At 47.3% G+C, this 58,517-nt stretch overlaps 4 protein-coding genes across 6 annotated transcripts in view; all 4 read right to left on the reverse strand.

The window, feature by feature from the left end:
* Positions 1 to 860, reverse strand: part of USP11 (ubiquitin specific peptidase 11) — a 9,931-nt gene extending 9,071 nt beyond the window's left edge. Inside the window, exons 1-3 of the mRNA XM_006864224.1 lie at positions 808 to 860; positions 592 to 691; positions 27 to 200 (exon numbers count right to left, since the gene is read on the reverse strand). Of these exons, the coding sequence (XP_006864286.1) occupies positions 27 to 200; positions 592 to 691; positions 808 to 860 (327 nt within the window). The remainder of the gene's footprint in view (positions 1 to 26; positions 201 to 591; positions 692 to 807) is intronic.
* An 850-nt stretch (positions 861 to 1,710) lies between these two features.
* Positions 1,711 to 11,412, reverse strand: LOC102835206 (ubiquitin carboxyl-terminal hydrolase 11-like). The gene is made up of 4 exons (XM_006864289.1): positions 11,312 to 11,412; positions 2,618 to 2,727; positions 2,329 to 2,459; positions 1,711 to 1,842 (listed from the first exon to the last, which is right to left on the reverse strand). Exons 1-4 carry the CDS (start codon positions 11,410 to 11,412, stop codon positions 1,711 to 1,713), a joined length of 474 nt encoding a protein of 157 aa, XP_006864351.1.
* A 4,408-nt stretch (positions 11,413 to 15,820) lies between these two features.
* Positions 15,821 to 28,707, reverse strand: CDK16 (cyclin-dependent kinase 16). 3 transcript variants are annotated; one of them, XM_006864226.1, is made up of 16 exons: positions 28,267 to 28,707; positions 21,597 to 21,804; positions 20,741 to 20,874; positions 20,518 to 20,643; positions 20,378 to 20,434; positions 20,162 to 20,276; positions 19,297 to 19,391; positions 19,148 to 19,210; positions 18,769 to 18,892; positions 18,388 to 18,508; positions 18,180 to 18,277; positions 17,989 to 18,094; positions 17,861 to 17,903; positions 17,651 to 17,741; positions 16,184 to 16,261; positions 15,821 to 16,092 (listed from the first exon to the last, which is right to left on the reverse strand). In XM_006864226.1, exons 2-16 carry the CDS (start codon positions 21,796 to 21,798, stop codon positions 16,055 to 16,057), a joined length of 1,491 nt encoding a protein of 496 aa, XP_006864288.1. In that variant the 5' UTR covers positions 21,799 to 21,804; positions 28,267 to 28,707; the 3' UTR covers positions 15,821 to 16,054. The 3 variants fall into 3 exon arrangements, with proteins under 3 accessions (XP_006864288.1, XP_006864287.1, XP_006864289.1); XM_006864225.1 differs by lacking the exon at positions 28,267 to 28,707 and adding an exon at positions 27,830 to 28,170; XM_006864227.1 differs by lacking the exon at positions 28,267 to 28,707 and adding an exon at positions 22,102 to 22,137.
* A 5,580-nt stretch (positions 28,708 to 34,287) lies between these two features.
* UBA1 (ubiquitin-like modifier activating enzyme 1) lies at positions 34,288 to 56,849 on the reverse strand. The gene is made up of 26 exons (XM_006864228.1): positions 56,730 to 56,849; positions 48,224 to 48,340; positions 48,033 to 48,091; positions 47,764 to 47,932; positions 47,539 to 47,673; positions 46,454 to 46,560; positions 46,119 to 46,209; positions 45,876 to 46,008; positions 45,292 to 45,389; positions 45,056 to 45,202; positions 44,751 to 44,927; positions 44,519 to 44,623; positions 44,348 to 44,428; positions 43,858 to 44,013; positions 42,062 to 42,227; positions 41,705 to 41,901; positions 39,508 to 39,572; positions 39,042 to 39,237; positions 38,250 to 38,324; positions 37,940 to 38,129; positions 36,317 to 36,405; positions 35,957 to 36,049; positions 35,654 to 35,845; positions 34,796 to 34,897; positions 34,602 to 34,702; positions 34,288 to 34,423 (listed from the first exon to the last, which is right to left on the reverse strand). The coding sequence occupies exons 2-26, from the start codon at positions 48,338 to 48,340 to the stop codon at positions 34,288 to 34,290; spliced, it is 3,177 nt and encodes a 1,058-aa protein (XP_006864290.1). The 5' UTR covers positions 56,730 to 56,849.
* Between the last annotated feature and the right edge of the window lie 1,668 nt (positions 56,850 to 58,517).

Genomic DNA, 58,517 nt, shown 5'->3' on the forward strand with positions numbered 1-58,517 from the left:
AAGAAGTATCCTGTTGACTCTCTCACCTTGAACACATGGGGCACAACGGAGCAGTGGTGGCCTGACCATGCCTGCTTCACCAGATCTGCATAGGCCTCTGCAATCTCACCCTTCATACCCAGCGGGTTGCTGAAGTTGAGCTCCTCCAGGTAGCGATTGTTGACGAAGTACTCGGTGAGCTGTGGCACATTGCTGAGGCACTGCAGGAGGTAGGCGTCAGGTGAATGAGGCAGAGAGAAGGTGGCCAAGGTGGAGACAGAGAGAAGGAAGTGACGAGGTCCCAGAAAGGTGAGGAAAGAAGGGATGGAGGATGGGAGAATCAAAGAAAACAATATTTATTTATGAGAAGGAAGAAGGTGGTGGCCGAGAAGAGACAAAAAAGGAAAGGAGGAGGCAGCAGAGGGAAATGGTTTAGAAGGAAGAATTAATGTTTCATGAATACATCAGGGCATGTCAATTGGGACTTGTGGGGCCCTAGCTTCCAACCTGACCCCTTGCCCTGCAAGTCCCCTGGGTCTTCTAGACTTCTATCCCCAACCCCCAACTCCTGAAGCCCATTCCGGCTGCCAGACACAGCCTCAATGGGCCAACCTGCAGGGCCGAGTTCATGAAGCATGTGTTGCCCAGATTGGTGAGACCACAGACGCCTGGCTGGCCCTGGAAGTCCTCCTCTTCCTTCGACACGCTCTTCCTGGGGTTGGATGAAAAATGCTATCAGTAGGACTGCCTACTCCATGCAGAGGAAATGTGTTCATGGGTTCAGTCCTATTGTAGAACCCCATTCTGGACCACCAACCCATGGCTCACATGACACACTGCTTTGCACTGGGCCAAGTGCTATCTTTGTTTTGGGGCTCCATGACGATGATCACCTGCATTGGGGAAAGAGCAAGAAGAGCAGGGAAGACATTAATGGAGGACCTTATGGGCACCTGGATCTCACCTCCCTCAACCCAAGCACTGTCAGGTGAGTCTGTCAGTCTAAAAAAGCCCTCTTTCCCATCCTTACCTGCCCAGTCTTGAGGTGGGCGTCAAGTACTGTTAACGTGTGTGTTGCACAACTGCTCTAAAGAGCAGTCTGAGTGCTTGATCCACAACGTGTCTCTTCCTGAGGGCTCACCAGAAACTGCTCCTGAGCTGTATGGAACACCAAGTCTGTGGAGAGTAATGGAACACATTCAAGGTCTTCCTGAACCCTGCAATGATTTATTTATCTCAGTATCATACCCCTAACTCATCGCCACCCACCTTGCATATTTTATCAATACCTACATCAGAAGTTTGTGTCCTTAGGACTTAAAGACGTTCAGGATACCACCCTCTACCATGCCATCTAAGGCACTAAAATGCAGCTCACATACTCTAGGGATTTTAGGGGACACTCCAGCCAACCATGAACCTCCAAATGACCTTCTTGGTTCTCCAAATTCTGACCAATGTCTTTTGACTTTGCCACAGCCTAACCCAAGCTATAAGGAGCTCTAGTAGCGTAGTGGTTACAAATCAGGCTGTGAACCACAAGGTCAGCAGTTTGAAGCCACCAGCTGTTCCACGGGAGAAAGATGAGGCTTTCTGCTTCCGTAAAGATTTACCGCCTGGGAAACCCTGTACATGGTTGCTATGAGTCGGAACCGACTGCACTGCACATAACAACAACAACAAACCCAAGCTGTGGCCATTGGTTGGGAATGCTAACTCATTCTGTGACACTTAAGACTCACCAACAGAAGAATCTGTATGGTTGAACTGGGCAGTGTGAAGTATGCTCGTATCACTGTGCTGAAAGAGCAGCAGCTCTACTGGACAGGCCTCAACCTTCTGGATGTCGGGCAGCTCCACAACCTGTAACGGTCAGGAGGGTAGGTACATCCATAGGCATGCGTGTACAGCATTCACAGACAGACTCAGGCATAATAAATGACCTTCAGGGGTACATGAGTGGGACAAAGAAGAGGCTTTCTGCTCCCGCAAAGACTTAAAATAATAATAAAGTCGGAACTGACTCGATGGCACTTAACAACAACAGGGGTACAGGGGCATATATTTAGATATACTACGAGGGGGCTTCAAAAAGCTTTGTGGAAAAATGAAACTAAAAGATAATGGAATTTTTCTGTGAAATTTTTGAAGCCCCCATAATGATCTGTCATGGTTTAACAAGCACAAGTGAACGCACACACAAACTCATATGAGGGGAGAGGGATGTATGCCACATACCCAGAGATACATGCATACATGGGTCTAGACCTATCCTGGGCCTAACAAAACCTTCCTGCCCTCCAACTCCTACAGAACCTACTCCCCCCACCCCAAGTATTTTCCCCATACCTTGCATTCAATGGGTGGCTGGCTATGCTTCAGACCATACCAACTGACCAGGTATTGCCAAGCAGCCGCTGGGAGAAGCACATAGTCCTCACCTTCCACCAGTCCTTTCTCGAGGTGCCACTTTACTTGGTCTGGGGGGGGGGGGCAGAGAATCAAGGAAGGAAGGAAATCAGCAACTAACTCTGGGCATTCTACCAATGACTATCACACAGGATGTGCTTGTGATTTGTCTAGACAGAGGAGATAAAAACTCCAGGACGAGGCTGATGGGAAGACAGAGACCTGGTACCTTCAAAGAGCTGGGCATTGTTGATACAGCCAGGGAAGGTGCTGGAGTCCTGGTCCCTTCCCTGCACGTATACTTCCCACTGTTTATACCAGTGCTGCTCCACAAGGAACCTATGACCCAGACATGTAACAAAGGTGTTACATGTTTTAATGGGGCTTCTTTGTACAAGTTCCCATGGTTGTTAATTACATGACACTAAAAGTATCAACATGTTATAATTTTAAGATGAAAAGAGCAACTGAGATTTAAGTTTCAGAAACCCCATACAGGGTTGTTATGAGTCTGAACCAACTCAATGGCAGTGGGTTTGGTTTGGGGGCTCATGGTTTATAGTCACTTGATCCTTTTAAAAAGAAATTTATATGGACTACAGATGACACATTTAGGACTATTTTGAAATCTGCCTTTGGAAAATGCCACTAGAAAGTCTCAAGCATGAAAAATACATGACATATTTTAAGTGCTACATGAATGCTAGCTGTTATTGTTCTGATCATGGGGCTTGGACACAAAAGCTCACATACAGTCTCCCTTGCAAACACACAAACCTACGCTGATATGAAATTTTTGAAACATAAAGTTATCCCAAATATTCGACATCCTAAAAACAGACACTTTTTAAAACTTAACAAAATTAATGAAAAGTATCCAACATTGTGAAGTCCTGGTGTGGCAAAGGAGGATAAGCACTGGACCTCAAGGTAAGTTTGAACCACAAAATCGGCGGTTCAAACTTACCAGTTGCTCCTCAGAAACCCTATACAGGGTCACTGAGTCAAACCCAACTGGACAGCACTTAACAAAATGTAACAATTTATCAGTTGGGTTTCTAGCATTTTGACCTCATATGATTCTTTAAAATGTTAACTTTCCCTTGCTTATAAAAGGATCCTTTAAAAGGTGGGGGAATGAAAGCACACAAAAATTTTGAAATAGACACAAATCACCTGAATACGCAACATCTCTGTATATCACCGGGTTTGTTTCTTTTCCCTTCTGAACTGACTCCAGCCACGGAAACACACATTTCCATCACTTGTGTCAGAGAAACAAACCCTCTCTTCCCTTGGTAGCTACACAACTCCTCCCATCACTCATCCCAAAGACCCACCCTCCACTCATCACTGGCCCACCCTCCACACACACTCATTTATCCCCCCTTCCACTGCTTTAACTTCATCCATATGAGGCTAATCTAGTCATCTAAGTTCATTTACATTTAATGGTGCTTTGATGCAAAGGGAGCCACTGCTCAACTCTCCTTAAGAGCAGAATTTTAAAGGAAAATTAATATTAACGTTGCTGTCTATAGAGGTAATTAAATCTTCCAGACCTGGCTAGAACATGAATTTCTAAAGGCTTCATAGAGGTCTAAAAGTGTTTTCAAATATTCATAAAACATTACTACCATACTTCATTAACGGAAAAATACACACACGTTTGTTTTGTTTTTTTTAAATCTCTGAAATCAGGATGGCTCATAATCTCTGCCAGTCCAAGTGGCAATCTTGATAAAGTTGTCTGAACCAAAAAGCAACCACATTGCAGTATTTAAAGTACTCCACAGGAAAGATGCAGCCTTCTGTTTCCATAAAAGATTTACAGCCTTGGAAACCATACGGGACACTTCTACTCTGTCCTATAGGGTCGCCAGGAGTCAGAATCAACTAGGCAGAAACAAATTTGTTTTTTTTTTGTATCGTAAGTGGTTGGTTGGTGGTATGCCGTGGAGTGAGGGTTTCCGAGGCTGTAAATCTTTAAGGGAGCAGAAAGCCTCCTCTTTCTCCCGCCAAACAGCTGGCAGTTTCAAACTACTGACCGTGAGATTAGCAGCCTGATTCATAACCACTACGTTACCAGAGCTCCTTGTATCATAAATAGCATCTTTTACATTTGAATTTTTAAAAAATTTTTGCTGTTAGTATATAACATTGCTCCATTGCTATTTATAAGGTTTTCAGTGACTAAGCGTAGTGGTTACGAATTGGGCTGGGAACCACAAGGTCAGCAGTTCAAATCTACCAGCTGTTTCATGGGAGAAAGATGAGGCTTTCAGCTCCCGTAAAGATTTGCAGCCTCGGAAACCCTGTACAGTGTCGCTATGAGTCAGAACTGACTCCACGGCACATAACAACAACAACAACAATCCCTCAGAAGTAGACCACCTCTTCCTTCTTCCTAGACTAAGTCTGAAAGCTTTGCTGAAGTCTGTCCACTATAGTTGACCCAGCTGGTATTTGAAATACCGGAGGCATAGTTTAAAGCACCACAGCAACACACAAGAGAAAAGTATGATAAACAGACAACTGGTAAACACCGTGCTTAGTAAAGTAGATCAATAGCAAAGACGAAGACCCTCAACATGAATTGACACAGAGCAACAATTGTGCAGATGGTGAAGTTGCAGCATTTTGTTTTGTATACTTGGGGGGGGGTCACAAGTTGGAAGTAACTATGTCATCTAACAAGAACAGTAATAAAAATACAACCAATTTTGTTAGTCACTTATTTTTATTTGTAAAAGGAACCTTGGTCTTGTCCAGAGAAGCAGCGACACCAGAGATTAGAGGCAGAGATGGGGACATGGAGAGAGGGAGCAGTTGAGGACTCTAGATTCATGGAAAGAGAGGGACTGGGAGCTGGAAGCCAGGAGGCAGACTTGCAGAATGTGCCCTTTGGTGGTTTAAATTATTATATATGCCTGAGTGTTTAAAAAAAAAAAAAAAGAGCTAAAATGAATAGAGAGAAATACTGTTAAGTGATGGTACATGGAGGGGATTATAACCATTGTAATCAAACAATGTATGTGACTTGTTGAATGTAAAACTGATAATCTGCCCTGTAAACTTCCACTCAAATCACAATAAAAAACTTAAAAAAAAAAAAAAGAACCCTGGTGATGCAGTGGGTTGGCTTGCTAACTGCAGGATCCAGAGGTTCAAGCCCACCAACAGCTCTATGGGAGAAAGATGAGGGAAAGATGAGGCAGTCTACTTCTGTAAAGATTTACAGTCCTGGAAACCCTATGTAGCAGTTCTATTCTGTCATACAGGTTTACTATGAGTCAGAATCAATTTAATGGTAGTGGGTTTTCTTATTTGTGCTTCCTCAAATTTGGTAAAAGGACACAAAATATGTGCTCATGGAAATTACTAAACAATTCTTTATTTTCTGTCCTTTAGTTTTCTCTTGCATCTGGAGAAAAGTAAACTGGTTATTCTGGTTACATACATGGCTAATTATATCATGAAAAATAGAAATATGTATTATGTGCCGTGGAGTCGGTTCCGACTCATAGCAACCCTGTACAGGGTTTCCGAGGCTGTAAATCTTTACGGGAGCAGAAAGCCTCATCTTTCTCCTCAGAACAGCTGGTAGTTTCCAACTGCTGTCCCTGAAGTTCGCAGCCCAATTTGTAACCACTACACACTCGCGCTCTCTTGCGTGTGCTCTCTCTCTCTATATATATATATAAATATAAATTAAAAGGTAAAATTTTCTTATAAAAAGGTTGTCAGTTTATTCAGATGGTAAATGTAATCTAATGTAAGTTGTTCTATTGAATTTATTATTCACACATCTATAAAAGCCTAAATACATACATATAAAGGCACATTACTGTAAGTTGTTATATGAACAATGCACCAAAAGAAGAAAATTAGAATTTGGGTCTTTTTCTGTAAAATTACTATGTTTATTTATGCTTAGATTAGTAGAAGCTCCTTTTTTGCTATCATATTATTCTGTTAACTTTTAGTGCTTTTTGACATACTCTTAACTCATTTTTAAAGAGATTTTTTTAAAAAAAACTAACCTTCCAATAACATTTGCAGTTTATTCTTATGTTTTATAATGCTGACTACAAATATTTCTTATCTTTACTTGTAACTTATGTCTCCTCTAACAACTATTGCTGATTTTGTCTTTTCTAAATTCAGACCCCAAATTCAGAATAACACTGTTGAATTCTCTTTCAGACCTATTTGATACTTGCTCTTTTAACCCTATAAAAGGAAGGACAATAGGAATGATTAAGTTTAACTAAAAATCTTCACACTGTATTTAATTTAAAAATTTTACAAAAGCCTTATCAAACTTAGTATTTAAAATGATAAATCAAGAAGTATATATATATATAGGTTAACTGTAAATAATTTAAATATGCTAACATAAAGATCTTTCAATAATTGGATCTTTTCAAGTTAAAAAGTATATTAATGTTTAAGCAACAAAGACTGGTAAAATAATTGTCTTCTACCTCCCTTCAGGATTCTAAACTCACAAACTCATTTTGTTCTTGTAACTTTGCAATCCAGCGCATTTTCACTTTTGTTCACAAAAGGTCTGAATAAGAACTTACTGTCAGAAGTCTAGTGCTTATTGCAGTCTTTCATTAGACCCAGTAGCCAAGGCATACCCACCTTGTCTAAGAGCTATATATTGTAGTAATAGCCAATCATATGAAATCGTCAGTTGATTTAGTTCTAAGGCCTCCACATTAAACTTAATGGTTACTCATGTTTTCTACAGACAGAAAATCCTCAGCTCTTTGGGGCTACTGGTCAATGTCCCATGAAATAGTGTTGTTTCCCTTGACATGCTGTAACACTCTAAACTGAGCCTCTCTCTTTCTTCAGGGCTGGGGAGCATCCAACCCAAGGTCGATTCCGACTCATTGCGACCCTGCATATAGGGTTTTGGAGGCTGTAAATCTTTATGGGAGCAGAAAGCCTCATCTTCCTCCCGCAGAACAGCTGGTAGTTTCGAACTGATGACCTTGAAGTTAGCAGACTCGTAACCACTAATGCTACCAGAGTTCCTTAGCCATCACATTGCTATTGTTGGTTGTTAAGTGCTTTCCAGTTGGTTCCGACCCATAACGACCCTGTATAGGGTTTCTGGTGAGCCTGAACCGCCAATCTTGCAGTTCAAACCAACTTTGCAGTCCAGCACATTAAACCACAGCACCACACCAGGCCTCCATCACATTGTTGTTGTTATGTGCCGTCGAGTTGGTTCCGGCCCATAGTGACCCTGTCTGGAGTTTCCAAGGAGCTGGTGAAACGTCGACCTAGAGGTTCAAACCAACTTTGCAATCCAGCACACCAGGACTCCATTGTTGTTGTTAAGTGCTGGTCAAGTCAATTCCGACCCATAGCAACCCTGTATAGGGTTTCCAAAGAGCATCTGGTGAGCTTGAACCACGGACCTTGCAGTTCAAACGACTTTGTAGTCTGACGCATTAGCTCACAGGACTCCAGGACTCCATTGGGATGAGTTAATTAAATGTTTGACCAACTATAGCAGGCTAATTTTTAAAACAGACCATTTTGTATGGCCCATAAATGTTATAAATACCCAAATGGCCCCTGGCAGAAAAAAGGTTCCCCACCCCTGCCTTACCTGAAGGACTGATTACTTACCTGTTGGGAAACTAGCCACACAGGTCTTCTAAAGACTAATCTTAGGCTACCCCTGATATGGAGTCCTGGGGTGGTGCTGTGTGGGGGCTAATGCAGTGGACTGCAACATAGGTTTGAAGAGCAAGGTCGGTGATTCAACCTCACCAGCCGCTCCTTGGAAACCCTATTCAGGGTTGCTATGGGTCAGAATTGACTCAATGGCACACCCCTGATATAACTGTGTTTGTGTTCATACACAAAATGAAAGGCTAAAACTGCCAAAGAGATTCTATCACAGATTTTAATTTACTCGTAAAATTTGTTTCCCCTAGAAATTACATCAGTTCATAAGGCTAAAGCAATTAATTGCCTTCACCTATATGTGCCAGCTAACAAAAGACAGGGGCATCAAAAAGTCTGTGGAAACATTAAGAGATAATGGAATCTTTCCATGAACTTTTTGTCGCTCTTTTGCAGTAGGTATAGTTGAATTAGTTCATGGCTTCAAACAGCTTTGGAAGCACAGGTTTCACGACCACTGCAGCAACCCCTATACTCTGGATGGCAAATTAAATACTATTATCTAAAGAGATGAGAATTTAAAAAGGAGTTTCACAAACACAAAAAGTTTCATATTACCCATGATGGTGGTGTTTGTGTGCCACCGAGTCAGTTAGGACTCAATAGTGACACTATATAGGGTTTCCCAGGACATAAATCTTTATGGGAGCAGAAAGCCTCATCTTTCTCCAGATGAGCAACTGGTAGATTCAAAGTGCTGACCTTGCAACTAGCAGCCCAGCTTGTAATCCACTACACTACCAGGGCTCCTTATTTACCCATGAGAGCAAAGATAAATGGCAGGAGAAAAAAAAAAAAAACTGTTCTGTTTTGTATTCACAACTTGGTGAATTCCAACTTCTCTCTCAAGTAACAAGACTTTCCAGTTCACTGGAGCAGGTATTAAAAGAATTCTGTAGAGTAAATCTCAATCACAAAAGCCCTAAGGGTAAGGGTATGTTTGAGGAATTTGAAGAAAAGCTAGAGTCCAATATGGCCGAGATAGAGACAGTGAGGGAGAGAGATCTGAGAAGACATCAGGTTAGAAGCAAGCAACAAGCCTCATAAAGCCTTACAAAACCATTCAAAGAATTTTAGTGTTTACACTGCATGAGATGGGAAGCTGTTGGAACCTCTCTGGGCGACGTGGTACAACTTATGTTTTAAAAAGAATTACTCTGTATAGAAAGGAGAGGAGTAATTTTACAATGGAGAAATCTGGCAGACACCATCTTAACCAAGTGATCAAGGTTGACGTCACAGGTTACAGCATATGGATACAATGTACCACCTGATATGATGTGATGAGAAGGGCAACACAGTATGCACACAGTAAGATTTCATACATATAAAGCCTGAATTCATAAGTATATTTTGTATCCAAAATGAAAGCTTTAGACAACAAATACTGTGTAATGATGCAAACGGTGTGGTAAAAGGTCAAAGACAAAGAGTACTAATTAAAAATTCAGGATAACAGTTTCTCAAGGGGGGGGGGAGCACAGGAGGTGCTTAAATCTTAACCATTATGGCAAATTCGCAAGTTTTTGTTTTGTTATTCTTTAAATTAGGTAACTTTTAGCCTTTATTTATAATCTATTTTTTTCTATTTTGAAATAAGATTTATAAAGATTGCAAAAAATAGTACAAATAATTCCCATGTGCTTTTCATTGAGATTCCCAACATTTAACATTTTACCCATTTGCTTTACCATTGTCTCTCTATATGCATTTATAGACACGTCATTTTTTCAACCACTTGTGAGTGAGTTGCTTACGTGATGGTTCTCTACCTCTAAATATTTCGCAATGTATTTCCTAAAAGTAAGGATTTTCTTTCATAACCACATTACAATTACCAAAATCAAGACATTAACACTGTTACAGTACAGACCTTAGTCAAATTTCAGCAAATCTTCCTGTCTTCTATAGTAAAAGAGAAAAAATCTTATTTTAATTTTTTTTTCTTGCTCCATGATCCAATCCAGGATCACACGTTACATTTAGCTTTCCTGACTCATGAAATCTCCTTTTAATCTGGCAAATCCTTCAGTCTTTGTCTTTCACGACCTTGAGATTTTTTAAGCATACAGGCCGTTTTTGTTTTGGGTAGAATGTCCGTCAATTTGAGCCACATAAAGATTTTATGTAATCTTACATCTTACACATTTCAGTTTTAAAAATGGGATGCAACTCAGCGAGAAATAAAATGAACCCAGAAGCTGTAAATTTTCAGAAGCACCGGTTAGCAAAGAAATCAATAAAACACGCTTTTTTTCAACATACGTATTGATAGGGTTTTTTTTTGTTTTTAATAACTTTTTTCCTGACTATAGAAATAAAACAGTACCAAAACAGAAAATAACTTTAGCATCAACGGCCCTTCCCCTTGCCAATCACCTGCATTTTCGCCCGTCCAAGGAAAAGGGCCTCTGCAAGACTCACAAACCTCGCCGCGTCACAAACTTCGCTTATTCTCAAGCGCCATTTTCTCTCTCATAGGCACCACCTCCCCTCAACGGTCGTTCCCTCTCAGAGCACGCCCCTTGGCTTTACGTCACAGGCCTAGCCTCGTTCCCAAGCGCCCTGTTCCTCTACTGCGCAAGCACCACCCCTCCTCCTAACCCCCCTCCCTCCAGCCAGCGAGATAACCATACCCCTTGGATTCAGCTCCTCTGCCTTGCATCACAATCCTCGTCTCTTCCTTAGACACCACCGGGCAACTACAGACCCCTCCTCGCTCCCAGAAGCTATAACGTTATAACCACGCGGTCCCTTAGCGTCAGGTCTCCTCATTCCCAGGTTCCCGCCCTCCTCTGCAGATTCCTCTCGGGCCCCGCCCCTGGTCTGGTCAGTTACTCTCTTGTTCTCAAATGGCAGGCTTCAGCATACTTGGCCCCACCTCTTTCCCAGGAATGTGATCCACCCACAGGCACCTCCCCGCCCCTCTGTCCTCTTGTCCTCCGACCCCCTGGAAGTTCTCTCGCGGACCTTGACCGCCACGTCCCCTGCAGTTGCCAACGTCCCCACCGCCCCCTCAGCTTGCAGTCACGCCTCACCAGCTCTCGCCGGTCAGCAGTGGACGTTCTCGCCCACTCTCGCTTTTCTCGATTTTGGCGCTGCTGGCTCTCCAAGCATGGCATCGCTTTGCACTGTGGCTCTGTCCTCAGCTGCCGATGCCACAAAATCCGTTGCACCCTCTGCTATCGCTCTTCGCCCCCCTTGCATCTACCGTAGCTGACTATAGGAAGGGGCCCCCTCAACGGCCATTTCTGTATTCCATTTCCGAAAACGGAAGCAAAGCCCCTTAAACTGTTGCTGAGCTAAAGCCATTTTACAAATAGGTCACACAGCTCCACATGGAAGGGCTGGGCAGCCATCGAAGCAGAGGCGGCAATCACTGTGTACACTAATGGTGGTGATAGTGGTTATGTACCGTGGAGTCGGTTCCGACTCATAGTGACCCAAGATTTCGACGGGAGCAGAAGCCTCATCTTTCTCCCGCGGAACAGTTGGTAGTTTTGAACTGCTGACCTTAAGGTTCGCAGCCCGATTCCTAACCACTACACTACCAGAGCTCACTGTGTAGACTAATAGGCTCAGCGAAACCTCCAGGAAGGGGCCAAGAAAGACAAAAATTATTTCTGGGACTGACCCCATGTTGAGACAGAGCAAACGGTTTTGAAGTTGGAAGCAGAAGTGGAAGAGGAGAGGACATGTTGGGTAGTGCTCAGGCGCTGAGTATTCTTGGTCACGTGCTTTGCAGAGGCCCGCGGACCCCTAGCCTGAGAATGGCAACGTAGTTCTCTGGCCAGAATGCCATTCCTTCATTACACTACCCTCTTCATCAAAACCCAATGTTAAAAGAGGTCACCATCTCCAGGGACCCACTAAGACCAGGCAGGCTGTGGTTTCCCTTACTGAACTGAATTACTCATTCAACAAACACGTTCGAAGCAAGTCAGCCCCAAGGCCCTGTGTGTTTGCTGAAGTCAAGCAATGATAATAAAATGCCTATGTGGTGCTTTGGCCTTGTTTAAGTGCTTTATTGCACTTAAATAGCAGCCTTAGGCAGCAGGTACTATCGTTTGTTGGGCAATCATGGGGGAAGTCTTCCTTTACTTTTCCCCAGCTAGTAAAGTGACTGAGCTGTAGTGATTCAGGAATTTCGGTTACAGAGCTGTGACTTTAAACATCAGTTCAGGAATTCTTAAACTGGTCTCACACCATCTACTGATCCAGGAGACCCCATTGGGGTTCACAAAGTCTAAACTTTTTTCACAATGTGTTTTTTAACTCTCGTGCACTCATGAGTACAGTAGAATTTCCAGACATGACAAGCAAAAGCTTTTATTGTTAATTGCCATGAGTCGGTTCTGACTCAGCAACCTTGTAATAGGGTATTTGGAGGCTTTAAATCGTCCCAGGAACAGAAAGCCTCATCTTTCTCTCACAGAGTGGCTGGCAGGCTTGAACCATGGACCTTGTGGTTTGCAGTACAGTGCTTATCATCTGGAGCCACCACGCTCCCAAAAGCTCTTTGGAGGTCCCCTATTTTTAAGACTATAAAGGTTCCTGAACAAATTGTTTGCACTAGACTAAGGTTTTTCAACCTGTTGTGGGGACCACTGTAGGATGTTTACTTATTAGCATCCTTGGTCTGTATCACAAGGTGTCAGTAGCACCCAGTTGGAGCATCTAAAAATTGCTAAATATCCAGCGGTGGGGGTGGTGGTGGTGCTATCCCCTGGTGAGAAACACTGAACTAAGGCTATGCCATCCTTTTCTCTGCTAGGGCTCCCAATCCTACCAACAGTCAGTGATAACTTTCAAATTTTTCCTCTCTGGCCTATTTATTGACTGTTTTCACTTACCCATCTCACAGTTAAGGCAGGCTCATGACTCTGGGTCTGTTTCAGTGACTCCCTTCACTTTTACCACCCAATTCAGGCAAAAACAAATCCTGCCTTTCCACACCTCTAGGCCCATACACAGAAATGGGGTGTTTCTGTAGGCTAAGCACTAGACTGCTAACCACAAGGTCAGCAGTTCGAATTCACGTGCTGTTCATGGGGAGAAAGATGAGGCTTTCTGCTTGTGCAACCTTGAAAACCCCTATACAAGGTCGCTGAATCAGAACCAACTCGATGGCACTTAACAGGCCCATACACACAGGTCCCCTGGGCCTGGAATGCCCAAGATACCTTCTCCCTGTAGTGTCAACATTCTTTCCTGTCATTACTCTCCCCATGTGATCTCCTATCTTAGCACTATTTTTTTTTTTTTTTTTACTAATTTAAGGCAGGAATTACATTTGTATTACTGAACGTATGAGGGGTTACAACTCAGTTGTGTATGCCCTGTAATAGGCAAGGGAACTTTCACCTGGGACCTCCAAAGAAAGTGGTATTTGAGTTGGGTCTGGCAAATCTGCATTTCAAGCCCTGCTGAATCTTTTCAGATCCTCTGACTTTACCTTTCCCACCCTATTTACCTGGGTTAGCCTATTCTTCCTACACAAGACGTTTCCTTCCCTAGTCCTAGACCCTCTCTGCCTGTACCCCACGACCCTACCACTTCTCCGAGCAGATGGGTGAATTTTAGTCCACCACCTAAATCCAACCTGTTAATCTTGTACCTCTTTGCAAGGCCCTCATTTTTTCAGCCTCCTTTGCTTCCAGAGGGGGCCAAGTCATCTGATTCTAGCCAACAGATGGTATGGGAAATTTGCTATGGAGCTTGTGGATGTTTTAGCCTTGTTACAAGAAAACAGACAGGTAGAGAGGGTGCCCTCTTGGCTCTGCTTGCTTTCCCATCTCTGAGGACATGGCAGACATTTAGGCACCATGAAGCTGCAAGCTAAGAGTTATCAAAATACTTACAGAGGAACAGTGGGGTGATTAGAGGTCCTAGGGCCATTAGCTCTGAACTTCCTATGAATAGCCACTATTGGTGAAGTTTGCTATTATTTGCAGCATCTGCCTGCCCCTACCCACTCTACTTCTATTGCCTGGAAGTCTATCCTTGGCTTTGCACAAGATGGTGGGATTGGGTTAAATCTCACAAGGCAAAAGAAACTTAACATCTCTAAGTATCCCCATACATGAGGGCAAGTCCCACTTCGTACCTCTCACAAATCATTGCACCCTTCCCCCAGTCATCTCTTCCATTCATGTTTTGTTTTCCATTCATGTGGTTTTCACGCTTTGCTAGACACCAATGATTCCAACTTAAAGCTCCAATCTCTGGGTCCACTCCTGAATTTAATTCAAATATTAAAGGATACCCCTACTTATACTCCATGATCCCAAATCTACACTCCACTCATATTCCCACTCTACTGGCCTTCCTCATGGTGTCCTGGTAAGATAATGTGGTCATACTAGGTCTCTCTGCCTCATGCCCTCATCTTCCACTCCCACCCCCTGGTTCTCCTGGACCCTCCAAGTACCTTTCAAACAAATAGCCTCTCTACACTCACCTACCTCCACCCTTGTATTTCTGAGTAAGTCTAATTCCTTTCTCTGCCTGACCATCAGCATTACTCAGATAGCTTTATCCATGGTCATGCAGTGTCCTTTGCCCACTTCCGTGCTCTCCTAAAAGAAGGGGCCAGGTATTAATTCTCCAAAGTCCCAGGAATCACCCCTGCACAAGAGCCCTCCCTCCACCCTGTAGGGATTCGCAATCAGGCTTTTTACTTTAGGCTTTTAATATTTCATACAGCGATTATGGTGCATTCAGGAACCCAACCCCCCAAACCCCACTAGGAGGGCCCCCGCCCCTGCCCTCCCACTCCATCTGAGGGGCCCCAGGGTTTAGGGTAGAGGAAGGGGAAGTAACCACCTATCTGGGGAATGACCCCGGAAACTGCCCCTGCCCTGCCTCATACTTCCCAAGGGCTAGGGGGTAATGCCTGGGCACACCCCCCATGTGCCCATCCCTGTTTGTACACATATGCACTATGGCTCCTTTCTGAGTTGGTTAGTTCCCGGCAGGGCCCCTACTCAACAGCACCAAGTGGGATGGGGGCACAGGAGAGCGGGGTTGGGGAGACCCTGAGAAGGAAGGCGGCCCCAGCTACGGGACTGGAGGAGGAAAAGAGCGGCCCTCCCCCCCCCCCCCCCCCCCCCCCCCCCCCCAACCTCATCCATCTCCCAGTCTCCGGTAGTTCCCAGGTCCCTTAGCAGCTGGGGGTGGCAGGCAGGGGTATAAAAAGGCGAGTGGCCAAGGCATGCTTTCCCTTAGCCAACCCCAGGGTCTGGTGATAGACAGGATTCTGGACAGGGGTTATGTCCCTGCCTTTGCAAGGCTGGGAGAGGGGATTCATTGCACAAAATACTGTGGGAGGGCCCACACATAGGGAGTGGGGTCCAACCAGTCTGTATAGAGATATTGCATTTAAAAAAATGAAAACCTCATTCAAAATAATTAAAAAACAATGAATGAAACAAACAAAAGAGGCCCACACAACATGAGGCAGGTGGGGCAGGCAGGAAGGCAGGCAGGGGAAGCCTCAGACCCAGGGTATCACCACCATCTTGTCTGAGTCCAGATCCCCAGCCTGGGCTAGCTCCAGACCCCTGGCTGTCCGTGGGGTAGTGGTCTTGGGGGAAGATATGGTGGGGAGGGGAGCAGGCCTGGCCTCAGTGTGGGAGGCTGGCACGGCCATGCTGTCCGCTGACAACTGCCGATTCAGAGAGAGAGAGAGAAAGAGACAGACAGACAGACAGACCAAGTAAAGGAGCCATGAGAGCTTTGTTAGCACCCAGTAGACAGGCCAATGGGTGGGCTGACAGGCCAATGGGTGGGATGTTGGGGCAGACAGCAGGGGACATGTGGGCAGGCGAGCATGGGTCAGGCAGGTAGGCAGGCAGCAAGCAGAGGGGATGCAGTTGGGGGCTGCCCTGCGAGGGGTGTGGCATCCCTCCAGCCGCTGCCTGTTGGGGCCTGGGTCTGTGGCTTAGTACTCGGCTTAGAATTCGGTGTCCACCACACGAAAAGCTGGCCTGCCTGCAGGGGAAAGCAGAGCGGGCGGCTGTTGGTGGGCAAGCAGGTAAGCGGGCAAGGTGTAGGGAGGAGGGTTAGAAGCTATATATACTACCTGAGTCAGGCATTGACGAAGACCTAAGGCTGGCCTCCATTTGTAGCTGGATTTCCTTTAGTGCAAATATGGAAGTAGCTATGGGTAGAAGGGAGACAAATATGCAGAATGATCCATAGGGCAATCCAAGACCACTCCCCATATGGCCTCATTGGGGGAGTGTGTGTCAAATCCACACACAAACCAGATGCAACTAAGATAATGGAATGTAGACTATTATATCACACCAATAAACTGTTAATTTTGTCAAGTGTGATAATGGCACTGCAATTATCATCTGCTAAACTGGGGTAGGAACTCTGGTAGTGTAGTGGTTATGAATCGGGCTGCTAACCTCAAGGGCAGCAGTTTGAAACTACCAGCTGTTCTGCAGGAGAAAGATGAGGCTTTCTGCTCCTGTAAAGATTTAGTCACTATGAATGGGAACTGACTCCATGGTACTTAACAACAAATTGGGTAATGAATAGTGTTTGAAATTTGATTTTCATTAATCTAGTGGAGAAACAGGGAAGTGGTACTTTTATTTTAAAATAATAGTATTGTTTTTTTAAAAAAATCTTTTGGACACACATGCTAGAAGTATTTAATGTATATGGGATCTGATTTTAAAAAATCAGAGGGAATACATAGATAAAATCACATTAGCCAAAAGCTGATGACTGTAGAAGTAACAGATACTTGAGAATGATTACTATTTTGTCTTCATACAAGGAAGCTTCAAAGTTTGTGGAGAAATGGAATTGAAGGAAAATGAAAATTTCCCACGAACTCTCTTTAAGTACCATGTTGTTTTTAAGTGCCATTGAGTCAGTTCCGACTCATAGCAACCCTGTATAGGGTTTCCAAGGAGCAGCTGGTGGGTTTGAACTGGCGACTTTGTGGTTCACAGTCCAGTGCTAATCCTACAGTGCCACACCAGGAGTCCCTGAAGCCCCCTAGCAAATATATAAATATTTTAAAGTTTTAAAAGCCAGATATAAAAAACATGTATTTTTCAAAGAAACACCAACTTTAAAAAAGGTAAAGTGATATTGCATCTATTTTCCTGTATGCTTAAAATGTTCATTAAAAATGTAATATTAAAAAAAAAACCCAGCAACTTTTTGTAATAAACACAACTTCAACACATAAAATCTTGGCTCAGTGGTTAAAAGTGCTTGGTTGCTAACCGCAAGGGCAGCCATTCAAACCCATTAACCGCTTTGTGGGAAAAAGGTGTGGCAGTCTGTTTACAGAAGTGATACCACCTCAGAAGCCCTGTGGGGCAGTTCTCCTCTAACTATTTATAGAGTCTCGATGGGTCCAAGTCGGTCCGAGTTGACTCCATGGCAGTGGGCTGGGTTTGGTTTTGGTACTCCATTAGAGATGGCATAGCCAGAGTACCATACAACCTGCTCAGCTGTCCACAGTGGTTCAGTAGCCCCAGAAACCCCCCAACCAGCCAGTCCACACCTCAGCCACACTCACTGTCAGGAAGTTTATGGATCCGCTCCCCCAGACTGAGGAAGAATGGATGTTTCATGGCGTCCTCTGCGGAGATCCGATTGCGACCCTCAAACTGACAGAGGGTTGGGGGAATATTGGTACCTCCAACAAGATGGCCTCTTTTCTTTCCCACCCTTGCCCATATCTGAAGCTCCCAGACCCCCCAAGGCTAGCCCAGGAAAGTGGTCCCACCTGCAGCAGCTTGGTGAGGAGATCGGACCCATCACTGTCAAGTCTATAACAAGGACAAGGGGACCTGCTTCAAATTGAGTTTTGGCATTCTGGCCCCTAATGCACACCTGCCCACCCACCAGTCTCACCGGGGTGCATGGCTCAAAAGGGCCTCGGCTCGATACTTGGGGTAGTTGTATGTCTTGAACTCCTCATTGGACAGAATACCTGGCCACGTCTCCTCAGTTGGGGTTCCTAGCAAGGTAGAAGAATCACCCTAAGCATCTCATAGGTCCTCCCTGGCAGGCTCACATAGCTCCCAGGTCTCGTCCCCTCTCACCCAGGATGCGGAAGATGAAGTGCAGCTGTTCTTCCACTGTAGAGCCTGGGAAGAGGGGCCGGCCCGTGGCCATCTCATAGAAGATGCAGCCCACACCCCTGGGTGGGAGGGCACAGTGAGCAGCAAGGCAGTTGATTCGTTGGCCATTATGACCATCCCACCACCCCCTTTACTACGTGGTCTTTGCCACACTTCCACCTGTCCTTACCACATGTCAATCTGAGTGGAATAATCTGTGGACCCCAACAGGATGTCAGGGGGTCGGTACCACAATGTCACCACCTCGTTGGAGTACGTCTTTGTTGGGATTGACTTGGCCCGGGCCAGGCCTGGGAAGTGAAGAGAAGGAGCATCCTAAGCAAAGTCTGGGAGAGATTGCAGTTTGACTTGAAGGCAACCTAAGCAAAATCTGGGTAGGCTGGGTATAGATGATCCTCAAAAAGATCTGAAGACAGGTAAGTAAACAAAAAATGAGGTTGGGAAAGGGGAATGTTAAGGGGGTCAAAGGGGAGAAGGACTGTGGCAGCAAGGGGTCTTAGAGAAAGGGAATGAGACTAGATGGTTTTAAGGAAGGGGAGGCCAGATATACCAAAGTCAGCCAGTTTGAGCTCTCCCTTCTCATTGATGAGCAGGTTCTGGGGCTTGAGGTCTCGGTGTAGCACCTTCTGCCGGTGGCAGTAGGCCAGGCCACGGAGCAGCTGGAACAGGAACAGCTGGAGACCCAGGAATAACAGGAGAAAGAAGTCAAGAAGTATCCGACAGTTTGACCCCCAGCCAGCACTGTTCACACTTTCCAAGCACACACTGAGCTCAGAACCTTGTTACAGAAATGAAAACAGGATCCCAACACCCTCCAAGAACTCCCAGTAAAATACCCAAATGGGAAAAGTCCGTTTCTGACAGAATTTGGGGGTAGACTATGTGAGTGGAATCTCCCTTGTGCCCCTGCATCCTGCCCCACCACCCACTTTCACGTTGTGCATGTTGATGACGTTCCCGCAATCATCCAAGTACTGCTTCAGGTCCTTGTCCTGCAAAAAAAGGAGGCAGTGAAGGAAAACAAGCTCCCTGGCTCCTGGCCATCACCTCACCTCCCCATAGCGCCACCCAACCTTACCAGGTACTCAAAGACAAGGGTGAGGGACTTCTCTGTGTGGATGATGTCATGTAGCGTGACGATGTTGGCGTGTTTGAGGTCCTTGAGCAGGGACACTGCAGGAAACATGGGGATGAGACCAACAGAGAGTCAGGACCACATCCTCAGGATAGAGGTTGAGGAAAGAGACCAGACAGGGATGAGCCCAGGGTTTCCTTCCCCCATAAAGTTTGGGGTAATATCTTGCAGTCACTGGCTCTAATCCACTGTATGCCAAGAAGATGGTGGTGGTTGTTGTGTGCCAGCGAGTCAGTTCCGACTCACAGCGACCCCGTATACGGATTCTGAGGCTATAAATCTTTGTGGAAGCATAAAGTCTCACCTTTCTCCCATGGAGCTCAAACCACGGACCTTGTGGTTCACAGTCCAGTTTGTTATCCTACAGAGCCACTGTGCTCCCCATGCCAGGAAGGTGTGTCCTCATAATTCCAGATTTGGTAACTAAGGCTCAGAGGAACCTGGAATTGCAATCTCAGGCTTATCATATGACACTAGTTTCACAACCTTTTCTGGGCTGCATCACTGTGTGAAATTGAGTCTGTACACTTGATTTCTATGCAATTCAGATTCATTCCACATATTTTCTACCTAGAAACTTGGGTCAAATAAATTGGTGTCCAATTCATCTAACTTTTCTCCAGACAGGAGAGGATTCTTGGCAACCCTGGAGTCTTGCCTAGATATATGAGTGATAAGCACTTTCTCTACTGGGCTGGAGAGCAGCAGGAAGTCACAGAACTATCAATTCCTGTTCTCACCATAGGACATGTATGTGTGTCATGGAGGGAGTCCAGGAAGCTGGGGCAGACGGTGGGAGGGTCTGTACCTTCCCGGATGGCAGTGCAGGGTGCCCCCTCTTCGTGCTCCAGTCTGATCTCCTTGAGTGCCACAAGGTTGTCTGTGAGCTTGCTTTTGCCTTTGTAGACAGTGGCATAGGTGCCCTAGGATATAAGTCAAAGAGCCAATAGGAGGAGTTTATGAGGCTGCAGGGAGTTCGCCCTGACCCTCATCCCCCATCACAGTCCTCTTGGTTGTCCCTCACCTCGCCCAGCTTGTCCAGTTTGATGTAAGTCTCCAACTTCCCAAAGCCAATCTCGGACTGTGGGGTAAAGGAGGCAGACTGAAACAGGCTCAAGGGAGAAAACTGGTGTAGGAAGCAGGAATGGAAGAAGAGAAGCTCACCAGACTGACACGACGGAGGCGGCGGCTGAGTGGCTTATCAAAGATGGGACTGTTGAGGGTCAGCTTCTCAAGGTAGCCCTCAGGCAGCCTGATGTCAGCTGGTAGTGACAGGCGCTTGTTGATATCCTCGTAGACAAAATGGGGGGGGGACAATTATTAGCCCCATCCTCTGAGGTCCAACCCCTTCTCAGCCCCTTCCAGTACATGGGCAGGGGGTCAGTACCTCAGTGGAGATCTTGCGTGGGGGATGATTGCGCATGCGCACCCTCACTGGTGACTGCACCTCATCTGATGATGTAGCCGAAGCCTGGTCACTTTCTCCATCAGACCCTATCTTCAAGTCCTCATGCACAATCTCTGGTGCGGGAGAGAAAGGAAGGGGAGGGCCAGTCAGGTGGCACTAGGAACCCCAGGACACCCCACCCCCACATTCCCTCACCACACATGTGCATGCACATGGCCCCAGATCAGCCTGGAGTCCCTCAGGGAAAGGGTGGCAGGGCCCAAGAACGGCTTGCACAAGTGCAGAACAGGGTGAATGGGGTGTGGGGGGTGGACCAATAGTCACCTAGTGAAGCACCCCATTCCAGGGGCAAGCAGAGATTGCAGCTGGCCCGAGGCCAGTGGGCAGGTGGTAGTAGAGGCAGCCAAGGGACCTGAGGAAGCAGGCCCAGGGCAGGTAGGTCCATGGGGGGCCATCACAGAGTACAGAAGGGAAGAGGGAGGCTTGGAGCAGCTGCTGCAGGCAGGGCATGCCTGGGTACCAAGCCAAGTAAAGGGGTACAGGTAGACAGAGAATGGCAAGGAATGGAGAGAAGAGCATACATGGGGAACAAGGAAGGGGAAGAAAATAGAGAAAGGAAAATAACACAGATCTAAGAGAAACATGTTGTGTGCCATCGATTCTCACTTTAGCATACAGCCCTACAGGACAGTACAACAGTACAGGAAGAACCCTGGTGGTACAGTGGGTAAGCTCTCGGCTGCTAACAAATACGTTTTTTAAATTTGTTTGCTGGAAGGCAGCACCTGGGAACCAGCCTGGACAGTCGGGGAGAGAAAATAGTTAGTATCCTCACCTTGTGCAGCGCTGAGTAGGCCCCGTCCAGAGCGAGGTTCCCCAGGGACAGCATGTGTGGGGACCTCTCCAGGATCACTGCCACCACCACCACCACTCTCATCCAGGCCTATCTGCTCAGGGGCACCATTGGCCTTGTCTACACCTCGGCCCCCTCGGAGTGTCATCGACAGCTGCCGTTTGATCTTCTTCATCCGATCCATGGCGACCTGAGCAGAAGGTGTGGATAGGAATGGTTCCTACATTTTCATCTGCTAAACTATCTGCCAACCTTGCGGTTCAAACCCACGTTGAAATCCAATGCATTACCCTGCGGTGCCACACCAGGACTCCCAAATCCATGGTAATTTGGTGGGAGGTATTGCTATGAACCCGAGTCAGTACCTACCCAACCTTTGTAGACCCCTGGAACCTCTCAGGATTCTTACACAGCATGCGCAGGGACACTTTTCAGTGCCTGCTCACCCATGGGCAGCCCCTTGGCACCCTATTCCTAAGTAGCCCACCTGTGTATTCAGGTTTGAGTGGCTGGCTGATGGCAAGGGTCCACCCAATGGGGTGTTGGTCTCTACACTGTAGGAGCAAAGAGCTCCACAGCAAGCATTCTTAGGTGGATCCAGCAGTGGTGGATCCAGCCAAGGGTGGGGCAAGGGGCTCATCAGGCTCAGAACCACTGACATGGCCCTGGGCACACCCATAAAATGGCATGTTCTGCTGGGATCATATCACCCCTGACTGTCGAGGCAGAATTCTCCCACAGCCACAGGGGCCAGGCCCCAGAAACCATCAGCACAGTGACTAGTGGACCATTCCACTGGTCTATCAGGTTGGAGGGAGGAAGTAAGGGGGAAGTCCTACCTAGACACAACCACTGGGTGAAGCTACGGCAGGTGGTTTCAATGCATACTAGCTATCTTCAGGACTTGCTGGAAATACTCAGACTGGGACTCAGAGGGTCCCACTCAGTTTTACAATCCAAGCCATGCCACACTTTTCTCCTTTTATCACCCAAAATAAACAACCCAATGTGGCCTAAAAGGTTCCATCTCAACAGCCTGTTTTATCCCACCTTCCCCTTTATCATTCTCAGTTGCTGTTCAGCACAGTCCCAACTCAGGGCTTTTGCACTGGCTGTCCCCTGGGCCTCAAAATACTTTCTCTGAGATATCCAAATAGCTTCTTGTCTCAACTCACCCCTTCAAGACTATTGTACAAATACCACCAAAGGTCTCCAAGAACAACATATTTTAAATCTCCACCATCCTTAAGTTCTCCTCTCCTTGCTTTTTTCCCTAACTCATTAGAATTTCTGACTCATAGCAGTCCTAACAGGACAGACCACAGCTGCCCCAGAAGGTTCCCTAGGCTACTTTCTTTACAGGGAAGAGTCCTGGTGGGACAGCAGCGCTCAACTGCTAACAAAAAGATTGGCAGTTTGAACCCACCAGCTCACTCTGTGGGAGAAAGATGTAGCACTCTGCTTCTGTAAAAATTGACAGCCTGTGTTGTTGTTGTTAAGTGCAGTCAAGTTGGTTCTGACCCATAGCAACCCCATATAGGGTTTCCAAGGAGCGGCTGGTAAACTTGAATTTCCGACCTTGCGGTTCAAACCGACTTTGCAGTCCAGCGCATTAACCCAAAGCGCCACACCAGGACAGAATCCTTAAGTAGGAACCAACTCAATGGCAAAGGTTTGGTTTGGGCAATCTTTATGGGAACAGATTACCAGATGTCTCCTGCAGAATGGCTGATGGGTGCAAACCTTTCAGTTAGCAGGTTCGACCTTTCAGTTAGCAGCCAAACACTTAACTGCTGTTCCACCAGGGCTACTTAGAAATGATAAGATCTACCTATTTGTTTCTTTTCTGTTTACTACCCGTCTTCTCCCCACCATTACTAGAAGATCAGCTCCACAAGGACAGAGATTTCTGTTTAGGTCATGGCTATATCCTGAGAACCTAGCATTGTTGTTAAGTGCTGTCGAGCTGGTTCCGACTCATAGTGACCCTGTATAGGGTGTCCAGGGAGTGACTGGTGAGCTTGAATCACCAACCTTGCAGTTCAAACCAACTCTACAATCCAGCGCACATTAACCCGCAGCACTACACCAGGACTCCTAGAATAGTGACTGCCAAAGTAGATGCTCGAGAAGTACTTATGGCAAAAATGAATGAAATCAGGAGGCTGAGGGCCTAGGACCAATTTCCACCAAGGTGGTGAGTACCTGCTATTTATGAACAGCCCAGACAAGACAATCAGGAGGAGGATGACCTAGAATGGAGCTACCCAAAAGGTTTACACCAGCCTTCCTCTGCTTCCTCCTGGGCTCTGAGCCAGTGGGGGAGGGAAAAGATCTGGCCTAGGAACCATCTGGACTCACTGCAGGAACTATGATGGCCCTAAGCCCAATGAAGTAGAGATAGATAGGAGATTGAAGATGAGGTTGGGGCTGGAGTCAATGAGAGAAGTGGGTCATCTGTTAGCTGAAAATCAGGTGCTTAACTTAGCATCCTGCCTAGCTGACCTCACTTCTTCCAGGAGGTGTAGAGAAGTCAACCTAACAGCAAGATCTCAAATAAAAAGGATGAGGTCCAGCCATAAACTCAATATAACAGAAAATCCTGACCCAGAAGGTAGACACACTGGGCCTGAGGCTGAGGAAGGTAAAGCACAACCAACCCCCGCAATGACTGTCTTGTGTTCCCATATGGAATGGATACCCAGATACTTTGATGTTGCGGTGGGGACAGGACTGCAAATAGAGCTGAAAGGAGGACAGAGAGGGCCGTCTGAGGAACCATGAGTCCACTGGAAATCCCAGGGGCTAAACATGTTCTAGAGTTCAGTCTTACGGGATTTTAGTAAAATGAAGTATAAAAATCTGTGTATCGTAACATCCCCAGGAGGGGGTCCCAGGCAGGCCCTTGTAAACAGACATTTAAACATTTATATGCAACGAAACTTTCAAATATTATCCTTCGGTTTTCTTAGTTTAGATTTTGGACTAGAGTAGAAGGGAGAAAGAAACTGAACACACAACTTCACAAACACACAGGCACGGATCCTTCCTCACCCTCTACCTACCACCACCACCCACCCATTGCAGGACACAAATTCACCCTTAGACTATTCATACTCAAGGACACCTGCCACCTCATACCACACAGACCAATAAGGACATAATCATCACTCCCATAAACACATCATCCCCACCCTATCCTGAACCCCCTCCTCTACCCAGTACACACTAGATTCTCAGTGTCTAGCTTCCTTCAGCGTACACTGGACCCTCAAAGAGGCCTCACAAGGACTTTAACGTTTATCCATGTCATAACTCGTACCCAGGATTTCCTCATCAGCATACAAAGTCCCAACAGATGACAATAAACTCTCTCAGCATGGGGGAAGGGACGTTTATCACCACAAACTTGCGCCCTCATGGCCAGTTTACCTGTTAAGTTTTCGACAGCACTGACCCCCATTATCACAAGCTAATTCCCCTCTATGGCTGATTCACATGAACACTCATTGAACACAGCTCTACTCCCCTTAGCATGCCCAGGATAGCCAAACCTCCTTGCCCCTGGTTCTCCATAGCACTGACCTCCATTAACACAGTATTCTCCCCCAAAACACTAACCTGAATTAACATACACTGGGGACCCTCTACAGCTGACCCATATTAGCACTCACTGGACCTTCAGATGGCCCTGAAACCCATTAACACAAAGTGAACCTTGCAGAACCCTGACCCATTTTTTGCACACTCATATCCCTCCACAGCTATGATCAACATTACCACACATTCTGGTCCTCTCTCTACTCTGTACCCTCCATCAGCACAAGCTAGTCTATCACTCCACTCTGACCCCTACCAGCATACATAGGACCTCACACAGCGCTGCCTCTCTGTTGACACACTCTTGAATCCTTACTCAGTCCTTTCCCCCAAGGACACACAAGCACTATAATCATCAACCCCCATTAGTACACACAGGTCTTCATTCAGTATTGACCCCCATTAGCATCCACTTCAGCCCTCCATGGCTCTAATATACGTTAGCACACCTGGACCTTCACATATTCTTGTCCTTTATTCCTATCTGTTGTTGTTGTTAGGTGCCATCGAGTCGGTACCGACTCATAGCGACCTTATGCACAGCAGAACAAAACACTGCCCGATCCTGGGCCAACCTCACTACTGTTGCCACGCTTGAATCCATCCATGCTGCCACTTGGCTAATCCATCTCGTTGGGGGGTCTTCCTCTTTTTCTCTGACCTGCCACCTTACCAAACATGATATCCTTCCTATTTGTTACAGTCCCCCAAAACTCTCGGGTCCCTGATTCCCATTATTACACACTAGATTCCCTCCCCAGCTCTGTCCCCACGTTAGCAATCCCTGGAAAGTCAGTACACTCCAGTCCCCCAAGGACACTAACATACACTTTCCTAAACACTGTTCTGATGTTTATCAGCATACTCCAGAGATAACAAGACTGAGCCTTCCCCCATTGGCACACCTTGAAACATCTCCATGGTTTTAAACCTACATAAGCAGTCACTGGAGTCCTGGTGTGGCTCTGTGGGTTAATGCGCCAGACTGCAAAGCCATCTGAACTGCAAGGTCAGTGGTTCAAGTTCACCAGCTGCTCTTCGGAAACCCTATACAGGGTCGCTATGGGTTGGGATCGACTCGACAGCACTTAACAACAACAAAGCAGTCACTGGAGTCCTGGTGTGGCGCTGTAGGTTAATGCCCTGGTCTGCAAAGTTGGTTGGAACCATAAGGCCGACGGGTTCAAGCTCACCAGCTGCTCCTCGGAAACCCTATATAGGGGTCGCTACGGGTCAGAACTGACCCAATGGCACTTAACAGCAATAAGTAGTCACTAGAATTCCTGGTGTGGCACTGTAGGATAAGCACTGGACTACGAACCACAAAGTTAGCAGTTCAAACCCATCAGCTACTCTTGGAAACTCTGTACAGGGGTGCTTTGGGTGGGAATCAACTAGAAGGCACCTAACAACACCAGAACCACATATATGGGTTTTACCCTGTCCTTTTTACTAGTATGCCTTGGAGCCTCCCATTCTCTGTCCTCACGGACACAGACATACAGATCTCATACCATCCTGACCTTTGTTACATTGAACCTCATCCAATTTTAAGATGCAAATAAATCACATACACCCCTCTTACCTATCAGCATGGGCTTAGATCTTCCACCGCCCTACCCCTGCACACATCTGCCCCTGTATACTCCTGGGGTCTCTCCACCATCTGCCCCCATTAGCACATAGTGGACCTCATAGGCAGTCTCTTATGACCACATGCACACACCCCCACTACTGCTACGGACCCTCATCAGCACAGCTCAGTCCCCAATGGACAAGTACACTGTATTACCACCATCCTGACGTGCCTTACCACAGGGCCTCAGCACTGATCCTGCCAGCACACCTGATACTTCCACCATCCTATCCCCCATTGGACAGTCTTGGTGTAGCGCTGTGGGTTAACGCACCAGACTGCAAAGCTGTTTGAACTGCAAGGTCGGTGGTTCAAGTTCACCAGCGGCTCCTGGGAAACCCTATACAGGGTTGCTATGGGTCGGAAACGACTGGACGGCACTTCACAACATCCCTGATTAGCATACACAGGGCTGCTCCACAGTTACAGCCTCCTTTAGCGTACCTCGGCACACCCCCTCCCCAGCCCTGCTAAGTGCAGTCGGTTCCGACTCATAACGCGGGTTTCTGAGGAGTTGCCGGAGGATTTGAAATGCCAACCTTGCGGTCTGCAGTCCAATGCTTAACCTACAGCGCCACATCAGGACTCCCTATATATCCTGGGGATCCTCGAATACCTTGCTTCCCCATTTGCACATAGTGGGCCTCCGACCTCTACACAGTTCAGGCCTCCCCCCATATTAGCAACCTCCAGTCTTCCAGCACTCGGCCACCTATTTCCACAATCCTTCAATCACCCTGCTCCCCATTAGCACCCACAGCACATCCCATCCCCAACTCCCAGACCCGACCCAGGGCGGGGCCAAGGTCAGGGAGGCCCCGAATGACACCCCCTCCGTCCCTGGTGCACTCTGGGAAATTCGCTAGGGGAGGGGGCACACACGCGAGCCAGGCAGGCCAGAACCCCCAGGCACCGCCCAGGTTCAGATAGGTTCTGTAGGAGCGGCAGCCCCCATCCCACGACTAGAGTACGCGCTCACCGGCGGGGGCGCGCGTGCAACCTCAGAGCCTCGGGGCCGGCGCGGCGGCGCCTGGGGCGGCGGCCCGGGATGAGGCCGCACGACCTCCTTCTCCTCCTGTTCGCCGCAGGCGCCCGTCCCAGTAGTCTTCGGCCATGGCTGCTGGGTCCGGGCCGCCGCCGGCTGAGGAGGAGGAGGCGGCGGCGGCGGTGGCTGAGGCGGAGGCGGCGTCCCGCTCAGCCGGCCATAATCTCGGCTTCTGCGGGCAATGCCCCCGGGCTGGCTGGCGCCGGCTGGATTCCAACTACTCAAGGTTCGTGGGTCAGACCCAAATGCTCCCGGAGACGCGACGGATCCCAGGGCCGAACAGCCAGCGGCCCAACTACCGCGCGCGCTTCGCGCTTCGCGCATGCGCACGCACGCGCTGAACCGGGAGCTGTGGGAAGGCGGGGACTCACCTCGTACTGTATGTACCAAAAGACGCTTCCGCAGCGGGAGGGGGCGCGGCCATTGCGCGCCCACCACGGAACGTGGCGTCGGCTCTGGAACAGCGCCAGGAAGAAGAGTAGGAGTTGTCTAACACGCAATTCCGATTTTGCCAGAAGTTTGGTAGCGCCAAAGTAAGCAGCAGCCAGTAATCAGGAGTGCCAGTCACCACTCGCTCCCTTTACACGGTTTCAATTGGTACATCCTCATGGTAGCAAACGGGACTGGCCACTTTTGTAATGAGGAAGACGATGGATGAGGTAGACAATTCTAGCCCCTCAAGGTATCTCAGAAGGCAGGAATTTTAAAGGTTCGCGAGAAGATGACTTTTCTGGGAGAGGCAGCCTGGAGAATCATTGGCCTTTGCCACCTTTGATAGGACAGGGCCTAGCCCCGCCCAGCTGTCTCCCTCCCAGTTCATTCCCACTGTGAACGTGTACGGCCCCGCCCTTTGAGGGTGCCACCCAGCCAATCGGGTTTGTTCCACGGGAGAGGCGGAGCAAAATGAAGGGCGTGGCTGGGTTGAAGAGGCGTGATTTCCTAGTCTCCCTCCTTTTTGTTCTGAGCAGCCCTATTAGCCTAATATCCCGCAAGGTGATTGGTAAAAGAGCATTAAATCAGGATTCGTCCCGCCTCTAACCCTTCTTTCTCTCCTAGCTGGGGCTGTAGAATGAAGCTAAGAAGAAAGGCGGACCTTTAGACGGGCGTGCTCCGTTACTGCGCATGCTTGGTGAAGGGCCCTTTTTCTGCCTCAAAAGAGCCTCAAAAGCTTTCTTGCCCATCGGAGCCCCGCCCACGGCAACCCCACCTCCGCGGTTTTCTATGTATTCTTTAATAATTGGGTGCCTGTTTGTGCCAGGTACTGCCAGGGTCACCTAATACTTTATTCCTCTCTAGAAAACTCACACTAAATCCGGCCCAAATAGCGACAGTCTTCGGAACATCCCTACACTGCACAATCCAAAACCATCCTCTTCTCTTCTGGACTTCCTTTTATGGCAGCCTTAGTAACACCAGGTTAGGATTTTCAGTAAGACTCACACTGGTGGTGCTGGTGGTGGTGGTGATTGTGTGCCGTCGAGTTGGTTCTAACTCATAACAACCCTGTATAGAATTTCTGGTAAATTTTTACTGGAGCAGAAAAACATCTTTCTCCCAGGGAGACTGCTGACTTTACAATTAGCAGACCAGCTCTTAATCCACTAAACTACCAAGGCTCTTTAAGGTTCACACTAGCGGAGCTTTACTAGGCCATGATGAGAGTGGAAACATTTGTCAAACTTTTGAATTCCTCGCCACTGCTAGACAATCCAGTCTGTCACTTCCCTGACCTCATATCCTCACTCCATGTGTCTTACTAGCCGCCTCGCTACTGTTAAGTGCCACCCAGTAGGTTCCGACGAGCGGCTTTGCAGTCTGCAATTCAAACCGACCTTGCAGTCCAGCGCATTAACCCACAGCGCCACACCAGGACTCCACCTCGCTACTGTAACTCACACAATTGTCTCAAACGCTTTGCACTTGTTCTCCTCTGCCTGAAATGCTCTTCCTCCAGAAATCCACGTGGCTCATTCCTTCAGTGCTTCCTACTCCGTGTTTGTCACTTTCTCCATGAAATTTTCTCCAGCTAGGCTCTGTGTTCACCTTGTGAATAGCACTGATCAAGCTCTAAAATTATTTTTTGGGTTACTGAGTTTCATCCTAGCATAATCCCCAAGAGCACAGGGATGCTTTATCCATTGCTGTCCCCGACATCTAGAAGTAACGCAAAACAAGCACTGTCTTTGTTGAATGCCTGAATGACAAATAGTTCCAGGTAGGCACCCCTTCATTCTGTCCTTAATGCCTGTTTGGTACAGCAGGCTTAGTGCAGTGGCCCAAATCCCTGTCCTAATAGACACAGACATGACTGAGAAGCATAATGGTACATGTAGAGGGCTAAGATGAAACGGGGATTCATGGATGAGTCAGAAACCGGTCTTGAGGAAGGGCATCAGATGTTAATAAGGTGTCTAGGGAGGGAATTCAGGCGATGTAATGAAGAAAAAAAGAGGCCAAAGATCTTGAAGAGTCCAGAGCTACAAAGGGAAAAGAAAGGCAATACAGTAAACAAGGTGTCTTGAGTAGCTGGGATTGTGGAGAAAGAAGAGTGCAAGTCTCAGATCTTATGTGTCTGTGGTGGTAAAGCTGCACCCAAACCTCTCCACTTGACCCTTGGTCATTAAATGCCATCAAGTAGGTTCCAATTCATAGCCACCCTGTATAGTTTCCAAGGATCCGCTGGTGGGTATGAATCACTGACCTTGCAGTTAGCAGTCCAGTGCTTATCCGCTGGTGGGTATGAATCACTGACCTTGCAGTTAGCAGTCCAGTGCTTATCCTACAGCACTGCACCAGGACTCCACTTGACCTGTTGTTAAGTGCCATTGAGTAGGTTTCCAACTCATTGAGCCAGCCAGTAAAGGGTTTCTGAGGAGCAGCTGGTGAGTTTGAACCACTGACCTTGTTAGCAGTCCTCCGGAGCTTACCCTACAGTAGCACAGAGAGGTGAAACACTTCTCCCAATGTCCCCACTGTCCAGATGAGAAAACACTGGACTTCTAACTGCAAGGTCAGCAGTTCAAACCTACCAGTAACTCCTCAGAAACCCTATACAGGGTTGCTGATTCAATGACACTAACTGCAACAGCAACACGGTTAAGATCAACCAAGCATAATACAGGTCAAGAAAATATTCATGAGAAGTGAACAAGGACACACACTGTGACTGGGGTCAAGAGTTGTCCCAGAAAGCAGCAGAGGTGGGGACAAGCTGTAATAGGAGTCAGGAGAAGACCAGGGTTGGCTGAGTTCCCAATACCCAGGTTTAAATGAAAGAATGAAGGGTTAAGAATGAGGCATCTTGTCACCAATAGGGGGAAGTGAGAGGGAAAACCTTAATGAAGCTGCGAGCTAAGTCCAACCACGTTCAATACACTCCTGTGAACCCGGGTGGACACCTGGTTGGCCACCAGTGTGGCAAGACCTGGGGACTCCTGGGCCCAGAGTCAGTGACATAGCCACAGATGACTAGAGCGGAGACTGAGGTGTCCAGCTGATAAGTGAGGGGATATGCACAAGAACACCCACACTTGCAAATAATACCCACTTGACCTGGCTTCAATGGCTGGATGATCAGAGCTCAACTAGAAGGAAAAAAAGAGTAATTTGATGAACTTGACCTACACCTATGGATGCAGCTCAAAAGAGGGAACATATTTTTATAGCAAGGATCATTCCCACCCCCTCAATACACAGGGTAGACAGGGATGGGCAATTTGGACATTGGCTACCCAAAATGGGGGGGGAGGGGGCTACAAAGGCAAGAAGTGACTGGCTTACAAGCTTTCAAGAGGGAGCTTAGATCCAGAGGGCGCGAAGAAAGGTAGAATCTCCACTGAGTGGTATCCAATCTGTCAGGGAAGGACTGATGAAAGGAGATGGGGATAGCACTCATGTGGTACAATAGTGAATAATTACTATCAGGACTGACTGTGAAGGTTGGAAATGTAAAGGTAGACATTTTGTAACAGAAGGAGGGGAGTAGCTGACTTTGCAGGCCAGGAGCAGAGGCCCCTGGGACCATCAAGGGACAAGAGCAGAATGCGGTACCTTACCAAGAAACAGTGACACCAAAGATGGAGGCAGAGACGATGACATGGAGAGTTGGAGCAGCTGGGAACTCTAGACCCAGAGAGGGAGAGGGGTTGTGTGCTGAGGACCAGAGGGCAGGCTTGCAGGGTATACCATTTGGTTGGTTGATGATGCATGGAGGGGATTGTAACCATAGCAATAAACTATCTCATAATTCACAATAAAAGTTTTAAAAAATGAGGCATCAGGCTTGCTGAGCAGACCTCTCTGATGAAGTTAAAGAAGTCTGATACAGGGAGCTAGCGTAAATTGCTACAATTTGATGAACTGGACCTTTGCTTATGCATGAAATTGCCCAAAACTTCCAACTGAAAGGGAAGGTTTCTTCATATCAAGGATCAAGCTTCCCTCCTCAGCACACAGGCAGGCAAACTTAGACTTCAGCTATCAGAATTGGAGGAGACATGTAAATAAGCACTAAGTGACTGGCTTACAAGCTTTTGCGAGGGTGGTTAGGGTCAGAAAGAGGGGGACAAGAGATAGAATCCCTACTGAATAGTTTTCCTCTTATCCAGATAGATCTGGTGATAATGGGGTTAGGATTTTATAATTCAATTTTGAGTAATTGTTATCAGGACTAATGGTGATTGCCACAACTGTAAATTTAGAAGAGGGAGAAGTTAATTTGTCATTTTATGAAGAGAGGCCCCTAGGACCATCAAGAGGAAAGAGCATGAGAGGAGCGAGGGATCCTAACCAGAAAAGCAAAGACAGCAGAGATGACATAGGCGATAACCTGTAAATAGAGCAGCAGCTGACTACAGGCCCATGAACCGAGAAAAGCCGTGTGCCTTAGGGCATAAGCTGGTTTGCAAAATGTGCCCTTTGGACATTTAAATGAGTATGTGTTTTCAATGTGGTATGTGTACATCAAAAAAACAAAGTAATTGGGGTAAATACTATTAGCTGATGGGTAGGTACATGGAGGGGATTGTAAACACTGCAGTGATTGGTTGAATATAAACTGATGATCTAGTATTTCCAATGTGGTATGTGTACATAAAAAAAAAAAAAGGTAATAGAGGTGAATACTGTTAGTTGATGGTACAGGGAGGGCATTGTAAGCATTGCACTGAATGGTTGGATGTAAAACTGATGATCTGCCATATAGACCTTCACTCAATTCACAAGAAAAGCTTTAAAAAAATAGTATGGTTTAAAAAAAAAAAAAAAGATGAGGCATCACATTGGATAAGGAAGAGATATGAGTGGTACCCTAGGGCACTGTACAGATGGAGGAAGGCATAAATGTACACATGATCAACCAGATCAGCGTCTTCCTAGATTGGTGCTCAGACAAAACCAAGGACAGTGTGGGCACTTTTACAGTCTTGTGTAAAACTTGCAGTACATTCCTTGAGCCCCCCGAGCCTGCACTCTTCACGGGTAAGAAGGTTGAAGACTCTCTAGGGGAGGAAAAGCAAACTTGGGACTGAACTGGGCAGGGTGGGACAGGAAAGGAACTTTCCCTCTACAAATGTGCTCAGCCAAATAATCCCCATAATAAATGAAGAGTATATTTTAAAGCACTGACATTTCTCAGTCCAGCAGAGGTTTTCAGGCCCCCTTGCAGCAAAGAAGTTGAATTGCGGTCACCACAGGCATTCCTGAAGCTAGGAACCATGATTGTAAAGGCTTGCTTGTCCAGGGTCTGAGTGCTTCAAGCCAAGTGGAAAGGGATTGCCTCAAGAACAAAGCCATGTTGATCAAGTCCTGGCAGCCTGGTGGCCATAAGTTTCCTCTTCACAGTGAGGAGAAAGAGTAGGAAAGTTAAAAGATTTGCTCAAACATTACTCTTTGCTACCTCTCAAAACCAACCTGGCAGGTAGTTAGGAGATGGAAAAAGTGAACTATGAACACTGCTCAAATTAATAAAGTCACATGGACCCAGGTGCCTGCTATGGTACTGATGTCTCCATTTCTTTCCAAGCAAAGAGGGCATGAGGAAGAGCTGGCAATTGCTGGATCTTCTCTGCCCAGGAAACCTGGATGCGGGGCAAGTTCCATGATGCTGGGATGAGGCTAAAGCCCTTTGGGATATCACCTGAACCCAGACAGTTCCAGGCAGCCTCTTCCTTTCCTGGGACCAGCAGGGTATGCCATATCTGGGTTAATGATTCTTTATTAGGATACAGGTTCCACACAAGGTAGGAAGCAGTGGCAAGAGGTGTTCAGGGAGGGAGATGGTGAGGGGCCTCCAGGCTTAGTTAGCTGTGCCACTGCTGGAGGCTTAATGGGAGCCGTGGGCTAGGAAGGGTATGAGGAGGGTAGAGTGGGGCCAGTCTAGGAGGGGGATGACGTCAGCGGATGCAGTATCGTACATAGGGAACCTCAACATCCTCGCCGCTTTCGTCGTTGCAGCACAGCTCAAGCACCAGTGCCCGCACATGACGACCCAGCTTTCGCTTCGACACACGGCTCACAATCTCTGTCATCCTGGAGGTGGGGAAGCACGTCAGGGTGGCAGAAAGCAAGACGATGCAAGGGCAGGGAGATGAGACAGAGGAGGTGGAAAGGAAGAGCACATGAATGGGGAAGATGAAAGTTGAGGCACCCTACCCCACACATCCCTTTACCCCTGGTCTTTCTCCAGCCTGCCCAGCACCCAACTCACGGCTGATCCAACCGCTCCTTGAGCTTGGCAGCTGGCATGAAAAAGGAATAGAGCATGGACACACCCTGGGACAGCATGGTGATTTCCAATTTGTGCTCTGTCTGCAAGGGGAGGGAAGAGAGAAACAGTGTCATGGGTGGACAGCCCATCACCTGATCCCCAGGTGAGGTGAGAGAGGAAGGAAGGGACTTTACCTTAAAGTAGTCAAGGAACTGTTTGAGGGTCATCTCCTCACCGTTAGGCTGTAGCCCCTGTACCTCAAAGCGATCCCACAATGTCCACTCTTGGTTATAGTACTGTGGGATAATGAGCAGGAGAGGATAATGACCACCCCAGAGGATCCAGCACAAGTCATTCCCCACCCCTTTTGATCAAAACTCATAACTCCCATCTTACCCTGAGTAAGCACTAAAATCTTTATGTTGACCAACAAGTCCCTATACACTGAGGAATCCTACTCTGTTTTTATCATCCTGTATATCCCAATGCATCCTCTCTCACTCACTGGTATAGCTACACTGGCCTTCTACTTCTTGTTGCTAGGTGCCATTGAGTTGGTCCCGACTCATAGTGACCCTGTATACTGCTTCCAAGGAGCGGCTGGTGGGTTTGAACCACCATCCTTTTGGTTAGCAAGTTCAGGCCTTCTACTTACCATTCCTCATACACATCAGGACCCTTACAAAGACTGTCTGGAATGTCCTTCCCCCAGAAACCAGCATGGCTTGTCCCCTTACCTCCTCTTTCAAGTCTGGACTCAAATGTCTTCTTTACAACAAGGCTGTTTCTGAATACCCCATTTAAAATCCCAAACCCACTTCTCACCCCCCTATTCCCAAGTCCTCCTTGTCCTGCTCTTTTTTTGTTGTTGTTCCTAGCACATACCAGGTATTCAAAAAACGTAACTAATGAATTAGTGAACCAGGAGTGCACATAAAAGAGCAGGCATACATTAAAAGAGACCCTCACCTAGTAATGGTATGATGAAGACTAGAACTGGCTCTACAGAGACACACTGACCCATCCACAAACCTCCTGATATAGGCCCCTACCTGGTGGCGAGGTGCAGCAAGGGGCTCAGAGAAGCCAAAGAAAGGCAAGGCCAAATTGAGAAACCCATTTTTGTAGGAATCCAGCTGTTGATGCCCCTGTACCACCTTGTATAACTCCAGGCACACAAGGCCAACCACAGCTGCTGTGGTTGTGGCAATGGCTGGGATAATCTTCCCTGCGATCAGTTTGCTCTGTGAAGCAAGAGGGAACCAGGAAAGGTGGTAGTTAGAAAGGCTCAGGATCTACAGAAGGGAACTCAAAAGTTGGAAGCAGGTAGAATATAAAATCCAGATTCCACTCACCTTGTGCCGGTCTGCAGGAGGAATGTCATAATTCTCTGCCCGGAGATTGGATGCAGCCACGATGAAATCCATGTGGAAGTTGCTGTCATCATCCTGTCATGTGTGGAGAGAATGGAAAGCGGGTCAGAGGAAGAAGAGGCTTTCTGGCTTCTGGGGACATAAACTGTCCACCACAATTACCTGCTGGACTCTCTCAAATCACAAAGGCAGTGGCTGGGAAGACCTATTCATTCAGAGCTATGTAGCAGGCTATGATCCAACCCCCCTAGAGGCTGGCCCCAGTTCCCCAGAGAGTTTTTCAGTCCAGGCCCTCAATGTTCAGCCCATCCCCTTGCCTTGCCCATGCCCCCGACCCAGCACCTTTTCAAAGTCGATGGGGTACATCTTGAACCCAGGGAGCTTGTCTGGGCTGGGCAGTGTAGCCTTGAGCTCCTCTAGACGACTGTCATCTGCAGGAAGGGAGGAACACATCAGCACCCAAGGCCCTACCCCAGGGTCTGAAGGGGTATCAGCAGCCCAGGGTAGGGCAAAAGGTGTTCAGGCATATAAAGGATTTGGAAAGGAGTGGCATCCTGGGAGAGGAGAGGCAGAGGGGAGAAGTAAAGCAGAGTACAAACCTGAAAAAGACAGAAGTGGAGGATTGATCAATAAAAGTACCTCTAGAGACAGAAATGAAGCCATAATGAGAAAGTGGGGATGGAAATATCAAGGTGGAAGAGGTATATATTTTGGATAGAATAACAGAAGTCAGGAGATAGGGAGACATAGAGGAGGGTGAAGAAGGCAGACAGGGAAGACAGTAGAGATAAACGAAAGAGAAGTTAGAGGGAAACATATTGTTGTTAAGAACTCTGGAGTCAATTCTGACTCCTAGTGACCCTGCACAGGGTTTCCGAGGCTGTAAATCTTTACGGGAGCAGAACGCCTCATCTTTCTCCTGCAGAAGCACTGGTAGTTTCGAACTGCCAACCTGAGGTTGGCAGCCCGACCTGTAACCACTATGCTACCAGAGCTCCTTTCAGAGAAACATATAGATGTAGGAAAAGAAATCAAAGGAAGAAATAAGGGCACACACAGAAGGTGAAACAGGTAGTGATGGAGGAGATTATGGAACAATGGGAAAAGATAAATCGAGAAGAGTGTGAGGGTGTCGATATTTGGGAAGAAGACAGGAGTAGATATATGGAAAGGAAACTGAGAGGGGATGGAGATATGAAAGGTAAATGAAGGATGACATAGAGTTACAGATGCATTATCTACAAAGATAGAGAAATATAGATGGGGAGACAAGGTGGGGCCAGCAAACTATGGTATCATGGGCAAAATTCAGCCTACCACCTATTTTTGGTAAACAAAAATAGTTTTATTGGAAAATGGCCACCATTCACTGGTTTACATATGGTCTTCAACTATAGAATTGGTTAGTTGCAGATACCAGATAGCCTGAAATATTTCATTTTTGGCCCTTTGCCTGATATACAGCATGAGCTGGGGGAAAAGAGAGGGAAACAGGAGTAGTTGGAAGGTAGCTGTGGAGAGGGAGATGAGGAAAGATAAATAGAGAACAGTATCAGTGTAAAACTGCATAGAAGAGCTTGGGGTAAGGATATCTATGTATGAAGAAAGATGGAAAGACGCAGGGAAGTATCAAGGGAGAAGCACATATGTATGGTAGAGAACATACCCTCCCTCCAGAGAGACAGATCAAGAAGAAACAGAAGAAGGGAGAACAAAACCAAAGCAAACATACACAGATCAAGAAAGATAAACAGCCCTCCTGAGAGAGAACTAGGAGAAAAAGAGTGAGTGGATTTGCCCCAACCACTTCTCTTCTTGAAGAAGTAAGGCTCAAAGGAAGGTGTGAGGAAGTGCCAGGCCTGCGGTCACAGAGCGCAGCTTAGGACAGAGAACTTGTGGGGAGGCTGAGCTGGGCAGGGGGCAATGGGGGTCATGGATCCTACCCAAATGGCCAAGCACTCTTACCAACAGAAGCATTGGCGCTCTGTAGCTCCTGATCAGAGACATGGATCTTGACACCAGACTTGGGGGTGAACGCAGGGACCTGCACAGACTGTAGGAGTGTGGTCACAGCAATTCGGTCCCGAGAGCCTGCCAACCCATATGTCTGGGCAAACAGGTTGGCAGCGGCCACTACATAGTCCAGGTGCAGAGGCTGAGAGAAGAGAGGACACAGAGAAGTGAGTATTACCAGCCCTCATTTGGGAAGCCTCCACTTCCTACCCACCCACGCTCACTCTCCACTTATTCCTAGGAGACCCCAGGGGAGACTTACGTTGTTGACATCAAACGTAAGTGGATGTGGACATCGCTTCGGTCCAGACCAGAATGGTGCTCCTGAGCTTGTGAGCTAAGAGGGTAAAGTGATTTGGGGGGAGAACCTGAGGGTGAAGGCTTTTTTGACAATTCCAACCAATCCATTTGGTCCTGGATATCCTCTGATTGGGCACACACAGGCGGCTGGAGTCAATCATACAAGACCCAGACTATCGGGTCCTGTAGATGGAGGTTTCCATGCCAGGTTGAACCAGAAACCTTGCCAAGAAGCCAAGTGACATTTCCTGAGTGCTCACTTTGTGCCCGAAACACAGCTACATAACGAACTCTTATGGATCACCAGGTACTGTATTAATAAAAATCAATTAATCCTCATACACACACACACGCCAATGAGATAGGTTACTATTATTCCTAATTCAAAGATAAGAAACCTGAGGTGCAGATGGAAGTTTCATGACTTAACCAAATGTAAATGGAGCTGAGGGCTGACCCAATATGATTCCTGTAGTCTTTTAACTACAAAATTTCTCCCCTTAAATCCTGACAATTTTGACTGGGAGTTGGGTATGACTCAACCTACACCACAGGTAAGAAAAACAGACACCAAGGCCCTTGAATGAAGGAAAGTGGATGGGAGAAAAACCAAGTCTGTGCAGAAAACACAGGCTTAATCATTCACCCCATGGCACCTGCCATAGCTGGATTAATGACCAGAATAAGCCACATCAACAGCCTACAGCAGGTTCAGTGCATTCTGACAAATGGACCCAGCAAACATGCATATTACCTGGTCAGGAGGGAAGTTGTGCAGCAGCTGCCGGATGTTGTTAGAGTACTGGGTATGCCAGTGGTGGCAGGCCCAGGTCACACAGTCAGCCCACGTCTGTGGCCGCTGCAGCACGAGGCTGCGTTGCACGGCCTCCAGCACCTCCAGTGGTTGGGTACCTGCCAGTCGCAGTGTCCGCTCCACAAACTTGGGGTCTCTGACAGGAATCAGTCAGGGTAAAGGGGTGCAGGATTACTCAGCAGCCCTAGGAGTGGGCTTCAGGACACCCCCCCCCCCATCTACTTCCTCCACAGAAAGCTAGTCCCAACCCCCAATGGCATGAGGCCCAAGCATTTATTCATTCATTTACTCAAAAAGTACACCTGGTGCTAGATGCTATAAAGGAGAGAAAGAAAAGTAGGCAGGATACCTTGGCTTGTAGGCAGGGGACAGTGCAAGGAAGGGTCTGGGCAGACGGGTTACTCACGTGAGGTACTGGTTGACATTTTCTGCTGGCTGCTTAAAGAGGCCTTCAAACTCATCCCGAGCCCACTGCAGAGAGAGCAAACAGATTATATGGAGTGAGACTGACAAAATGGATTTCTGCAAGCATTAGAAAAACTATCAGTGAATAAAGGAAGTCAGAAGAGCCCTGCTGCTCTGGGGAAAGGGAGGAAAGTCTTAACCACTGCTTCCTAACTTTCTCCCCACCCCACCCCAATTTAAAAGCCAATGACTTGACCTAGGCAATGGCTACAGAGTGTATGTGTGAAAATATATTCTTAGGATCTGTGTGCCTTACTGTAGGTACGTTACGTCTCAAAAAAAAAAGAAAGCAGTCAGATTAAAAACAAAAATGATTCCTATTCAGAACCTAGGGACTTAGCAGAAAACAAGACAGAGGCTCTGCCCAATGAAAATTCTAAGGACAAGGTGGCTTGGAGTATACAGATGTTAGATTCAGGTTCAAATCCTAGCTCTGCCACATACTACCTAGTTTTGTGGCTTCAAATACACAAGATACCACCTTTACCTCAATGTCATCATTCAAAAAACAGACACTGTAATAGTAATGCCTATCCCATGGGACTGCTATGAAGGAACAAGCAAATATGTATATAAAGCTTAAAACAGCCCTTAGAGCTATATTGTCATCTCCATTCTACAGAAGAATAATCTAAAGCACAGAGATTAAGTTGGTCCAGACTTTGCAGTCTAGTGCATTAACCCACAGCGCCATACCAGGACTCCAAATATAAACATACCCAATCAATTAACTGCAAGGTTGGAAAGGAGAGTCACAGAGCTGTCCCTCCCACTCCCATTTTTAACCACCCTCATACTCCTAAACATTCAGAATGATTTGATCTCAAAGATTACACTAAGAGTCATTCTGATAGCAAAAATAGTTATCCTTGAGTGTGGGGTAGTCACTGGATAGAGAATGTAGTTATGGCTAGGTCCCGTTTCTTAGTCCGGGTGCCAGTTACCTAGGTATGCTCACTTTGCAAATGTTCAGCTAGCTATGTACACTGCTGTGCGTGTACATGCATTATATGAGGAGGGCTTCAAAAAATACGTGGAAACATTGAAGTAAAAGATACTGGAATTTTCCCTTCAACTTTCTGGAAGCCCCCTCATATAAACAGAATCATCCTAACAAACCAGCTGTCAAATGCATTCTGGGCAACAGTTGGGGAAACCTGAATATAAGTTGAGCATTAAAGACAAATGAGTAACTGGTATTTTGTTTATATAGCAGTAGTTCTCAACTGAGGGTAATTTTGTCATCCCAGGAGACATGTGACAGTGTCTGGAGACATATTTGGCTGTCGCAACTGGAAGGGGAAGTTGCGAAGGGCATCTAGTATAGAAGCCAGGGATGCTGCTAAACATTCTACAATGCACAGGATAGCCCCATCATGAGAAAGAAATATTTAGCCCCAAATATCATTAATGCCAAGGATGAGAAACTCTGCTATATAGGAACATAGTCTCACTTTGTAGACACGTTTTGAAGTATTAAAGTGTTGTGATGGCCACGATATACTTTAGCACAAAGAAAAATTATATGAATATAAAAAGAAAATGTAATAAAACATTGTTATTTGTTAACAAGTGCCACTGAGTTGGTTCTTGCATAGCAATCCTATACAGGTCTGAACTGCTGACCTTGTGGTTCACAGTCCAATGTTTATACTATGGTGCCACACCAGGAGTCCAATAAAACATTGTTGTTGTTAAGTGCCATCGACTCGGTTCCGACCCATAGCAATCCTGTATAGGGTTTCCAAGGAGCGTCTGGTGAGCTTCAACCACTGACCTTGCAGTTCAAACGGCTTTGCAGTCTGGCGCATTAAACCCACAGCGCCACACCAGGACTCCAATAAAACATTAACAACTGTTAAATCTTGGTGGAGTGGTATTTGAGTGTTTATCATTCTTTTACATGTTGAGACAATTTCAAATTAAAAGTCAAAAAACCAAAAAAACAACCACCTAAAAGAGTGACTCATTCTGCTGGAAACCTATGCTGCTAGGTGGAAAGTGAGGGAGGTTGATTTGGAGAAAAGCCTATCTTATGAGTGGGCTTGCAGCTTATCAGGGCTTGCAGCCCTAAATGCCAGGGACCTGGTGGCGGTCTGAGTGCCTGCCCCCTTCAGCCTTCTCCCAAAGCCAATCACCTGCAGAGTGTGCTCAATGGCATTGGGGAAGTTCTTCAGTGTGCAGATAGGGATGGACTTCTCAGGTGGGTCCTGGCTAGAGCTGTATGACTCAGTAAGAAACGGGATCACCACCTGCACATTGCCCTTGGTGCCCAGTGTGCCTGACTCCAGCAGTGGCTTACGGTAGTACACGCAGCGGCGATCCATATACATGCCTGCAAGAAAGTAGGGAGAGTGAGGAGGGACAGCTTGAGAGTCAGGAAAGGAATGTCAGGATAGGTCAGAAACACATATACCCTCCCTCCTCTCCTCCCATTTGCAATATATGTGCACACAAACTCCGCCCTTGTCCTCTTCACCCGCCTCCAAACTCACGGGCATCTACATTGTCCAGGGCATTGGCCACACCATCCAAATTTTGGAAGAAGTCGTCATCATAGATGCGCTCTGTGTCGGGGCCCACACGGTTCTGGTGGCTCGTCACCCGGATGTATGGATTCATCTGGTGTACAGCTACAGCAGCTGTGTCGGATTTCAACTTCTGATGGAGCAAGGGGGTGCAGTTCCAAAGTGGGATGGAGGAACAGAGCTCAATCATTCATGCATATACTCAACAAACCTTTACAGAACTGTCCTCCTGAGGACTGATTTATTTAATGCCGGTAAGAACCAGGCCCAGGGTTCAGGAGGCTCCCTGGTTTAGGAGAGAGAATGACACATGGAGAAGGCTATGACAGTTGTAGCAGGTGCTTAGTGGAAAGGGAAGCAGTGCACAGACACAGACTGAAGACAATGGGTTAGAAATTTGGTCTTTGACTACCCAACACTTAGTATTTCTACAAGTAATAGTACCTGGGGTTGGGGCAAATGCCTAAAGTACTCTTGACCCAGCTGTCTTATTCTTTAATATCCTCCAACAAGCTTTTGCAGAAATGAGGGCCTTTCACTGAGGTCTTCCAAAGCCATTGTAATAAAAATGGCTAACCCACTTCCCCTGGCACTCCAATTTCTTTTTTGTTATACTTTGTTAGTTTTTGTTATACTTCGCTATCATTTTGTATCTACTATTTGGAGTCCTGGTGTGGATTAATGCACTGGACTGCAAGGTCGGTTTGAACAGCAATGTCGGCGATTCAAGCTCACCAGCTGCTCCTTGGAAACCCTATGGGTCAGAGCCGACTCGACAACGACACTCAGCAACAGCAACTGCAACAACCTACTATTTGTTGTTGTCTGTTCTCCCTGACTAGCATCTTTCTTTTGTTCCTTGGTGCACCCCAAAGGTCTAGAACAGCACCTACCTCAATAACATATTCAGTAACTAAATGAATGAATGATGGGGAATAAATTCTGGGTTGGCAAATGACACCATTGTCCAAAGGTTATGTTAACAGTTTCCATCTGTGCAGGAAAGAGCATAGCAGGCCTAAACTGCTATCCTTGAAAAGGTCTGCTTTCAAGGTTGGCTCTTAGCTGGCTTTGGGAGCTTTTAATTTTAGGTAGATTCCACCATTCCCTAAACTTGCAAGAATTGTCCACTATGTCTACACTGTGTGTGTGTACAAATAATTTATGTTTGTACATACAGTATAGTTAGTCTGAAGTTTGGATATGGGTCAGGCAAAGACAATGTGACCAGCCTCCAGTAAACCCTGCACACTTAAGTCTCTAATGAGTTTTTCTGGTTGGCAACATCTCACATGTATTGGCACTACTCAATGCTGGGGAAAATAAACTCATCTTGTTTATTTTCAATGGGAGAAGACTCTTGGAAACTTGCAAGTGGTCTCCTTTGGACTTCACCCCACGTACCGTGCCTTTTTTGTTGATTTTGCTCTGTGGCCTTCCACTGCAATAAATCATAGCTGTTAAGTATGACTGGATGCTGAGTTCTATGAGTTCTTCTAGCATAATGTCGAATTAGGGGGTGGTATTGAGACCCCTACACATCAACCAACCAGAACTGATTAGAGAGCAACTAAAAAGGAGATGAAAAATGATACAGTCAATGGAAGGGTGGCTCAATAAACGTTTGGTGAATTAATGACAGAGAGAAACTGAGTAAAGGAAGAGTTGAAGGAAAGAGGTGAAAAAGCTTCCACTAGAAAGAATGCAAGCAAGAAAAAGGAGAAAAGAGAGAGAGGACAAAATCCCTCTCCTGCACCACTAACCGTGACATCCCAGGGTCGGAATAGAAACTGCCGATTCAGATTAGACTTCTCAATGGTATCCATGTCTGTGACAACAACTTCGCCACCCTCTCCACAGCCCAGTCCAATCATGGCGAAATTCTTAAGCAGCTCACAGCCTATGGCCCCTGCACCCACCTAGCAAGTGGTCAAGAATAGAGACAGAGTCCGGTCAAGGTAACTCAGGCTAGCATGAAGTTACTCATTACCCCTCATTCCCCTGGAGACAAGAGAGGAGAGATGGGCGCATCTTCAAGTGTCATGGCCATAGTCATCTGAGGAACTGTGAGTAACCAGAGGCAAGAAACAGAGGGATACAGCAGGCTTTCTTCCCTCAAGATAAAGAAAACGGCAAAGGGGATGAGACAAGAGTTCAGGAACTAAAAGACCTTCTCTTGGAAGGCTGAACACTGGTGAAGAGGTAGCCAGAAGCAGTGAAGGCAGTTAGTTGCTGCCAAACAGGATCACTCACCAGGAAGTACTTCTGCTTGCCCAACTTCTCTTGTATGTCTGAGCCGAACACAGCCACCTGCCCATCATAACGGTTCTGGCGCTGAGAAATGCAAAGGTGGGGAAGGTCACAAAAAGACCTGTCATAGAAATGCCTCTAGTGATGCCTTCCCCACTAGTCCCACCAACATACTGGGAGGCATTTGTCCTCTGTGAGGGCCTCTTTGTCTTCAGGGAGACATTCAAGGGCATCAAAGTACAACCACTGCATGATGGGCATAAACTTCCCGGAACAAGCCTGAGGTTGGGAGAAGGAGAAGAGAGATGGTCAGTGGGGTTAATTAGCAAGCAAGAGTCAGAGATGTGTCTAGCCCCAGGCTCTATTCTCAGTCTCACCCCAACCCTGCTTTACCACCCATGCTGACCTTCATGACCTCCTGGGCAGCCAGGCCCCCAATGAAGGCATTTATGGGTGCCAGATCACCAGCAGCCACATATGCTAGCTTCCGAATAAGGTCCTCATCCAGTGTATCTTGCTGCACGGTTGGCAGGGCTTTAGCATTCACAGTCTGTGCTAGAACCACCAGTTCTGATGCATCCTCCTGGTAGGGCAGAAGAAACCGAGAGGAACTGTCAGGCTCCTCTGTAGGAGGAGGGAGAGGGAGGTAGAGAGGGATGATGGACTTCAGTGCTAAAAACATTTTCCTAGGCTGACTTGCCCACTACCTACTTCATTGCGGGGCCGAGGTGGTCTGCCATGCTGAGCACAGAATCGGTGTAGGGCCTGAAAGCCAATGTGCAGTTGAGCAGGGCGTGAATACTTGGCAAAGTCCGTTAACACAAAGTCAGGTTCTGCCAGTGAAGTCAGCAAGGATTTCTGTGGAAGACAGGGCATCAGGACCAAAGAAGAATGAAGAGAACCTAGAAATGCTTAGATCCAACAACCCCTTCCCTACCAACACTCACAAAACTAATCTTCTTAGGTACTTTGACTTGACTGACGATGCCTCCACGGACGTAGTCGGAAAAGTTGGAGGTGTCACAGATGCTAAATGTGTAAGGTCCTAGGGTGGATGGAGAAGCTGTCAGGCTACCCAATCCCTTTAAAGATCCCACAACACCCTCAGAATAAAGGCAAAAGCCCATCCCTGACGCAGCTCAGACACCAGGAGCCACTTCTTCTCTGCCTTGGGATCTACTTGGACACCAGAAACCATCTTCTCTTTGCCCTAGACCCAGTGTCTCTGGGCCCAAGTCCACAGTGGAGGATCCTATCTGTTCCCTGACCAAATCAGCTCTGTTCAACATCAGAGGCCTTCTCCCCCTCAGCTCAGATACCAGGGTCCCATTCTCCTAGGACAGCATCTCTCCCCAGTACCCACCAACCTTGTTGAGCCCCAGATGACTGATATCTGATTCACCTCAGATACCTAGGATGTTGTCATCCCTTGCTCAGAGCCCAAGGACATTGTCTCTTCCCTTTGATCCCCTGGTCAGAGCCCCAGGTCATCTCCTGTCTTCCCTCTGATTCCCCCATGGCCCTAGCTCACCCAGAACTTTGATCTCTATGGGCTGATTTCCGTTGAGTTCGACCATGCCCTGTACTTCTGAAAAGGAGACAAAGTCGCCACTCTCAAACCCATGTCGGGCCTCATCCAAGCAGGTAACCACACCGGAGCTGTCCTGGTTAAAGGAGGAGTGAGCCTCAGAGGCAGGCTCTGGGTGCCAAGAGCAGACAGGAAGGACTGCTGCTGCCCATGCCTGCCAGAACCCCTTGGGGCTGATCTCCTCACCTTGGTGATCATAGAAACCATTGCACTGAGTGGCTGCTCGCCATTGGGATCAGTGAGGATCATTTCTTCTCCAAAATCACAGAAAAGTTGCCTGTAGAAGGAGGCAACAGGGCTAATGCCCAAATTGCATGCACACAGGGACCCCATGTGTCCCACAAGGTGCAGAGTAAACTCAACACATCACTACAAAGAATCAGACACTGCTCATCAGACATGGCTCGTGCCACAGAAGGAAATAAAAACACACAACATCTAGTATCAGGATGGCTGATGAGTCTTGACTAGGCCCGGCAGGAGTTAAGAAAGAAAGTGGGGGGGAGGGGGCAAGCACTCACCCAAACAGGCCACGTGTATCTGCCACCACTAGCTTGATGCCACGGCTGTGACAGAACTCACCCACTCGCAGCTGCTCCTCCAGGGGGGCGTTAGTAAGGACCACCACCTGTGGAAAGGTAGAGGCTCAGGCCAAGGACCCAACATTGGGATAAAGGGAAGAATGATGAAAAAAGGTTGATGAAGAGAGTTCAGGGATGTCCTTAAGGCAGAGATGTCCAGGCTTTGCTGGCCCAGCCCTCTTCACAAACATGAACACTGTACCCAATGTGTGTCAAATTTAGTAAAGGTGAAACTCTCATACAATACCAAAGTCATGAAGAAAAGAAAAGAAAAGAAGTACCAGGGAGGGCAGAATTTGGAGACCAGCTTGATTCATTATTTGACAAACATTCATTGGTACCTGCCTAGACACTGTTGTGTCCTGGGAGACACCGAGTGAGTAAAACTCTGTCCCTAGCCAAAGTCTGAGCTCACTACTACCACACCCACATGCTCCAATTCTCATGACATCTGCTCAGTCATGATCTCTGGGACTTTCTCTCTGCCTGAATGCCTATTTTACCTACAAGGGTGAGCTCCTACTCCTACTTCAGGACTCATTGCAGTGCCCTGGGTCTCTGGGACAACCAAGGCAGCATTTCAGGTCCCCTAACAATTAACTCTCTCTGTCCCAGATTTATTTTTCACTTAACAAGCATTCATACAGCCCTCACCATATGCAGCTGCTGGTGCTTAACCATCACAAAAACTCCTCTGAGGTCAGTATTGCTATGATTCTCACTCTATAGACAAGAAAAACTAAAGCAGAGGAGATTAAGTGACTTGCCCAAAGTCACACAACTAGCAGAGCTAGAGACTCACACCAAGGCAATTTGGCTCTGTGTTCATAACCACTGTGCTGTAATGTCTGAACATAGCTTCCTGCCTAAAAAGGTGTGAGCTCCCTAAGGGCAGGTCCAGAGTGGAAATCCTACCTCCCCTAACCTCTCTCAACAGACAGAGCCATTAAATATGGAACAAATGAATAAAGCAGATATGGGCTCTGAGAGAATTAGGAAGGAGATTGTGTGGTGTCCCAAGGTACCTGGAAGCCACTAAGGAAGTCTTCAACGAGGGGCCCAGTGTAGGCGCTAACAGGCACATAGCTGTTGAGTTCAGCAAGGCGGGGTTGTGATACTTCAGCTCTGTTTTTACCGATGTCCTCCTCCCGCAGGTAGAACTGCAAGGGGAAAGAAATGAGGTGGCTACAAAGCTCGGGGGTAAAGGTGGGGGTTCTTCAGCAGAAGGGAAGGAAGCTGGGAGGATGTACCTGGGAGGAGAGGTCAGCCCACTGGGCAGTACCCTGGTCATGGAGGGTGACGGCTTTGACTCCACCAAGGATGATATTCTTGGCAATCTCTACACCCAGGCCCCGCAGGCCTGATACCAGTACACTGGAGGTCTGGAGCCGCTTCATGGCCTCATGGCCCAGCACATACCTGCCAAGTTAGGGGTCACTCTGAGTCAGGGCCTGGCCCACCTAACTTTACCTTCGCAGTGGCTCCTCCCACCTCTCAATTAGGCTTTGGCCCCACTTACAGTTGCCGGGAGTAAAGGCCCTCATCTATATCTGCTTCACTGCCGTTCTTCGCCATTCCCTAGGGATAGAAGGGAGAATCGGTTCAGGGAGGGGAAGCAGGAGAAGAGTTTGGAGAGATGGAGAGCAGCAGTATAAAAGACTTTCCCACCCACTACTATGCCTGCCAGTCTGCAGGGAAAAAGACACTCACGTTGGTTGGCACCGAGGGTACTTCGGACAGCACAGAGTGGGAAGGGGAACAGTTAGAACCCGGCTTTGGATCAGGCCCGGACACGCGACGTTTCTTGGACAGCGGCGAGCTGGACATCTGGAAGGAAAGGTACAGTGAGATGAGTTTTGTTAGCGACGATTATGCAGGAAGTGAGGACTAAAGTGCCAGCTACTAAACCATTTTATAACAAGAGACAGGCAGAGAAGTGATGTGACTTATCCAGGGTAACATAGCTGTCAAAGACCTATGCCCAGATGGTCTGGGGCTTGCAAATCCACGGTACTGACCATTAGGCCATTTGCCTCTCTTCAGCCCACATAATGAGGGAGAGAATCCAATCCTATGGGATGAAAGCTGTAACAAAAATGTACTCATTGGAAGGTTGGAGGAGGAATGTGGATTCAAAACAGACTCAATTTCAGATACTGATGCTATCATTCCTTGACAATATCATTTAACCCCTATTGTCCTCAGTTTCCTAGTCTGTAAAATAAAAGGGTTGTTGAGATGATGAGAAATAACATAGGACATAAAGCTTGGCACAGAGTAAGCAAACAATATCAAATAGCAATCCTACTCACTTTTCGCTCCAGCAGAAGAGGAGGATTCAAGTAGAATACTAGAACTCGGGTATCAATCAGAGTGGATTATGGTAGACTATACCATGCAGAGAACCCACTCCCCAGAGGGGCTCAGGGAGGAGGGTCAGGGTTTTACAAAGCCCCTTCTTGCCCTTGTCCTCCAGCTCTGGGAGGGGAAAACAGTGGCCCAAGCCAACAAAAGAGGTTGCAGTAAAGAGAAAACACTTGCCAAGCCTCATCTTTGCAATATGGAGTCCCTTAAGCAGGTTAACAATAATGATAAATGAATATTTATTAGTCTTCTATGTGCTAGATATCACACTAAGTACTTTATTAGTCTTTTCTCACTCTATCCTCAGGGAACCTCCTCCCTCCACCCCATGAGGTTTGGACTACTATCAACAATATACACACCCCATCTCACAGTGGAACAACAACAAAAATTCTTTCAGGGACGCTTGGTAACTTGACCGAGGTTGCCACAAAGAGAGTGACTACGCTGAGAGACAGCCCAGAATCTGCTGACTCTTGAAGCCCAAGCTGCTTCCCAGTAAAGCACTACAGTGGTTCATCCCCTCAATGGCCCTGACCCTGCAAAACAGGGCTTCAGTGTCCTTACTGGGCAAATGAGAAAACCTGAGCTCACAGGGGTCAAACCACCTGCCAAGAGACACACTAAGAAGGGAAGGGAAGAGGCTTGATGAGTTAATTGGGAGACAAAGGCAAATCATATTTTCCATTTATTGATTCTTAGCTATGGGGCAGTGAGTGATCTCACTTCCTCTGAGCCCCATTTTCTTAAAAAAACAAAAAAACAGAACTATCCTTGAGGGGCTGCTGGCAAGGTTAAAGAAGTCAAGGTCTGTGGTCAGAGAACTTATCTCCTTCCTGGGAGCCTGTAGTGGCCACCTTTATTTAATTATCTCCTTGCCTTATCACTGGTTTATTTATTTGGGGCACGCGATCTCCCCACTCCCTAAATCAGAGATGATCCAAGACCAGAAAGAGCTTTAATATCTAGATCTTTCACCTCTGGGTCTTTAGTGCTGGGGGCAAGGCTTAAACTAATTTGGGCTAGTTGTTTAAAAGTGGGTCTCAATTGCAGAGTTTGGGAATTGCCTTATCCCAAGGCAAGCAGGTCTGGGGCACACACACACACACACAAAAAAAAAAAAACACCCCAAAGAGCTAAAAATCTCCCTGTACTCCAGCAAACAAAACTATACCATTTCTCCCTCAACATTTGCTCAAGCCCCTATTAAGAGTTCACCCCAGTTTACCACATATTTTGAGTTTGAGTACAATGAACCACACCTACTACTGTCAGGCTATTGTCCTGTTTGGGTAGTATTATCATTAGCAACATGTACTGTATACGATGTTGCAGTATGTAATTTGTAGATATTATTCTCAAAAGTTCACACATGTACATTCAATGTTACAATTTACTGCTCAGAATACTGTTTTACAGCAAGCGATGAAAACAAAGTATTTGTCTTACTTCCGAACTAACTTAGGCCCAACAGAAAGCCAATTGTTAACTCAGGGACTGCCTTCCCCTGGGGCTTCCAGTGTTTCTAACTTGCCTAGGGTCTCTCCAAAATGAGGATTTTGAAGCTGAGTGTTCTCTGGAGCCCTCAAACCAGACAAGAGGGGTTGGGAAAAATTCTAGAGTAGGTCTGAGGTGGGGGCAGGCACAGGGTTGAGTTATCAGGATGAAGTTAAAACACACAGAAGGAATGTTGGAGCCTGTCAAGGCCCCTTGGGGGGGGTAGTTAATGAGAAATCTCTGGGAGCTTGTTAAGAGGAGTCATGAAGGCTCTCAGGAAGATGGGCAAGGGGATGTTAACATTGGGTGGGTGTGTGTTTAGGAAAGACTCTAATCTCTATCTTCTAGGGGCCAGGAAATTGCAGGAGGGATAGTAGAGGCTTCAAGGAAGAGGCTAGGACCTGTAGAATTTGTACAGGGAATGAGTGGGGTGGGGAGGGGGGTTCTGGGGTGGGATCTCTGGGGGCAGTGGGAAATTGTAACCAAAATTAATAGGGCTTGACACAAGAGGAATGTCTCTGATACTACAGTCCCAAGAAGCTGAGAATGTATGCTGAGGTCCAAGATGGGAACAGCTAGGAGACTCTGAAAACTGACAGTTGGGAAAGAATTTCTAATAGGACACAAAGACCGTGTGGTGGTCTCTCACAGGACACACTAGGCACTACAACTGCTCCGAGGGGGTGGAAAGAGAAGGCTGAGCTCAGATAGATAGTTCAGGCCTCAAAAGCTGAACAAGCAAAAACTAGCTAGATCTGTAAGGATTGGGTTTTCATTGACCAATTATGTTGGGCCCTATGGAAGCTCCGAGAACAGATTCTTGAACGGATTCTCTACTTGGAGGAGGAAAGCTGGGCCTGCTGGGAGAAGGAATATCTAACAAAGAGATTGGGGTCATAGGAGGTTGAAGCCAGAAGCTGAAGGCCTCTGACTAAAGATGTTGGGGGCCCTGAAAGGATGAGGGAAGATTCCAAGGCCTGATATGAGGCTAAAAGATCTGGAATAGGAGAAACTGGAACCCTGCTCTTGAAGGCAGAGATTGGGTCCAGAGTGGAATTGGGGAGGTAAATCTCTGATGGAGGATGATTAGGACTCAATAGGATCTTTAAGGGAAGATGTCCAAACAGTACCTCCCCAGTGTCTAGTCCCCATGGGAAATTCTCACTCAGACCATTAAAAAGGAGGCATCCCCTAAAATAAGGTACTGGGTTCAAGTGGAGCTGAGCCACTGAGTACAAAGGGGGGCTTGGAGGCGTCTGAGGAGGTGCTGCATCTGGGAGGAAATCTTAAGGGTAGATTCTAGAGCTTGTGAATCTCTCCAGGCAGATTCAGGGTGGGGTGGGGGGATGTCTTCAAACAATGCTGGTCCCAGAGGGGTCTCTGATGGAATATTCTAGGACCAAGGTGGGGCTGGACCATCTCAAAAATATGGGTAAGGGGTCTGCAGGAGGATGTTTTAGCTCCCTTTCCGAAGTGAAAGCCGCACTGACCCTCCCAGGGGTCAATATCATGCGCTACGGAGTCCTGGTCTGGAGCTGGAGGATCAGCACTGGACTGCAGCTCAAACCCACCAGCCGCTCCTCCAAAACCCCAGACAGGGTCTCGATGAGCCGGAACCGACTCCACCGCACGTCACAGCAGCAACAAGGGAGCCGCGCTGAATCGGAACCAACTCGATGGCACAACAGAAGCAGCAACAAGGGGACAGCGAGGAGTCGAATCCGACTCCACGGCACACAGCAGCAGCAGCAGCAGCAGCAGCAATAAAGGGGTCCCAATGAGTCGAACCCGATTCCACGGCACATAGTAGCAGCAGCAGCAGCAGCAGCAATAAAGGAGTCCCGATGAGTCGGAAGCGACTCCACGGCACGTATCAGCAGCAGCAACAAACGGGTCCCGGTGAGTCGGAAGCGACTCCACGGCACATAGCAGGAGCAGCAGCGGCAGCAGCAATAAGGGGGTCCCGATGAGTCGGAAGCGACTCGCTGGCACTTAACAGCAGCAGGGCTGCCAGAAGGGAGATGCTGAGAGCAGGCAAGCCTTTAATGGCATACACTGGAGGGGAGCTACGACTCAGAACGTTGAGTCGGGCGATTCTCTATTTATTGGTGGTTCGAAAGTTCCGATCTGAAACGCACGTTTCTCAAAGGGGTCAGGTTCTCGATCGAGAACACTGAGCCTGAGTCTTCCAAAGGAGATTCCAGGGGTCTGAAGTCAAGGTCAGATTTCAGAACCCAGAAGGGAGTGGTCCTGGATGGGAACGTCGGCTCCACCCAGGACCTGTCTCACCCCATCCCCCGCAGCTCCCTAGAGCGCTGGAGCTACCGCTGTCCGTCCCGACATCAGCCCGGCTCAGCGCCTCCCAGGCTGCTCCGATGTCCCCGAACCCCGTCCCAGGAGAGGCACCGAGAAAGACACATTTGTTACCAATGCCGGTTCCCCGGGTCGCGCCGCCGCCAACGCCTCAAGGAGCCGAAGCCAAGCCCGGCCGCCGTCTTCTTTCTTCTTCCCACTACCTGGGCTACCTAAGCCAGCTACAATGGCCGCTGCCTCCGCCTTCTCCTCCGAGGGCCGTGATGGTTCAGATCACCCTGTTACCTCCCTCACTTCAGCCGCCGACACAAGATGGCGGCCGCTGAGCCCGAGGCCGGAACAAAACCTTGGGCCCCACCCCCAGGAACCCGGATGCGAGCGGACCGCACCCACTCATGAATCTTGTATAAGGTTCCCAAGTGTGACCACTACTCATCCTGTTGGAAGGGGAGTAACGCCACCTGGTGGTTCATGTGGAAGTAACCGGACATATTGTCAGGAAAGACCAGTCGCTTGAAAAGGATATCGTGTTTGGTAAGGTAGAGGGTGAGAGAAAAAGAGGATGACCCCCAACGAGATGGATTGGCCAAGTGGCAGTATCGATGGACTCAAGCGTGGCGACAATAGTGAGGTTGGCCCCGGATCGGGCAGTGTTTCGTTCTGCTGTGCATAAGGTCGCTATGGGTCGGTACCGACTCGATGGCACCTAACAACATTACAACATAGAGGCTATGTGCCTCGTGAAACGTGAATAATGAATGAGTTGCCGCAACCCGACTACCCAAGAAACCAAGAAAGGCCATTAGGGCCACACGCTTCCAGATCATGAATTATGCATGACTCCGGGTGGTTGGTTGACGAACACCCTGTAACCCGAAAGCAAATGTTAAAACATGGAAGGCACGCCCCACCATTCATGAATAATGAATGATCCTGCAGCAGCCAGGAAGCCAAGGAGACCAAAGCCACATCTTATCATGAATAATGTATGAGGCCCAGTGGGCTGGAACAAAAAGAGACAAGTCCGCCTAGAGCTACACCTAATACCCAGTAAGCATGGAAATAGGGCTACTTACTTCAGAGAAAACACACTTCTCCCGATTCATGATTAATAAATAGCACTACTGCAGCAGTTCTTGGAAACCCAGAATGTTCAGAAAGCTCCCACCTACTTTCTTGAATTTGAGACCAAAGAGACCTCTACTCAGCAGGGGAGGGACTTTGGTATACCTCTCAGTTGCCCAGACAACATGGCCACGCCTCCTATTCATGACTAATGAAAGATGATGCAGTATAGCCACAAAGGGAGCAAAGCCCCCTCCTCACCACCCCTGAACTGCTCATGAACCAAAGCTCCCTTGAGCCCATTAAATCCAGATTCACCACATATCTGTGCCTTAGTTTCCACAACTGTAAAATGGGGATAGTAATAGAAACCACAGAGTTTATGGGGTTGACATAACTACCATGAAAATCAGAGAATATGAATTATGGAATGAGCTTAGTCCATTGCTGGCACAAAAGTAGTTACACTCTAAAAATACTACATATGAATGAATATAAAGCTAATCTATACATATTTATATTAATATAAAATTAATTATGGGCAAAGTGTACCCAGCCACTAGAGAAACCCCTCAACTTGGACCATTATTTAAAAAATAATGCCCTAAAATGTCCTCCCGGAAAAATACTGTAAAACACCATGCTAAAGCCACTAATGTCCATGAAATATGTAAAAGAGGCTACCAGATCAGCAGATACAACCATATAACTAAAGGCTGAGGCACACAATAAGCACCAAACACAGGTCTGTCGAATAATAACAGATTACAGTGGTTACGAATCCCGCTGCAAACCAATAGGTCAGCAGTTCGAAACTGCCAGCTGTTCCGCGGAAGAAAGATTAAGACTTTCTGCTCCCGTAAAGATTTACAGCCTCGGAAACCCCACACAGGCTCACTATGAGTCTGCACCGACTCCACGGCACATAACAACAACACTACTATGTAGCGTTCCGGTGGTGGGTCCTTTCCACGCCATCCTGCCACTGATATCCTCTCCTCAGGAAAATACTGAAGGCAGTGCTTTTATTAGCCCTGTTTTGCAGAGAAAACAGGTTCCTTCTAGTTCTTCAGGTCTCAACTGAAAGGTGACCTCCTTAGGTCTTACATCCTCACATTTCTGGCAGTCAATTATCAGCTTTGTGCTCTGGGACCAGACACTACTTCCACAAAATGGAAACAATAGTAACCTACTTGTAAAGGAGTTTACATGAGTAAATATGTAGCCACTTAGAACAGTGGTTCGCACTGCTACACGAATAACATTAGTGGTAATATTACTACATTGGGAAGGAGGAAGATATTCTGGCTTTTGGTTAAGACTGCAGACTCTAGAACTGGACTGACTGGGTTTGAATCCTGGCTCAGCCACTCACTGGCTCTGTAACCTTAGGCAAATTACTGAGCCTAACTGTGTCCCAGTTTCCTCATCTATTAAAGGAGATAATAATAACCTACCTTCTAGCGTTGTTGCCAAAATTAAATGAGCTAATAAAGTGCTAAATGAGTGTTTTCTAATTTTATTATCATGATCATCATACCCATTTTTCACGCTCACAAAAAAAATTTGCCCAAATTCACACAGCTGGCAAGGATCAATGCAAATTGAATTCAGAGCGTTAGTTGATAATCTGGAATACTGGGCCCTAACGAGTAATGAAGGAGCCCTGGTAGCACGGTGGATTAAGCATTGCTCTGCTTACTACAAGGTGGGTAGTTCAAACCCACCGGCCACTGCACAGGAAAAAGGTGAGGCTGAACAGCCTCTGAAGCCCGAAGGATAAGTTCTACTCTGGGTTAATGCGAGTCAGAATCCACTTGATGGCAGTGGATTTGGTTGTCTGGTTTGTTTTTTAGGTTGAAAGAATCATGGACAATGCATGAGACTCCGCCCCGTCCCTTCGCTGGACTCAAGCCTTATATATATATATTTGGAACGTAAGAGGGAAAGCTAACCTCAGATCATGCAAAAGAGGCCTCAGAAGTCATGCCCTTTATACACAACACCCATAGAAAAAGGAGTCCTGATGATAGTGAAGAGTTCAACTGTTACCAGAAAGGTCAGCTGTTTGAACCTACCAGTCACTGCTGGAGAAAGATGTGGTTGTCTACTTCTCTAGAGTTACACCCTTGGGAACCCTAACGGGCAGTTCTTTCTACTCTGTGCAATAGCGTCACTATGAGTGGGAATCAACTGGACAATGGCGTGGAAATAGGTCCCTAGAAAGGCCGAAGATTAACCAATAAGGGGCATGAATAATCAATAAGCTCTAGTTTGGCGCGGCAGACGTCAAAACGCCCCCTCAGCACACTGACCCGCCCCTTCATGAATAATGCACAGTACTTACAGTGGACCAGGTACGAAAGAGGCAAAAGTCTTGCTTCTCTCAGGACAAGCCTAGCAGAAGGCTGGGCTCTGGAATCCCTGGGCACAGTCTGGGCTCAGGACTCCTGTCTCCAAAAATGTGTGGACCCCAATGTGCTCAGTCTCGCTGCCCTGGATCCTTAAGTATAGCGAATACCCCCATCATGGAACCATCAGAGGTCATAACGGCCATAAATGTCTTTCAAATGCCACCTTGGTCCCAAACATTTTCAAACACTACCACCAGGACACTTCCTAATACAAACTCTCACAAAATCCCGCCTTGACTTCATGAACCTCAAACTCCGCCTCCCTTTTGGTGGAACACCCCAAATCCTCCCTCATGGACACAGTAGCCACACACGGACCCTAACCTAAGGGTCTCCCTAAACATCCCCCTAAACATTGCTTCCGAAGAGGTATTCTCCAAAACAGACTCCCAAATCCCACCCGGAGTCCTCAAAAGCCACCTCCTAAGGGTCCTTCCAAAACAGACACCCTTAAATGCCACTCCGGGCCTGGAGCCTCCAAATGCACCCACTAGGCGATCCTGAAATTGAGTCTCCTCTTCCAAATGCAGTCCGGGGGTTAGGGTCACCGCGTTCCAGCTTACCCCCTGGGCCGGGCGGAAGCCTCGCCTTCCTGTTGGAGATGAGCCGAAGCCACGGGGCAACGGAAGAGCAAACCACCTCGGTCGTGCAATAGGAGCCAGAGTTTGCGCGGAGCTCAGAAGCGCGGGGCCTTGGAGGGCCCCTGGGCTGGGCCCTACCACAGACGCTGAGCTAAAGGGGCACCTTCCCCTGCTCCCGCTCCACTAGCTCCCATTTCAGACCCAAACACCCCTACCGTCCGTGGTAGTCTCCGACAGCGCGGAGCATGCTGGGGGTGGTAGTCCTGTCTGTTCAGTGCCTGTTGCACGTGGTGGGCATCAGCACCCAGGGTATGAGAAAATGTAAACCTAGGCTGCGGGCGCAGTGTTCTTGGGGAATGGGAAAAGGGAGCAGAACGTGGGGGTGCCTTCAGACTGAAAAGCACACCCATCCTTCAGAAGGGTACAGTGAGGCAAGGGTGGTCAATAGAGTTCATTCATTTGACATTTATGGAGCTTAAGCTGTGGACCAGGCACTCATGAAACTGGCATTCTAGATCGAGAGACCGACCAGAAGCATAACAAATAAGTAGACATCATAGCTTTACATAGAAACATAATAAATATATGGCTGTTGTTGCTAAGTGTCTTCTAGTCGATACAAACTCAGAGTAACCTTGTATAGGGTTTCCGAGGCTGTAAATCTTTACATGAGCAGAAAGCTTCATCTTTCTCCCACAGAGCTGCTGGAGGTTTGAACTGCAGACCTTGTGGTTAGCAGTCCAGTGCTTTTCCTACACAGTGCTACACCAGGACTCCAACCATATAATATAGATTATATATGATTACGAGCTGGGTCACTAACTGAAGGTCAGCAGTTCGAATCTACCAGTCGCTCCGCGGGAGTCATGGTGTGGCGCTGTAGAATAAACACTGGACCTCACGGTCGATTGAAACCGCAAAGATCAGAGATTCAAACTCGCCAGTCGCTCCTCGGAAACCCTAAACAGGGTCGCCATGAGTCAGAACTGACTCGACTGCACTTAGTAACAACTGCAGGAAAAAGATAAGGCTTTCTGCTCCCGTGAAGATTTGCATTCTCGGGAACCCTATACAGGGTCGCTGTGAGTCAGAACTGACTCTATGGCACACAACCACCACCACCACCATATATAATACAACGTAAGGAGTCCGGCTGCAATAGTGGGTTTCCTGTTGCGCTGTTAACTTCAGGGTCCGTGGTTTGAATCCACCAGCCCTCTGAGGGAGAACGTTGGGGGCTTTCTGCTCCGGTAGAGATTTACAGCTTCGGAAACCCTAAGAGTCAGAGCCCGCTCCAAGGCACACAACAGCAATACAATGTACATATGAATGTTGTTGTTGTTAAGTGCCCTCGAGTCGGTTCCGACCCATAGCGACCCTGTTCAGGCTTTCCGAGGCTGTAAATCTTTACGGGAGCAGAAAGCCTCATCTTTCTCCCGCGGAACAGCTGGTAGTTTTGAACTACTGACCTTGCAGTTCGCAGCCCAATTCGTAACCAGAGCTCCTTGTACATATGAATATGTATCCCTATATATGTATTTGTTTATTTACATATAAATTGTATTCATTTGTATATTTCTTATTGTTAAGTGCTTGAGTTGAGTTGTTTAGACACTTAGCAACCTTGTATAGCGTAGTGGTTACGAATTGGGCTGTGAACCTTAAGGTCTGCGGTTTGAAACTACCAGCCGCTCCGCGGGAGAAAGATGAGGCTTTCTACTCCCGTAAAGATTTACACCCTCGGAAACCCTGTACAGGGTCGCTATGGGT

Source organism: Chrysochloris asiatica, unplaced genomic scaffold (assembly GCF_000296735.1).
Source record: "Chrysochloris asiatica unplaced genomic scaffold, ChrAsi1.0 scaffold00062, whole genome shotgun sequence".
In the NCBI taxonomy this organism is placed as follows: Eukaryota; Metazoa; Chordata; class Mammalia; order Afrosoricida; family Chrysochloridae; genus Chrysochloris; species Chrysochloris asiatica.

What these genes read in the sequence shown, in the direction of transcription:
- CDK16 (XM_006864226.1), bottom strand. Translation starts at nt 21,798, where the DNA reads ATGGATCGGATGAAGAAGATCAAACGGCAGCTGTCGATGACACTCCGA. An exon ending in GCTCAAACTGGCTGACTTTG is followed by an intron (nt 18,509 to 18,768) that starts GTATATCTGGCC and finishes TTCACTTCCCAG; the next exon opens with GCCTGGCCCGGGCCAAGTCA. An exon ending in CTTTTGAGCCATGCACCCCG is followed by an intron (nt 17,904 to 17,988) that starts GTGAGACTGGTG and finishes TCCTTGTTATAG; the next exon opens with ACTTGACAGTGATGGGTCCG.
- UBA1 (XM_006864228.1), bottom strand. Translation starts at nt 48,340, where the DNA reads ATGTCCAGCTCGCCGCTGTCCAAGAAACGTCGCGTGTCCGGGCCTGAT. An exon ending in GGGCTGACCTCTCCTCCCAG is followed by an intron (nt 47,674 to 47,763) that starts GTACATCCTCCC and finishes TTCCCCTTGCAG; the next exon opens with TTCTACCTGCGGGAGGAGGA. An exon ending in AGTTCCTTGACTACTTTAAG is followed by an intron (nt 34,703 to 34,795) that starts GTAAAGTCCCTT and finishes CTCCCCTTGCAG; the next exon opens with ACAGAGCACAAATTGGAAAT.
- LOC102835206 (XM_006864289.1), bottom strand. Translation starts at nt 11,412, where the DNA reads ATGGCTTTAGCTCAGCAACAGTTTAAGGGGCTTTGCTTCCGTTTTCGG. An exon ending in CCTTCCTATAGTCAGCTACG is followed by an intron (nt 2,728 to 11,311) that starts GTAGATGCAAGG and finishes TCTGGGTCATAG; the next exon opens with GTTCCTTGTGGAGCAGCACT. An exon ending in CAATGCCCAGCTCTTTGAAG is followed by an intron (nt 2,460 to 2,617) that starts GTACCAGGTCTC and finishes CCCCCCCCCCAG; the next exon opens with ACCAAGTAAAGTGGCACCTC.